Source organism: Onychostoma macrolepis, chromosome 06 (assembly GCF_012432095.1).
Source record: "Onychostoma macrolepis isolate SWU-2019 chromosome 06, ASM1243209v1, whole genome shotgun sequence".
NCBI lineage: Eukaryota > Metazoa > Chordata > Actinopteri > Cypriniformes > Cyprinidae > Onychostoma > Onychostoma macrolepis.
In genome coordinates this window covers 11,289,490-11,361,578 of record NC_081160.1, presented here as the reverse complement: position 1 = coordinate 11,361,578, position 72,089 = coordinate 11,289,490, and the positions used below count along the sequence as shown (strand labels likewise).

Here is a 72,089-nt window from a genome sequence, read left to right as displayed (position 1 = left end):
TAAGTACATATAATAAGTATATAAGTGATAAGTATAATATTAATCTACTTTATATATTAATATTGTATAATATATTATATACATATAGTACATTAATATTATATTTGTAAATTAATATTATTCTATATATTATATAATATCTGTAGAGACATTATTTTGTTTTCGTGACAGATTTTTATGAGTTTATCCCTATTTTTTCCCAGTCTTTGAAGCATTTCCTACATTACTTTTATTCTTTCTTTGTTGTTGTTGTTGTTGTTGTTCAGTCATTTAATTTAGATGCGTTGTTTTTTTGTTTAGTTTTTTCGTTTTTTTGGTTATCTGCCCTTTTTAATTATTTTGCCTAATTTCATTATATATATATATATATATATATATATATATATATATATATATATATATATTTATTTTTATTTTAATTTTTTTTTTAAGCATTATAAAGTGTGCAATAAAGTACAATCAAAAGCTTTAATTATAATCACATTGCACTTGAATAAAGTTACAGGTGTAATCTGCCGATTGTCCTGCAGGTGACCTCATAATTCTGTTTTACGATGCACGTAGGGCTTTACAATTACTCCAGAGTACTCGTAGATCTACGATGCTTTTGGGAAACGGACCGTAATATTAAGATCAGTCGTACGATCGTTTTTACGAACTTCTTAGGCTTACGATGCTTTTGGGAAACGCAGCCCTGGACTCTGTTAGTCGTCCTCCTTCCAGTCATCCGGCCACCTCCTGAACTTCCTCCAATCACCTATTACCATCCCACATCCAATCCTTTGTCCTCCTCCATAGTCCCCCTCCGTCCCGCCCTTTTTTTCTGCTGCTCAACGTCGCGCCTTCCGGGAGGGGGACGAACTGTCACACAACTGTCATACCTCCCTATATAAGTAGTATTCAATTCAGTGTTTCTTCGTCTGGTCTAACGTCGATTATATGTGTGTGTTTGCTACCCTCCTATAATGGATTATCTCTATGTGGATTATTAAAGACTGTTTATCACTACTCTTCATGGTCGTGCTTCTCTCCCGCACCACACTGTGACAGTTATATGCACATACTTTTATTTGATTGGCTTTTAACTGAAGGATATTAGATCTGAGTTATTTAGATATAACAAATTAAAGTGAGAGTAAGATAAATTATACAAATCACTGGGGAATATTGTAGAACAAATATGGCCTTAGTTGCAAGATAGTAATGATAAAAATAAAGTTAACTGTTACTTAAAATTAAACAAAGAAAATAGATCTAAAAAAGGTTCACTCCTATTACTTGAATGGAGAAATTGCAACTTGCAACAGGCAGAATATATCCTTGTAAGCAGGGGTTAAATTGAGATTTTTATTGTGGGGGGGCTCTATGGTATCGAGCTTATATATATATATATATATATACATTTACATTTAGTAATTTAGCAGACACTTTTATCCAAAGCGACTTACAAATGAGGACAATGGAAATATATATGTATTATGTGTGTGTTTTGTATTTTTGCAAATAGAATTTATTCTAATGCAATATTTTCATCGGTTTTCTATCAGCTGTGACATAGGCTATAAATCTGCATGTTTTTTTTATATTTTATCGAAGGGCTTTTTTTTTTTTTTTACCTTTATAGAGGGCATTTTCCCACTAATCTCATTAACTTTCATTTCAAATTCTTACATTTGATCTATAAATTCAATTATAATAATGTGATTGTTATTATGAGATTCTTTAAAAAAAATGTTTGAATATACAAACAAGAAATGGTGGAAATTATACTTTAAAACTAAATTAAAATGCCAGTAGGTGCCAGTAGTGAGCGTTTAATGAGTGAGTCATTGAGTCGTTCATTCAAACGATTCGTTCAAACGTCAGATTGTTTATGCATGGGATAATGATACTTTGACTCAACCGATTCGTTCAAAACACTGAATCATTCAGCAATGAATCGAATGGTTGCTTTGAGATGCGCTGTGGTTCCGCCAAAAAAGTGACCTAATATTACTGTATTTGCTCATTGAACTGTTTATAGAACTATTAAACAGTCGTAATGGTGAGTGATGTTGCCTAACTAACTGTATTTTAAATATAAAAACTTTCCATTTTGAATTTTTACCTCAGTATGCTGAGTTTCTTAGTGTTGCGCGTTTTGATTTCTCCTCGAGAGCTGCGTGAACCTCGCCTCAGCAGCGCAACCTTATACTGTCAATAGATGCATTATTATAAAGTAGCTATATCCACTATTCGCCACTTACTCTAAATGTAATAAAATTAGAATAATACTTGCGTTTTGGTGTTTATATAGTTTTTTTTGGTTATTGATGTTTTAATCATGTTACTTGTCTGGCATTAATGAAGCGTTAATGTTGAGCCCTGGAGTCTATGTGCCGGGGCTTAGCCCCGGACGGTCCCGGCCCAATTTAAACCCTGCTTGTAAGTAAAAGAGCCAGTCGCTGGTTGATAGAGGAATTACATCACTGCAGATGCCATTAGAAGCTCCAGCTTCCATAGAAACCTAAAACTTGTGCTTAGAACTGCACATGTGCATTGGCTGGTCTAGCCTGAAAGATAAGATATTTTTAACACTACTTCAGGATAAGAAGCAACATTAATGGGACCGTTTGTGTCAGAAGAGTTGCTGATTTGAAACATTTTATTAATTATGTAAATGTTTAATTAAGTTTTTGCGATTTCAGGATTCCTCCATCCAGAGAGATAAGACTTGGTCTTAAATGCCTGAAATGACTGTTTGGAGGTGTTGAAATGTGGCCGCTGGGTGAGCAGACGTTCCTTGAAAGGAACTATGATTTAACAATGAAGTTAATGAAAACTAAAGAATTCATATAATTATAAAAGCCTTAAGAAAATATTAGGCAATACAAGTAGATATACAAACAATACAGAATAATTGTTTGCATGTGTAAAATTCTTAAATAATGTGAAAAAGATCAAGTGTGCCAAAATCAGAATGGCCTTTAAAGGCTTCTGAGGTTTTCTGAAATCTGCAAATTAGCAGAAATGTTAAGGAAGGGAGAAAGATTATTATTATTTTATTTTATTTATTTATTTATTTATTTATTTTTTGTTGATAAAAGCATATATTAGGTTCATCATTCACCCAGGGGAGTGGGTGTTATGAGACATCAATAAAGCAAAATTAATAATATAGACACAGAGCAATAGAAACTTGACAAAGTGACATGGAATATGGGGAGAGATTTAAAAGATAAGGAGCTATGATTTAACCAAAAAAGGGTTTGGATAATGAAAATATTGAAGACATTTTTATTGACAACAGTTTTAAAAGAAGTGACATAAATGAAAGGAGTTAATACATTATAGGTTGTTATGTGTTGTATATGCCTATATATGGATGTATAAATGGATTGTAATGTACAAGGTGAAGGAACATGTATGTTTACATTTACATTTTGTTTATTTTTATTGAGACAGCAATAAAATAACTAATAAGGTATGTGTCACGAATCTGGTTCGTGGTCTTTTATCCGACTGCCACAAGAGGTCACCTCTCCATCATATTGACTCTCACACCACACATCACACTGGACTTCATTTCCCATCATCCATTGCACTGATTACACATACACAGCTGATTACACTGATTGCACATACACCGCTGAATGCACTGATCACACAGCCGTCACCAATCACACGCTCACCTAAGAGCTATTACACACACTATATAAAACACTCTCAGATCTAGTTGCCAAGTGTTGTCTAGTGTTTAGCACTCTCCTAGTGTTAGCTACTTATCAAGCCTTTCCGTGTTTGTTTTGGTTTAATCTCCTGTATTGTTCTGTGTTTATCACTCTCCTAGTGTTAGCTGCTTTACGGAGCCATTCCTAGTTTCCGTTTTAATTTAAGTCTAGTCTTTTTGTGTTGCCTTGTTGTCTGGTTCCTGATCTTCTGCCTTGTATCTTGGACTAACCCTCTGCCTTCCATTTTGACTCTGTTTGCCCCTGCCTGGACCATTGCTCATGTACCTGGATTACCCCTCTTGTCAAACCCTCTGGATATTGTTCGCCGATCGAAGACCACGCCTGTTTACTTTTGTACTCATCTGTCTTGCCCTCAATATACCTGTTTGACTCTGCCTGTGTTTTTGACCATGTCTATTAATAAAAGCTTGCACATGGATCCGCACGCCTCATGTCTTGTTTGCCCTGTTACAGTACGTATGTAATCCAGATACATGTACATACTGGTTGAAAGACTAAGGAAAAAACTGAGGAAAGTTTGGTCTTATTTGAAATTTAAATGGTAAACTTTTTGAAGTTTTAAAAGTAGCTTTATTTGGATGCTAATGGTATTTTTTAGAAAAGATGAATGTTTTTAACAGAAATAAGACCAATACAAGCTTTAATAGCATGTGAGACTGCATATGTAATGATATGGACAAGCAGAAAAGGATTAAGTACTGCAAAAGCAGCATAGAATATGGTAATGAGTAAAAAAACAAGAGAACGGGTACCAGTGGAGACCTGGATGAAATGCATGTTAGTAAATAAAATGATTACATGTTTACTATCAGTAAAATGTGTTTTAGTTGGTAATAATTAAGTATGTGACCATGTAAATTTTTAAATAGTTCCACCCAGAGGTCAAAGAACTGTGTAGCAATTTGGCAAATAGAAAATGAGTCAATGTGCTCTTATTGCCAAATACACTATTGAAGTTTTAAACGTAATGAAGGTATTTAATACCAAGTCATTAATGGATTAGATGAAGTAAAATAACCTCTTTGCCTGAACTTGACAGTAAAACCAGCGGCCCATGGGAAAAGTACTTGCAGTATACTAAGCCATGATTTCTTTGAATGACATCTGTAGAGATTGTCTGGTCATTGGAAGGGGCTGCGTTTCTATGTGAAGATACCAAAAAGGCACACGATTAACATTAAGGAAAACTGATGAGGTACAGATTTGGTAAATGTGTTATGGCAGTAAAGCAGAGTACAAAAAAGAGTCTCTAGTGAGACTGACTTAAAAAGGAATTAACCAAGTAAGTTAAGAGACAAAAACAGACGATCCTGGATGGAAAAATTAAATGTGTTCCAAAGCAACAATGCGTGATGAACAAATGTAAATGACAAACTTTGATCATGTGAAAAATTATCAAAAACTGAAAGCAAGAATTACAATGAGTCAGATTAATTGCATAAGTCAAGTCATGTCACCTTTATTTATATAGCGCTTTTAACAATACAGATTGTCAAAGCAACTTTCCAATATCAGAATAGGAAAATAGTGTCAATAATGTAAAATGACAAGATTAAACACTCAATTATCAGTTAAAGGAATTTCATTATTGAATTCTGTGATGTCATCGTCCAGCTCAGTTCAGTTTAAATAGTATCTGTGCAATCAAGTCGACAATATCACTGGAAAATAAGTGTCCCCAACTAAGCAAGCCAGAGGCGACAGCGGCAAGGAACCAAAACTCCATCGGTGACAGAATGGAGAAAAATCTTGGGAGAAACCAGGCTCAGTCGGGAGACCAGTTCTCCTCTGACCAGACCAACCAGCAGTTCAATTCCAACTGCAGCAAAGCCAGATTTTGTAAAGGACTCACTGGGGATCTGTCTCTGGCGTTCATCTAGGTGTCCTGATCTCCGCTGACTTTCAGGGCTGTAGAGGACATCTCTAGGTGCTGATCCACCATCTGATCTGGATACGGACTGGATCGGTGGCAACGGTGATCTCAGAATAAGAAAGAAACAGACTAATATTAGTGTAGATGCCATTCTTCTTACGATGTAACAAGTACATCGGGTGTTATGAGAGGTGTTCCCGGTTCTGGTTGACCTAATTAATGCAGCCTAAAAATCCTTTAACGGATTTGAATATTAGAAGCGTATTACTGTATTATGTGTAAACCAGGTTAAAGAGATGGGTCTTTAATCTAGATTTAAACTGACAGAGTGTGTCTGCCTCCCGAACAGTGTTAGGTAGATTGTTCCAGGATTTTGGTGCTAAATAGGAAAAGGTCCTGCCACCCGCAGTTGATTTTGATATTCTAGGTATTATCAAATGGCCAGAGTTTTGAGAACGTAGTGGACGTGGAGGACTATAATGCGATAAGAGCTTTCTCAAGTACTGAGGAGCTAAACCATTCAGGGCTTTATAAGTAATTAACAAGATTTTAAAATCTATATGATGTTTAGTAGGGAGCCAATGCAGTGTTGACAGAACCGGACTAATATGGTCATACTTCCTGGTTCTAGTAAGAACTCTAGCTGCTGCATTTTGGACCATCTGTAGTTTGTTTATTAAGCGTGCAGAACAACCACCCAATAAAGCATTACAATAATCTAACCTTGAGGTCATAAATGCATGAATTAACATTTCTGAATTTGACTTTGAGAACATGGGTCTCAATTTAAATGTATTTTTAAGATGAAAAAATGTAGTTTTACAAATGCTAGAAACATGGCTGTCAAAGGAAAGACTACTATCAGATAGCACACCTAGGTTCCTAACTGATGACGAAGAATTTACAGAGCAGCCATCAGGTGTTAGACAGTGTTCTAAGTTATTACATGTGGGTTTTTAGGTCCGATAATTAACACCTCTGTTTTTTCAGAATTTAGCAGTAAGAAATTACTCGTCATCCAGTTTTTTATATCGACTATGCATTCTGTTAGTTTCTCAATTTGGTGTGTTTCACTAGGGCGCAAAGAAATATAGAGTTGAGTATCATCAGCATAACAGTGAAAGCTAACACCGTGTTTCCTGATGATATTTCCTAAAGGTAACATGTAAAGCGTTAAAAAAGTAACGGCCCTAGTACTGAGCCTTGAGGTACTCCATACTGCACTTGTGATCGATATGATACCTCTTCATTCACTGCTACAAATTGATGGCGGTCAGATAAGTACGATTTGAACCATGCTAATGCACCTCCACTAATGCCAACAAAGTTTTCTAGTCTATTCAAAAGAATGTTGTGGTCGATAGTGTCGAACGCAGCGCTAAGATCCAGTAGTACTAATAGAGAGATACAGCGACGATCAGATGACAAGAGCAGGTCATTCGTAACTCTAATGAGAGCAGTCTCAGTGCTATGAAACGGTCTAATTCCTGACTGGAAATCCTCACAGATACCATTTTTCTTTAAAAAGGAATATAATTGTGAGGATACTACCTTTTATAGTATCTTTGACAGAAAAGGGAGATTGGAAATCGGTCTGTAATTAACTAGATCTTTGGGGTCAAGTTGTGGTTTTTTAATGAGAGGCTTAATAACAGCCAATTTGAAGGTTTTGGGAACATATCCTAATGACAATGATGAATTAATAATAGCCAAAAGAGGATCTTTGACTTCTGGAAGCACCTCTTTTAGTAGTTTAGATGGAATAGGGTCCAACATACATGTTGTTGGTTTAGATGATTTAACAAGTTTATACAATTCTTCCTCTCCTATTGTAGAAAATGAGTGGAATTGTTCCTCAGGGGATCTATAGGGCACTATCTGATGCGATACTGTAGCTGACGGCTGTATGTTACAATTTTATCTCTGATAGTATCGATCTTGGAAGTAAAATAGTTCATAAAGTCATTACTGCTGTGCTGTTGGGAAATGTCAACACCTGCTGATACTTTATTTTTTGTTAATTTAGCCACTATATTGAATAAATACCTGGGGTTGTTTGTTTTCTTCTAAAAGAGACGAAAAGTAATCAGATCTTGCAGTTTTTAATGCTTTTCTGTAGGATAGGGTACTTTCCCACCAAGCAATACGAAATACCTCTAGTTTAGTTTTCCGCCAGCTGTGCTCCATTTTCTGGGCTGCTCTCTTTAGGGCGCGAGTGTGCTCATTGTACCACGGTGTTGGAGTATTTTCCTTAAGCGTAACGGAGCAACTGTATCTAAAGTGCTAGAAAAGAGACAGTTTTTCTGTGCTGTTGGATATGCTGAGGAATTGAGATAAATCAGGAAGATTATTTACAAAGCAGTCTTTTGTGGTAGAAGTGATGGTTCTACCATACTTGTAGCAAGGAGTATTTACAGCTTTAGCTATATGGAGTTTACACAAGACTATATAATGATCTGAGATATCATCACTTTGCTGCAGAATTTCAATATCATTAACATCAGTTCCATGTGACAATATTAAATCTAGAGTATGATTTCGACAACGAGTAGATCCTGACACGTGTTGTCTAACCCCAATAGAGTTCAGAATGTCTATGAATGCTGATCCTAATGCATCTTTTTAATTATCAATGTGGATATTAAAATCACCAACAATTAAGACTTTATCTGCAGCCAGCACTAACTCTGATAGAAAATCAGCAAATTCTTTAATAAAATCTGTATGGTGCCCTGGTGGCCTGTATACAGTAGCCAGTACAAACATCAAAACACCTTTATCATTAACACTTTTTCTCTAGATAATGTTATATGAAGCACCATTACTTCAAAGGAGTTATACTTAAAGCCTGCCCTCTGAGAAATACTGAGAATATTGCTATAAATTGTAGCAACACCTCCCCCTTTGCCTTTTGGATGTGGTTCATTTTTATAACAGTAATCTTGGGGATAGACTCGTTTTGTCACGAATCCGGTCTATGAACTTCCGTTCAATCACCACCAGAGGTCACTCGCTCACCACATTGACTCTCACACCATACATCACACTGGACTGCATTTCCCATCATCCATTGCACTGATGACACATATTACACAGCTGATTACACTGATTGCACTTACACAGCTGAATGCTCTGATCACACAGCTATCACACAATCACACACCCTATATAAACCATGGACTTCCATTCACAGTTTGCCGAGTATTGTTCTGCATGTAGCACTCTCCAAGTGTTAGCTGCCTTACCAAGTCATTCTGTGTTTGTTTAGTTCACGTATTGTCTAGCGTTTATCGCTCCCCCAGTGATAGCTATTCTACGGAGCCTACTTAGTTGTCTTAGTCTTGCCTTGCCTGTTTCCTCGTGTTCTGATTTCTGCTGTTATATCTTGGATTAACCCTTTTCCTGCTGTCTTGGACTCTGTTCGCCCTTGCCCGGATTATTACTCGTGTATCTGGATTACCGCTCTCGTCTAGCCCTCTGGCTATTGTTCGCCGATCGGAGACCACGCCTGTTCACTTGAGTACTCTTCTGCCTTGCCCTCTATATATCTGTTTGCCATTTGTGTGACCCTGCCTGTTATGACCATGTCTCTGATTAATAAAGCTTTGCAAATGGATCTGCACACCTCACATCTCATTGACCCCGTTACACGTTTAAAATGTATTCATTCGGTTTTAGTCAGGTTTCTGTCAAACCGAGCACATCTAGGTTATGATCAGTGATCATCTCATTTACAAAAAGCGCTTTCATAGAAAGGGACCTGATATTCAGTAAGCCAAGCTTTATCATTTGTTTCTCTGTATTATATAAATGTTTTATTTGTTGAACGTCATTTCAAATTGTTACACTTAAATTGGTTGGGACGTTTTTGTATTTAGTTTGGGGAACAGACAGTCTCTATAGTGTGATTATCTAGGTGAAAGAATCTCTATGTGCTGAGAATTAACTGACTTCTGTAATGTGAGGCGGCTAGCAGACGGTCAGTTTAGCCAGTCTGTCTGCTTCCTGACCTGGGCTCCAGTTAGTCAAATACGAACTCTAAGACTATGTGCCATATTTCTAGAGAGAAGAGCGGCACCACCCCAGGAGGGATGAACACCATCTCTTTTCAACAGGTCAGATCTGCCCCAAAAACTCGTCCAATTGTCTATAAAACCTATGTTATTCTGCGGGCACCATTTAGACATCCAGCATTGAGTGACAAAAGTCTGCTATGAATCTCATCACCCTGGTAAGCAGGGAGGGGACCAGAGCATATTACAGTGCCTGACATCGTATTTGCAAGCTCTCACACCTCTTTAAGGGGGATGTTGTGTAATATGCATAAGAATACAATTACCCTGCCTCATTGTTTGATGTATTTAGTTAATATAATGTCTAATGGTGTTTTGTTTATTTCCTGGAAAAGCCTCGTATGGGCAATTATATAACTGCTACATGTTATTGTATTCATTGTAATAAAGTGTTTTATTAACAAAGCCACACCACCCATGTTGTTGTAACTGTTTTATTGAGAAAGTGGTTTATCAAGAAAGACACTACACGTTATTGTATTTGTTTTATTGAGAATATGGTTTATTAAGGACACCACACATGCTATTAAGTATTTATTGAGAAAATGTTTATAACATGTATTAGCAAGAGTATAGCTAGAGATGAAACGTGTATTAGCAAGAGCGTTGAGGAAAAAAGGTGGACAGTACCTCAGCTGGTGTGTTTAAGATGAAGAGTAGAAGACAGCAGAGCAAAGAATCCCGAGGAAGAAAAATGAGAAGATGCAAGGCCTTTTATAAACCACTTCTGAGGGGATTTCCAGTATGATGTCATAAGACATTGGGATCCACCTTCTGTCTATAAAGGACTGAAGTGTGATGATGAAATCAGATGCTGCTTCGAGACCACCTGAAGAGCTCTCCGGCACCAGAACCATCGCTGATATTGCCTTGAGCAAAGAACTTTTTCATATTTAGAATTTATTTAATACTTAAAAGTAGTTGTAGAATATTTGTATTGCTTGCTTACTAATTGTAATAATAAACTGACTATTTATATAACACAAGTCTGCCTCCCTGGCATTGATTTATAGCTAAGCCAGAACAGCCCAAGGAGAAGTCTTCTGTGACCTGTTTTGTAAGTATGAACTTAGATGCTTATGAGAGAGGACAGATTTTTAGGACAGGACTTTCTTTACCTAACCTGAGGATAAATAAAATAAGGTAGGTGTAGAAAATTTTGCACCATAAAACAATGGATATAGAGTTGAGACTCACACCCAGGAATGGGATATGCTGAGTGGGCTGGAGCCTGCTTTTTTGAAAAAAAATAGTAAGCTCCAAACACTGAAGGTGGTTGATGAGCAAACATTTGTGGCTGCTCAGCATGCTCTCTGAATGAGCCAAGAGCAGCCAGTCGTGTAGATAATTCAGAACATGTGCTCAACTCGAATGTAGAGGGGAGAGAACAGCCTTCATACACTTTCTGAATGTGCACAGAGATAGAGAAACACAGAAGAGAAAGACTCTGAACTGATAAGCCACACTTTTAAAAGCAAATCTCAGAAAGCTATCATCCCCTACAACAGACAAGCCAGAGGGCTCTGACACTTTTCGTGGCTTTGATGTACACTCTAAAAATGTTGCTATATAGTACTAAAAGTGGTTCTTGGCTCGTAATCATAGGGGAACCACTTTTGGTGCTATATTTGTCAAATGGTGCTATGTAGAACCATAAGAGGTGCCATATTGCATTGTATTTCTTCAACAAAATGGTGCTAAACAGCACCAACAATGGTTCTTTGGCTTGTAAAGAACCTTTAAAGGGGCTTAACAGGTTCTTTGTACAGCAGTGGTGCTATATAGCACCTTATTCACCCCAAAGAACCACTGAAGAACTGCTGAAGAACCATACAGGAGCTTAACAGGGTCTGTATATGGTAGCAGTGCTATATAGCCCCTCAGTCATGCTGAAGAACCAGTGAAGCGGCAAAAAAAAAAAATAGAGGTTTCTAAGATGTGGCATCACCTAATCGCGGCTAGCCCCTACACTCTAAAAAAAAAAATGTTGCTATACAGCACCAAAAGTGGTTCCCGTATGATTACGAGCCAAAGAACCACTTTTAGTGCTATATAGCACCATTTTTAGAGTTTTTTTTTTTTTAGAGTGTAGGGGCTAGCCACGATCCAGCAGAGATGCCACATCTTAGAAACCTCTGCATGCTCTTCAGGAAAAAGGGGGCTGGCCTCTTAGAAGCAGCTTCCTGATGGTGGTCCGGCTGTAAGAACCATTTTTTCCAGCCAACCACTGCCTTCGACTTCAGAGTAGCTCCTCATTGGTGTTAACAGGGGAGTCCCCAGCATCACTGTGGAGAGTCAAGTCAAGTCACCTTTATTTATATAGCGCTTTTACAATACAGATTGTGTCAAAGCACTTAACAGTATCAAATTGGAGGATAGAGTGTCAGTAATGTATAATGATAAGATTAAACACTCAATTTTCAGTTAAAGGCATTTCATTATTGAATTCAGAGATGTCATTGTCTAGCTCAGTTTAGTTTAAATAGTATCTGTGCAATCAAATCGGCGATAATCGCTAGAAATTAAGTGTCCCCAACTGAGCAAGCCAGAGGCGACAGCGGCAAGGAACCAAAACTCCTCTGAGAGAAGCAAAGTCCTCCATCGGGCTGTAAGATCAATCCACTGAGTCTGATGCCACCGTACACATGGCATTGTCCTGTTCTTCACCAGGTGCTCTCAAAAGGAAAGTTGATGACAGGCCCTGGAAGAGGGGCGGGTACCAGATTCAGCACATACCCCCGGAGGGAGGGGTGGCTCAGTAGGGGTGGTGGGAGAAGGCTGCGGCAGGTTGGAGGTGTTCTTCATGTGATAAAATAGATGTGTGGTGTGAGGCTCATGCTGAATGTGTGAGAGAGTTTGCAGTCCAAAGTGGAGCAGGTAATCCAAGCTGGTGCGATTTAGTGGAGGTGGGGACTAATTTACTAAATAAGGTACGGGTGTATAGTTATTCAAGCCATATTAAGAAATTATTTTCATGGGAATTTTTAAAATATGATTAATATTAATTATCAAAGATGAAATTTTAAGGGATAAAATTAGTGACTGTAAGACTTTATTTTTTGAACACTTAAATGACAATTACATACTATAACAACCAAGGGTTTAAAAATAAAAATGATAAAAACATACATTTACATAAATACATATAGTGAAAGAAAACCACAAAACAATTTAGTTAAAAAAAAGAGTTTATCATCAGTCAAGTGACTTATCAAAATGCTTCAATGCTTCAAGCTTCAATTCCTTCTAATTTAATAAAACGAAAGAATGCCCGAGTAACAATAAAAACATCTCTTCCAAAAAAAATCTAGGTGGTACCATTAATTAATGTTACAGAGCTACTTCTACCTGCATAGTTTTCATGGCATTACAAGGATAGGTCCCAGATCTACCTATCTATCCGTCTGTCTGTCTATCTATATCCATCTATATCAGGGCTCCTCAAATCTGGACCTCGAGATCCACTTTCCTGCAGAGTTTAGCTGTAACCCTAATCAAACACACCTGAACATGCTAATCAATGTCTTCAGGATCATTAGAAAATCACAGACAGGTGAGTTTGATCAGGGTTGGAGCTAAACTCTGCAGTGGATTAGACCTCCAGGGTAAGATTTGAGGAACCCTTATCTATATAAAAGGGTAAAAATAGGCAATAAACATGGTGGCCGAGAGAGCTCAGTGCGCTGCAACTTCAGAAAACATGCAAATAGGAAAAGCACCAGTAAATCAAGAAAACATCTTCATCAGTTTGACAGCAGGTGGTGCAAATGCTCACAACACAACCGAATAAAGATTTTTATTTGCAGCGCGTTTCTTTGTTTGGTTGTGCTGTGAGTATTTGGAGTGCGTTTCTTTATTTGTTTGTGTTATGAACATTGTGTGTTGTCAAATTGATGAAGTTGTTTTCTTAATTTGCAGCTGTTTTCTTCTATTTGCAGCGCGTTGAGCTCTCTCGGCCACCGTACAATAAGATAAAAACTAAATCTAACGTTATATAGTATTAAATATATGCCTGTTTCTAATTAACCTAATGAATCCAGATTTATTTTCATCAATTGCTGAATCTAATACTAATTTAAACCTTTGGGCAAATACGCTCTACCAATACCAATAAGCTCTCAGATGAAATGGCAGACAACGCAGCTTGACGTCACCTTTCAGGAAGTATTGATCACATGATCACTTCAGTTTCCTGTTTACTACTGGCCCTGGTTAAAGTTCCTTAGCTATATCCAACACGGATAGATTTCATTGCAACATAACAAACTGCTCTATTGTATCCCTTTCCACATAGCCGACCGTTTTGGCGTTGTAAGCAACACTGAATGTTTTGTCTCCAGATCGAAATCAAGTCGATTATAAAGCTCTAGGATAAAAAGCGTGTGAAGACTCGAGGATAAAAAGTCGTGCGGATTTCCTGCGATTGGTGGCCGGGTGTTGAGATTTTGTGGGATGCGGTGTTTTGACGTGAGTGCTGGGAAAGAAAAGACACACCGAAACGGGGCTTTTGTTATAAATGAATTACAGAACTGTTTCTTTTTGCTGATTGGAGAAATAATAGCGGTGAGAAGTCTTGAAGTCTTTCTCGTGACGTCTAGTACCGTCGGTAACGGGCTATTTTGATCACCAGTACTGTGGAGGGTAATCATCCCGCCAGGACCCTGAACTCGGGACGCGCCACCCGCTCCGGCCCCGGCGCCTTAAAGCGGGCAGTGAGGAAGAAGATTGCCCTGAAGGGATGGCCTGGAGGATCCTCTCGTCCCCAGGGAGCTGCGCTATTTAGTGAAGGGCGGGTTCGGATCGAGCAAAAGGCGGGTGACGGCTCGATGATGGCTAGCCGGAGTGAGGAGATAACCGATCTGATCTATGTGTTCTCAAAGAGTCAGTACAGAGCTAAGGAGGTCACCCCGTCGGTAAGACTGAAAACAAACATCAGACAGTCCCTTCACATAATTCAAAGCAAGTGTTAAATAGGTCAATGACGTATAAAAGGTGATAAAGTAGAAACAAAGTGTAGTTTAAAACACGTGCCAAATTCATATCAACGTAGTCTTTGTATTCATGATGGTTTGGTTTAATTTGATTTTGAAAAAAAAAAAAAAAAGTTCATGCAGTTGTCAAATGAATAATTAATAAATTAATGATAATAATAATAAATTAATTCATTAATGACTTTGAAAATGCCATGCTGTGATACAAGTAAAAATTAATATCATTTAATGTAGTTACTTAATATAGTTACATAATAAAGTTTTCATAATTAAGCATTTTTCTTAACTGCTGCTGGAAGCAGCTCACATGACTTTAAGGAACTTCCAAAGGGAAATTGATTTCATGAGTCACAAGTCTTTTCTTTCCAAAGTCACAGATTAAGCAGAGAAAGAAAAAAATAATACATGTTAGATATTTTCTTTTTTATTATACTTTTTTAAAATTATTTTTTTAATTAACCTTTTATGCTAATTTCATTGAGAGGAAAAAAAGATTCGAGATGATGCTGGTATTCTGATGCATCATCATAGTAGTTAAAACTAACCCACAACCATAAAGACTGATTTATACTTCTCTGTAACCTAAAGTGCACCTCTTCAAAACTGTATGTCCTGTCTATATGGACCACAATTGTGATTGGCCATAGTAACTAAAAGGCCATTCATTGAGGATGCAGAATGTACTTGCAGAATGGCACAAGCACACTGATGCAGAACTATAGATGTAAACGGCCATACAGAAGTTATGGTGTAGATCAGACATAGTAAAACAGTCTGATTTTCAGGTTCGAACTTGCATTGTTTGCATGAGCACCATGGCTCAGTGTTGTGGTTAACATTAGGTGTTGACTCAGACCTACGTATGTTCCGAGATGATGAATATATATTCCAGGGAAATAATGCAGATTCTGTCAAAATGACATAACCATTCTCAGATTTCACAGGCAGTGGTTGTTAAACTGGTTGTACAGTTAAACTGATTTGAACACTTAAACACGCAGAGATAAGAATATGGTCAAAATCAGTGTGAATGCATCACAATGGTGTTAACAGATAAATGATTGTAAATGGGTGATGATATAAGAAAATGCAAATATACAATACAAACAAAAGTACAAAAGAGGACTCTATATCATTTTATTTACCAAAAGAATAAAAATAAAATAAAAACAAACAAAACTGCCAGTTTTTTTTTTTTTTTGCTGCTGATCTGATGATGATTATATTTCAACATCCAAAAAAGTTAATTACTTTAGTTAGGAGTCATATCTTTTCTGTTTGTTGTTGAAATTAGAGGGTTGATCTTGTTCTTTTGATAACCTTGTGAATGTGATAATGTTTTGCTTTGTGAAAGGGCCTTAAAAAGATTTTAAAATGTTATTTATGTATTATGTGTGCATTTTATATGTATTTTTAGGTAGAGAGAATAGAGAAGCGCTATTTGGAGCTGTTTGACCGGGACTACAAGTACAGTATCATCCACAACACCAATGGAGACGTATGTGGTCACTACCCACGGAAGATTGTGTTTCTGGAATATGAATCTTCAGAAAGCAATAAAGAGAGGTAAAAACATTGCTGCCTCTTTTAGTCTACTGAAGAGACACAGTAGTAGACAGATTGGTTGTTAGTTATGTTGGGAAAAAGTAAATGGGAAGAAGCATTTTATATTTATGTTTTGCCTTATTTCTCTGAAAAGAGATTCTTGAAAGATACCATGATTTTTATAGTAAAAGAAGAACATCAATGTGGTTTAATTCCTATATTGCTGCACTGCCAATGACATATGCCTTACCAAAAGTCGTATAATTTGATTTTTGATGTAGTAATTTTCAATTCATGCTCTAGTAAATGTGTAAGTGTTGAAACACACCACATATCAACTACATTTTTATAGAAGCCTCCAAGCAAGAGTAACTAATGGAAAAAATAGCAGACTGATTAAATTACATCAACGAGTTCATGTTTTCATTTAAATGGTATGTGCGCCACCCTGTGCCACTACTTATGCATGACAAGTTTCAATATTCTCTCACAAAATTAAAAATATAAAAATAAAAATGTTATTTCCTGTGGTTTGTTGTAATTATAAAAATTGATTTATGATTTAAATAATTTTAAATAATGCAATCAGAGCAGCTCTGGTCTCAAAGAACCAAAACAACCATTGAATTCTGACAATTCTTTGAACTATCACCCAGATACCATTTGGAAATTATTGTCAACATTAAATGTGATGAATTTGGGGCTTTCTTGAGTGATAAATAAAAGTTAGGTTAGCAATAAACCAGGATCTTGCATCTGAGATTATACAGTTCCATTATAGTAGTTTTCAATCAAATGTTAAAACAAAGACATGGAACTTGTAGTAACTCAAACACAAGTAGCCTACATACTTTGATTAATCACTCACTACATTGCAATTACCTTTTAATTACTGGTATAGAAATGTTAATCTACATAACTACATTGCCACGTCTGCAGTTAAGAACATTGTGGGAAGACTGCGTGGTTTTGTAACTACATCTGTGAATGAAATCTGAAGATATACATTTTGTTATAATGTTGACATTGTACCTGTTTTTTTTCTTATGACTACTTCTGTTAAATGGCCATGTGGGCAAAGTTCTTGGCTGTTTGTATAATGATATATTGCTCTGTCACCAGTGTAGTGTAAAAAAAAAAATTAAAATTTGTTTTTTTCCTTCATCTTTGTTCAGCTTTGAGAGTACAGTGCAGATCAGTAGGTTGCAGGATCTGGTGAACCGCAGTAAGATGGCTCGCTGTAGAGGGAGATTTGTCTGTCCAGTCATCCTCTACAATGGAAAGGTAGCTATCTTGCCATAATTAAATGGGAAAATTTTCAGTGCACAATTGGCCTAGTATGGCATAGTAGATTTTTGGACCACCAGATGATTTCTGTTGCTGTTTTATTTATTTATTTTTTGTAATAGACCGCTGTGTTATAGTTGTAGGACATGCCCCTGTTAGACATTTGGATATACTGATAGTAGACAAATCATAGTGTCAATAACAGATTTAATTTTTTCTTGTGAAATCTGGCTGTCGGGATCTTTAGTACTGAAGTGTTGAGTTCTGGACTATCAGCCTTTAACTTTGAAGGTTGGTATAATTTACTAGGAGCTACTAACAAGCTTCCAGACTCCTCTGTAGTTAGCTTTAACAGGGGCCTGTGTTTCTGTTTTTGTTCTAGTGACCTTAAGCTGTTTTTTTCTCCTTTATTGTAGCATGTGTGTCGATCATCCACACTAGCAGGTTGGGGCGAACTTTATGGACGCACTGGATACAACTACATTTTTTCAGGTACACACTCACAGTTAGCTGCTACAAGCTATATCAGCATCAAAATGATGTGTCAAAAATTGACAAATATTAACTTGCCACAGCATACTGCAAGATGATGAAAATACCACGAGATGTGGTGCAACTGCCAAAGACATTTCCCTAATAATAGAAAAAATTTACTCTTTACAAGTTTGAATCTCTCTTGAACGTTGCAGTCTAAAGTTGATCAAATAAAAACTGCTTATGGTTCTTGGGAGATCAGATATGGTTTTCTCTACAAATAGAGTGAAAATGTTGGTGTATTTGTCTTTTTTGCTTACTGGAATTATTACCTAACCTGCACCCATATGGCAAAATATAAATGAGGACAATTGCTTATGGTGGAGCATAACCTCCCCCCACCCATCTCCTGTCATAGAAGTCCTAGCCTAACTCACTATTTACACCGATTTAAGTTTGTTATTCATATGTCAGTAGGCTATTTGTGGTCTACCACTGGTGAACAGGACAGAGTTATGGGTTTGTGGACTTATGTAAGCCTTAAAGGGATACCCCACCCCAAAATGAAAATTTTGTCATTAATCACTTACCCCCATGCCGCTGGCCTCGACGTGAGTAGGTCACGGTGTTTACATCATGCGTCATCTGAGGCGTGCTTGCGTCGTTTTTCATACTTTTATGGACTTTGACAGTGCAATTTACTATGCAGTCAATGGGACAGTCACAAGCCTCCCAGTTTTTATCTAAAATATCTTAAATTGTGTTCCGAAGACAAACAAAGCTTTTACGGGTTTGGAACGACATGGGGTAAGTGATTAATGACAAAATTTTCATTTTGGGGTGGAGTATCCCTTTAAGAGCCCTAAGGCCAAAATACATCCATGGCCAATGACAAAAATCTATTTTCTCATATAAATTCACACAAGACTAGTCATATTGTGTTCCTCCTCCTCCTTTATTATCTCGATTGGCTAGCGATCACACTTCAGGATTTTGAAATGATAATATCAAACATGCTTGAAAATATTGCAGTGTTTGTGACACAGGCTCAGATCTAGTCACTGAGCCAGCTCAAACACCTGCTTGGCTGTGGTCTGGGTTTTTTGTCACAGACCTCAAATATCTGTCTTTGACAGCAAAACCCAAATAAATATCATGTAAAGGCACAGTCACTTCAACTGAACTGTGAAAATATGACAAAGATAAAGACTCTACACATTAGAACAAGGGTGTCCAATCTTGCTTGTGAAGGGCCAGCATCCTACAAAGTTTAGCTCCAACTTCCCACAACACACCTGTCTGATAGTTTCTTAAGCTTAAAGACTTTAAATAGCTGGTTCAGGTGTATTAAATTAGGGATTGAGCTAAAATCTGCAGGATGGTGGCCCTCCAGGAGCAGGATTGGACACCCCTGAATTACAAGATAGAATTTCAGATTGTATTGTTAATTGGTTAAGCTACATCCATTGATTAATACCATGAAGAGATTATTGTAACATTTCTAACATGGTCTGAACTTCTCAAGCTACAGTCCTTCACTAAGAGAGCTTAAACTGTGGGGCAGTGTAGATGTAGCTGTGGACGTTACTTTTTGGATTGCATTAGGTTTAATCTCAAACTATTGCAGGGGGTTCAGATGACACCTTTGGTGATGCTGAAGAGGTTCTGGAGGATGACTGTGCAGTTCGGTAAGATAAGCTGGCAAGGAACACAATCTTACAAGGAGCCAAATGTTTTAATTATATAGACAGTTATAGACATAGATCAGTAGTTTAACAATGGTTCTGGCATGCTCCTGTGAATTGTGACAGAACTGATTTTGTGTGCATTTTGTAAGAAAATATTTATCTTCTAATCATCTTATTTTGGTCTTTCTTTGTCACTCTACAGGAATAATGATTCACAGTTGTTTGATAAGGTTAGGGGCTCTGACATTAAGCTGTTGAAGTATTTGTCTGTACGCTACATCTGTGACCTCATGGTAGAGAATAAGAAGGTCAAGTTTGGCCTCAAGTGAGTGAACTTTGTTACATTCATGTTAGAATGCCTTTGTTAAAAATTACATGATGCGCCATTCTCTGAATTTTAGTCTTTCAGACTCAAATCCAGAGCCATTATCAGGATCCAAGACCAGAGAGTCTTTATTTTTTATTCTAAATTTCTGTTGTGTGCCTAAAAGGTTAGATATAAAGATACAAAAATAAGCATGCTTGTTTACTCGCATTAGAACAATAAATAAATTATAGATAATACAGAAAAACAAAAGCACAATCTAATTGTTTAACTTGTAAAATGAAAAATGTTCTATAGGAACACACATTCTTGCCTCTGAACATAGTGCCATGTTATTGTCCTTTATTTTCTTGTATATGAATGAGACTAAGGGACACTTCTCATAAAATATAACTTCTACCACAAATTTGATGTGCACCTTTCTCTTTTTGGCTCCATTTGTTGATGTGCATACATGTGCGCTTACTCAGGGAAGTCTTTAAAGTTTAACAACAATGGCCGGCTCTCATATTCTGGACAACTTTGTAGTAGTGAGATGATAATTTCTCTCCCTGTCTTGATGATCTCTTACTCTCTTTACAATTATGTGTTTGTCTTCAGTGTGACTTCCTCAGAAAAGGTGGACAAGGCCCAACGCTATGCTGACTTCACCTTACTCTCTGTGCCTTATCCAGGTATAGATCTTCTTCATGCTGATAACATTTTAAAAATAATTTCTCTTCTGTTCTACTTACTCAATGGCAATAATCATTACACTGTAGCTGTAATATTAGTTGTTTTATGCGCTTGTTTTCAGGATGTGAATTCTTCAGGGAATATAAAGACAGAGATTACACAGCAGAAGGGCTTGTCTTCAACTGGAATCAGGTCCATACACAAACAGAAAAAATGTCTTTATTAGAAGTTCAGCAGAAGCTGTTTCAGTAAGTACAGTTGTTCTTTCGCTGACCATCACTTTTGGTTGTGTGTGTATAGGACTTTGTGGATGCTCCTCTGACAATCCCTGCTTGCTTTACAAAAAACCTCAACATCAACTGGAGTGAATATCAGGTACTCAGTCGCTCATACATTTTCTTGACTGTCTTTTAGATGGACAGGAATTGATTGGGTTTAAGGAAATGGGACAATCAGGATCTAAACTCTGATTGGCTTCACATTTTAAAAAATGTGTTGAAACAGACTACTCTACATGCAAAATGTCTCCATCTTTTTAGATAATTTGAGATTAGATTTGTAGCATTTTTGTCAAAAAGTTAAGTAATTAATGTCAAGGCACTAACCTTACTGATGTGTTCTTGGAGTGAGAGTATTACATTGACCAGTAGCTTTTGGGTGTCTTCAATTTAATTGAAAAATAATATGAAAGGTAATCATCACTGTTCATTAGTAGACACAATGAACAATGTAGCTTGATGGTTCTGACAAAGGTTAATTAAAAATGCTGGATGCACTGATCCACAGACTTAAATTATGTGTATGTACATTTATGATTTTGAATTTGGTCATTGTTGTCTTCATCTTTTTCAGTCATGGGACCTGGTTCAGCAGACTCAGAACTATCTGAAATTGCTTCTACACATCATCAACTCTGATGGTAAATGACTGCACTTTCACACACGTCTGAACCAAACTGTAGAACATATTTCACTTGTCTGTGTAGTTTTGGATAACTTTTTGAAGTGTTGTGGCCTGCAGATGAGAACGGTTTACTGGTGCACTGTATATCAGGCTGGGACAGGACACCTCTCTTTGTATCTCTGCTCAGACTTTCTTTGTGGGCGGCAAGTATTAATTCCTCTGTCTCTCATTACATATGTCCTCATTTTGTACCTTTATTCACTCCACCTTGCTAAATATCCTCATTTCTTCTCCCTCTCCCTCTCCCTTTCCTTTCTTTGCCTTTCTTTGTGTTGACTTCATTTTTAATTTTTATAGGACGGTGCCATTCATGCCAGTCTGGAGCCGTCTGAGATCCTTTACCTGACTATCGCATATGACTGGTTTCTTTTTGGGTTAGTCTCATTTGTTTCATTTACACATTAATGTCTAGGAATGTACCAATATTAAAAGTTTGGCACATGACAATAAGATGATAAATATTTTCATGATATGGCAGATATTAAAAAAAAAAAAAATATATATATATAATAAAGCACAAATGGTAACATTTTAAAGGTAACATTACTAATTTACTGAACTTAACTCATTTTATGCATGTACACATTGTCTCTACGATTATTGAATGCACACAATTAACTCTGCAAGGAGTTCTGATGTACCTAAAGAGAGGCATTCATGAACATTCTCATTGATCTCTTGGCGCTTATTTGACTGGCACATGAAGCCCAAGAAGTGTGCAACCTGCAGTGTGCCATGGGAATTTGTAAACGACATTATAACTTTAGATTGATTTTGATTGATTTGAGCCCCTTGATTAATTTCTAAGATTTTTTTTAAGCAGTTTTTGAGTTATTAGCGATAAGCACAAAACATATCTTGTTAACATTACTTGAGTCTTTCAGATTTTATTCTACAACATAAATATACATATGTTTGCTAAAGGTAGTCTGAAGGGCGAAAAAAGAAAAATATGTCTGCAGAAAAAGTGATGTTTGATCTGCCATCATTAGATATTCAACAACAAAAAAAAGAATATTCTAATTCTAATTCAAATTCTTTTCTATAGTCATATGCTGCCTGATCGGCTCTCTAAGGGGGAGGAGGTGAGACTTCACAAATTTAATACCAATGCAAAGAATATGTTAGTTTTGAATGGAGAACAATTAATGTGATTTCGGTTGTTTTATTATTGTTTAGTGTGCACCTCCCAGACAGATTGTTCATATGTCAGTTATATAAAATCAATTTGATTTTTGATATTCTCTTTCCTAGATTTTCTTTTTCTGCTTCAATTTTCTGAAGCATATTGTTTGTGACACATTTTCAGTCATAAAAAAACAAAGGTAAGCTATCTGACTTTAGATTTTAAATACAAGAATCATCTTTGTGTTTCATGATTATGTATAGAACAGAATAATTTGATAGCTTTTATGCTTTTAAACTTCTTTCTGTCCTGTTCTTTTTCTGTGTGTTTAAATTGCTGGTAGACATCGGCCTTTCCTGTTTTGGTACAGCCATATGTGGTTGTTTTTGAGGGTGTGATTTATTTATTTTTAATAAATGGTGCAATAATCAATCATTTTAGCACAGGTCAGTTCTCACCTCGATTTTGACGTGTGTAAGCATAAAGGGTTGGAGAAGGTTAAGAAATATGAAGTAATATGAGCTTTTTCTCATAACTTACTAGTTTTATCTAAAATTATAAGACTGATCTCTTCTTATTTCTTGCTGTATACGGAAGCAAATGATGCCCAGTGTTCCTATTTTGGCCAAAATAACCTGCAGACATTTTTAATTTTGCATTAAATTCTCTGTATTTTATTTAGTTTTTTTTAACCTTTTAAAAAACTATTAAAGATTTCATAAAGTACTTTTGCCAACTGTTTCTAGTTTTAGACGTCTCACCCCAAACAACTTTGCTTTGACAGAAATGTTTCCTGGGGCAATCAGTTCATTTTCACAAACTAGTCCTTGGATTTTTGCCAATGTTTAAAAAAAAACTGCAAGAAGATTATTTGGTGTCCATAGGTCAATAATGATCAAATACATGTTGAACTTTGAATTCGGTGGGACTTCTACAGGAACATCAGTCATTACAAGCATGGCCTAATAACCCCAAACATCTAAAACATATGAACAAAATATCCAGTTTTTACAAAATTTCATATGTGTGAGATTTTCACCAACTTGATGTTGATAAAGGGCTTATTGTTCCTCTCTATCTGTCTGTACCTCCAAATAAAATAGCTGTATGGTTTTCTGTGATCGTTTTTTTACCATTTTAGATTAGATAAATTAAAATCAAATTCCTCACAGATCAGTTAGATGATTGGTGTGAAATTTTGTATGCATTATCTAGAGTCAAACACAAAGTTTTGATCCATCAAATCGTTTAACAGAAACCAATTCCAATTAATTAATTTAAATTTATTTTTTTAAATTAAAATAGGGCAGGCTGTAAGTTCAACATCTTCATAGGTTCTGTGATGGTTTCATGCTAAATTTGGTGACATGTATTCTGTTCTGCTATATTTCTCAATGACCCGGAATATTTGCAGCCTGTGACTGTATGGATGTCTGTTTTTTTTGTTTTACTGTAACAGAAGAAAAAATTCTCAATTCAAAGATGCTGACTTCACAGTCGATGACCTCTGCCAGTTAAGTACGTTTTATTTTCTAAATTTCTGCCATTTTTCAGAACTGACTTTCACTTAAATGAGTGATTCAGTGATTATTCTGACTACAGTAGTCAAGCAGCAGATTCACAAACCTTTATGCTAATGATTGTAAGATCTTACAAGTTCTACAAAACCAACTGGATGTGATCCATCTGTTTGTGGTTGCCCTGCAGGAAGTTAGAATTTTTAAACAGATTTTACATGCCTTACTCTTTTATGGTCTTTCTTTCTTCCTTTTTCTTTCTTTCTCTTTCTTTCATCCTTTCTTCCTCTTAGAGCCCAGAGATCGGGGTAGTGTGACAAGTTTGAGTAGTGATTTCTCTCTCATCACAGAAGATACATCTGCTCCCTCCAGTCTACAAGCAGAAGCTACAGACCTGATTACCACTGGACCACAGGCTTCTAATGGGTAAGGCTTACAAAATGAAAAGTAAATAAGCACCTTTAATTGCACTTTATTAGTATGAATGCACTTGCACCTGTGTTACTGGCAGAATCAGTCAGGTAGCCAGATGGAGACTGTGCTTACACGTAGATCTTGTGCACACTGGCCAGTCTTAAGACCTGAAAGTGGCCATGTCATTATTTTCAGTTTCTTGTTCCCATTTTCATGTGAATAATTTTTTTTGACTTCACAGTTGCTGTTTTAAAAGATGTTGACGTTATTTAGTGTTTATCACAGGAGGAAAGGCATGCCATTGTCTTCTCATTCTGTGCATTGGAACCGAACGATGACCTCAGAGGAGCGAACACCTAATGTAATGACTGAGGCCAGTCCTCTGGGGTCCTTTAAGTCTTCAAGCTCTTCCTCATCCAACCACTCAGATCAAAATGTTACACGGACAGGAAGCACCCCGTTAGCTGTACCAGGAAGGAGGTGAGTACTTTCAAAGTTTTATTTTGTAGTGATTTTGTGTTTGTTTATTGATCATGTTTGTGTAGTGTGCATGATACGAAATACTTGGGTCAATAAATGCACACTTCACAAATAATTTTCAATACAGATGAACCAGAGCTTGCTATTATACCAAAGCCTAAATTTTGATATTGGACCAACCCAATTGGTCTCTATTCATCTTTTTAATATTTTGTGTCTCTTTCTGAATCTCAGGCCAGTGGTGGAATATGCTCGGTCAGGCTCCTCGCTGTCCACAGATTATGGCAGTTGGCAAATTGTATCAGGATGTGGGAGCATCCATGATCTTCCCCCAGTGCCCTCAGAGTCTCCTCTTCCATTCAGCTTCCAGGATGAGGGTCCCAGCGGACGAATGTGAGTCTCATATGCACTCCAACCACACCTGAACTCATTCTCTGTATTCTTGTTGTATTCTTTTAATTTGACAATAAAACTGAGACGGAATGAGTAATATTGTTTTTACATGATTAGTCATGATTATCACAATAGGAATAGGCTTGCATTCACAGGAATAGGCAGCAGCTTCATCATTGCAACGTGAAGAATTTTGTTAAATCCAAAAACTAAGAGACCAAAACAATTATTGTTCTTTTGGCACATCAGCGCCATGCTATTATTATTAGTATTCACACATGTCAGTCATTTTGTAGAAAACTGTATTTATTCCAGAGAAAGAACCAGACATTCCAAAAACCAGTGCTCACCATTTAATTTGAGTTTTACTTTCTTTACAACTTTTTTATTATAATATTATGATTTTTTTGAAATATTACTTTTTAAAATGTATGATGTGGTTAAGTCTAAAGATACTGTATGTGAAGAATTTTTTTATTCTAATATATATTGTGTTTGAGGAAGGCACAAAAAAAATTGGTGATTTAAGTGAAGGGAGAGAATGGCTGATGATACACTGGGCAACTTTTTTAGCAATGTTGCCGGGCAACTTTGGGAAATGTTGCCGTAAACGGACAACCAGGTGAGACACAGGGCCCACAACCAATCTGAAGTATTCAGTTTGAAATTTGTTACTCATTCTAAATGGAAAAGTGCCATTGTTAAAAAAAAGTTGCCCTGTTTATCATCAGTCTTAGATGATAAATGCATTTTTCAATGTCTTTTTTTCTCTTTTCTTTGTAGGTGCACATTTGTACCTGAAAGGCAAGTGAGGTTGGAGGCAGTGAGGGAGCTGTTCCTTGCAGCCTACAGCTCTACAGTGGGACTCAAGTCATCGGCTCCAAGCCCTTCCGGTGCCATCTCAGGCCTGCTGGAGCAGTTTGCCCGTGGGGTCGGCCTTCGTGGCACTAATGCCATTATCTGAGCCTTCCATTGTTGTGCCCATAAATTTCACTCAACTTACACACCCTCAGGACTTTTCATGTCATCTTTTTTTATTTTTATTTTTTCTCCTCCACATCTTGATGTGGCACCATGTCTATCGCAACAGGAGTACCTAATTTATTGGTGAAACTGTACAGTGTTCATCCCCTCTTCCATCTCTTAGCCTCCAGCAGTTCCTCTTTTCTCACCCTTATTCTCTGCTCTCACTTATTCCAGTGCAATCCTCGATCTGCAGAAAGGAAAAGTGCCAAATCTAAATACAGGGCTACATTAAACTGACTGTTTTTTCTTTTTGTTCTCTACAGACCAAATAATACAGGACGTCCATTTGTTTTCTAATTTAGATTTTAATTTTAGCTGTTTATCATCTTACTTTTTTGCATGTTGCACATTTGTACTGTAATAGGGAAAAATAGAGAGGGGCAGAAAAGGGAAAATTATCTCATCTCAAAAATGAAACATGCTTAAAATTATACTTCTTGGGACAAAAAGGTAATTGTAATTGAGGAAAAAATGATTTATTCACTTATTTTAATGGCTTGTTTTATTTTAGTTGCTGACTTGTACACTTAAAAGACATTTCTCTTGAAATTCTAGTAATTATTGACTGCTTTTTAGACCTTCAGGATTTGAACCAAGCCTAAAGACAGTCAGTTGTTTAGTGGTAGTTTTAGAAATGGCCACAGTTTGGGCAGTGGTAATGTAAGACAATATCATTGTTCTTTTAATTAACACCTTTTTGAATTATTTAATGTGTGTTATGAATTTAATTCATTTTTGTTGTCTCTTGATTATTTTTAAACTGTATCATTCAAGTACAGAAAATTGTAAAGATTAATTTAATCAGAGCTAATCTATACAGAGCAGCAGTTCATGTCCTGCACTCACTTTTTCTTAAGTCATTATTGTTAGGCAAAACTTTTTTTCTTGTGAATGATTTGGAGTAAATGCCTCAAAATAACTGATTTGCCTTGGCAGTAGATATTGATGAATGGCTGTAAGATTGCACTTGAATTCAAGGATTGAATACACGGAATTTGTAGTATTTTGGACATAAAACCATGGTGGCCTCTTTACCTCAGGGCCTTTTATTGTGCCTTTTGTTCTTATGGAGATACAATTCTGTTTTCATGCACAGCTGTATTATCTTGCTTTTAGATTTAAAACCATGCCTCGATATGTATCTGTTTCTCTTTTTTTGTTTTGTTTTTGTCGTTTATGACAGAAACAACATCCTTGTGTACTGTAGCAGCTTCTGGTGTTGGCCAAAATTCAGACTTAAATGGTTGACTATTCAAACTCCTTGTCAAATCATGTGTGATTTTTGGAATGAATTACAGAGTCAAGCACAACAGTCGCAGATCTGTTGCAAGTACATTTAATAGGTTGTAACATCCTGGTGATTATTTTACAAAAGTGGTTGAAAGATATAATTAAACATCCTTACAATACAACTGCCTATAACTCGTTTATACAGTAGGTGGCACTGTTACCAAGTTGATAATTGCAGGGTACGGTTACATGCAAAGTTTCATGTCAGTATCCCAAAGCACTGCTTTACATGCTTTCGGACATCTTGCCATGAAATTGTTAATGTGTTCTGTGAGAACAGTTAAAACAAAAAGCCTAAATGGTCATGGGCCAATAGTCTGAGCCAAATTTAATGAAGATCTCATAAACCCCTTATAAGGGGTAGTTTGTAACAGAAAATCTAGTGGGGTGAAACTGTTGGTTGTTACTTGGAGGTTGTCAAATTGAAGGAAGACCCAAACTTTGTAATTCGCATCATGCCTCTACACTTTTAGTTTATCAACTTTGAAAATTGCTATCTCAAAATATTGTACTTTTTTTTTTTTTTTTTTTCTCGAGTACTCTCTAATGAATACCATGACATTTCCTGTTGACTGGGCATTTACAGAAAGAAAAAAAAACACCTAAAATGATTTGGTTAAAAACAATTTATTTTATTTAGACATAGGGTAGTCAAGTAATTCACCTTGGTTTCCTTGACAAAAATCCAGTAGGATTGTTATAGAAAATAAGCTCTGCATCCAACAAAAGTTTGATTCTTACACCCTTTTGTACATCACGTTAATCCTCACATCAATGCAATTGCCAGAAGTATAAACTAGTTCAGGTGATATGTTCACTTTTTCATAAAAGCATGAAACTTGACACAATTGTACAGTTTAGGGCCCTGAACATTTTCAGAAATGGAGCCATCGCAAAAACACCTCTTGGTTTCCATGGTGACCATTTTATTTTCCGCCATAACCAAATTATATATTTAGTGTCATATTTCCTGAACCAAACATGATAACACAGAAAAGGTCTACCCCTATGTTTTGATGGTCAAGGATTACAATGATACCATATACAATGACATAAACCGTGCAGGTGAAGAGTTAATGGTGAAATCAGCAATGTGAGAAGGAAATAACAGTATCACAGCATTTACAAAAGTCCATATTATGGCTATCGATTTTTTCTTTCTTTGATAATTAACTAATATTTTATTCAATAGTACAATAAAAGATTAATTAATTAATTACTAATTTGTTACATTTATATAGGCTTTACATGGAAGTGGGAATCTCCTCAACCACCACCAATGTGCAGCATCCACCTGGATGATGTGACAGCAGCCATATTGCCCACCACACACCAGCTTAACTAATATTTTATTTAATAGTGCAATAAAAGATTGTTTTCAAGAATACAATCATTTATTTCAGATATATATATATATATAAATCATCTCATATAAGTGTATTTTTCCTAACCTCTCAGGCAGAGTCAGGTAGGTGGTAGTGTGTTTCCAATACATTCTTGTTCTCTCTCAACAACACTCTAACATCACACGCAGACGGCAACGCAATCTTGCTAAACTGTGTCCTATCTGCACCTCTTCTGCTGCACCTCTGTCATTTTCTGTGGGTCTCTGGAATTGTCAGTCAGCTTTCAACAAACTTCATTCTGGCCATTGCTTCTCAGTCTACTCTTAGTATATTGGGCTTGACTGAGACCTGGATTCATCCAGAAGACTCCGCAACCCCTGCTGTTCTCTCTAACAACTTCCCTTTCTCTCACACCCCCCGTCAGGTTGGAAGGGTCATCTCATTTCTAATAATTGGAAATACTCAACCCAATCTTACCTATGCAAAAAAAATATTTTGAGTTTCATGCTATTATGGTAACAGCTCCTGTTAAATTCCATATTGTAATGATTTATCACCTTCCTGGTCAACTGGGCACCTTTATAGAGGAGCTGGATGGGCTGCTGTCCTCATTCTCTGTGGATGGCAGTCCACTTGTAGTCTTTGGTGACTTCAAAATCCATCTGGAGAAGCCTTACACTGCAGACTTCCATTTCCACTCCTAGCTTCATTAGATTTCAAATGGCTTACCACCACAAGCACTAACAAATCAGGCGACCAGCTTGACTTAATTTACACATGCAATTTTATCACAGACAACATTTGGTAAAACCTCTAGACGTCTCTGCTCATTTCTTTATTACATTTAACCTACATATTACTACCTGTGTGCCACCAATTCCTCTACCTGTTAAAGTGGCCGACCGCCAGGCACTGTCACATCCCTCTGTGACACGGCCTTACAAATGAATGGCATTGTTTTGTTTTTTATTACCTTTATTGTATATAATATGTATTTAACGCATGACATTGTAAAACATTATTTGAATAGACATTACATTACACTGTAAATTTGAAGCTTTTTATGCTCATCATTTTTTGAATTTTGTACCTCTTTTACCTAGGTCTATATAGACATATAGATATAAATGTCATCTATATTAGCTTTGAGTAATGATGACTGTAATTATCCATACAGGTGTCAGTTATGGCTCCAGTCGGTACAGCTGAGAGACAAAGGCAATGTCATGAACGACTAAATGCAGACCCTGAGAGAAAGGAAAAACATCTTCAAAAAGAAAGGGAGAGATGGAGGAGGAAAAAGGAAAGAAGGAAAAGTATTCATGAGTTCAATGAGCGAGACCAAAGACATAGGTGCAAATTATGGAGAGAGAGCAACAGAAAAAAATCTAGGCTTAAGAGAAAGGTCGCAGTTCCAGAGCCAGAGCCTTCAAGGTTAGAAAGGGCTACCATCACAGTATCACTTCATATTACAGCTTGGTAATAACAGAGTGATACCATGGTAATATCTACATTATTACCTGAAATGACATGTAATTTCCTAAGCAATAATGTAGATATTACTATAGTTTTACCCTGTTGTTACTGAGCCGTAATATGATGTGGCACCACAGTTACTTTACATTGTGCTATTCAGTTAAATGTCTATTGATTACATTTGCTGTGTCATAGTAAAATGTACTTTATATATTATGAAGTTATATTTCCATAGAACTACACAGTAATTGAATAGTGTAACCTTTTAATGACTGTTAAATGGTCGTGTGACAGTTACTTTACCAGTCTAATATTACATTAACATTAAGATTATAATAATAATTTAAAATAGGAATGATTATCAAAACTTAAGACATACATTTTTCTGCATCAAAGAAATCCATAAAGTCAGTCCTGTCACACAGGAAACTATGATATAAAAATGTACTATTTGAGGAAATATTTATGAATTAATCTCTTTAACTGTGTAGATGAATGTGGGGGTATATATCCACTATTATGTTTTTGTAAAAATCTCCTATGTAAAGGTTTTTTTTTTTTTTTTTACAACTATACGAGTGCCTGGCAGGTATTCTGTGATTTTTGTGTACTACAGTTGATGGAAAAGTTGCTTATATTTCTTATATTACAAAACCGTGTTAAATACAATCAGGGACATGTGACCAATAAGAAAATGCTATTTGTATCAAAGAAATGTATTAGGTAACCATTCACAAACATATACAAATTTGTCTGAGACGGCCTGACATTTTATGGGTGAGATGCGTATAAAAATGTATTTTATTCAATCATAAAAACATGCTGAGATGGCACGATATGCGTCATATGTCCTCCATATGACTCAACGTTCAGATTTAATAATACAATTTTTTTTCCCCAAGATTTTTACAAGTGGAAATGTATGTTTCTGGTAGAATGTCCCAAATAATACTTGTTTTTTTATAAATTAATGTAATCTGTCATATCCAAAAGCCCTAAATTGAGTGATAAATGTCTGTCGTGATTTTAATATGAAAATAACGATCTAGTTATATTGAATGTGTCTTATGTGACCTATAATCATAACAGATGCATTATAACTGTTGCATCACATCTTTTATAACCATGAATGAACCCCACCAGGAGCTAATTAAAATCAATAAAAACTCTAGAGTCTCAATATCTTTGAGCCCATTTGAATGCAGTTTTAGAGTGATGTGCAATGAGTGGTGGGTAAATTGTTGTCTCTACTTCATGTGATGTACTGAATCCTTGTTACCTACGATCACAGACATCACTGCGCATTACCTCATTTTAACTCACTGTTATGAGCACGATCTTGAGAGAGCCTGACCAGTTTTCATCACCTTAAAGTGTGCTGAAATTACTTAAGGTGATATATTAAAGATGGACAAAGGCAGCGTCTGGCTTAGTCACCTTTGAGTCGATACTCTTTTAAGATTTCTAGAATGAAGCGCAACATTTCCTGAGGTATGGAGATCGTTTCTCATTAACTTGAAAACTAATTTATCTATTAACTGCAAACTGTTATGACTCCCTTGGTTTTCTCTATTATGGTTAGGATTAGTTGTATAACCAACCAACCAGAAGCAGGGGAGCTATAATCTGGTGGGGAATAAAATTTCAAAACACCAGCAGTACTCCATGCAGGTGTGTGCAGTCTCATATACGCAGGTGTTCCAAGGCCTGTGCTTTTACTGCACAGTCGCAATGGCTATACCATTTGAGGGAACAGCCATTTGTAGTGGCGTCCAAGACCATAGTGAACATTATCAATTGTGCTCATTCACAATTGATAATGAGCTTTCCTGTAGCTCAAATAGTAGAGCATGGCGCTAGCAATGCTAAAGTCATGGGTTCGATTCCCAGGGAAAGCAAGAGCTGATAAAATGTAAAACTGTAACTTGAATGCAATGTAAGTTGCTTTGGATAAAAGTGTCTGCTAAGTGTAATGTAATGTAAAATGTAATTCAATCCCATAATGCAATTCAATAATGAGAATTTGACAAACTAAGAGTTCCCATCATTACCTGGGGAATCCCAGATTACGACATAACCCAAGATGGAATCAAACATCTAGACCAGGGGTGCCCAAACTCGGTCCTGGAGGGCCGGTGTCCTGCAGAGTTTAGCTCCAACTTGCCTCAACACACCTGTCGGGAAGTTTCTAGTATGCCTTGTAAGAGCTGGTTCAGGTGTGTCTAATTGGGGTTGGATCTAAACTCTGCCGGACACCGGCCCTCCAGGACCGAGTTTGGGCACCCCTGATCTAGACCTTCATTAAAAGAGAACAAAAGCAAAGCATACCTCAGATGCCATGTTCATTTTCAGCAGTGTCACGGAGAAATTACAATACAATGAATATTACTCACTGACTAAATTGCACGTATATGGGAGTAAAGCATACAGTAACTACATGAAAAATGAATGGAATTCTGTTGTCTATGTAAATGACTAAATTGATTGTCAGAAGTTATTACCCCACCTGCACGGTGTCATTAACGTTACTAAGTTTGGTGTTTGACAAGTTACTAAAAGCTGTGACTAGTTAGTTGATCTCTTCAAACATGCATTGTACTAAGGTGATTAAGCAGCAAGTTGCATTATAAGGAAAATGTACTGCTCTGACTGACTATTTCAACTGTGATGTGAGAAATCCAAATGAAAGAACGAAAAACAAACAAAACATTCTTTAAATGTTTATTTTTCCACATACAAAAATTCCATATACAGAAGTCCCTAAAATTATAATGAAGAAGGCTGTCAAAATTATAAAAAAGAAAAACCTGGCACCCTGAACTTCACAGGAAAATGAGGAGGTCAGATTTCAAAGGACCCTTGGACTTCAGTAGTGCTGATTCAATGTAGTATAGGTCAGGACATTTCTGGATGGTGTTCGTATCATGGTGCTATTTAATATCACTAAGGCTTACTAAATCGGAAGCAGGGAGGATACTACAACTGCATTGGAAAAACATTTTTTGGTAGCTGGTGTATTATCAGTCGTAACTGCTCTACAGCGGTATTGTTTGTGACCCTGCTTTTAAATGAAGATTAAGCTTATACGACTCCACAGGGGGAAACCGTTGATCATGAATTGACTGGTCCTTGGTAACTATGTAAATATTAGACTATGCCCTCAAAAACGGCAAATGGTCTGTATGAATTTCAGCATCATACTAAAACGGTGTATTTTTCTCACAAACACTTCTATGCCATGTCAAGTTCATGTTGACAGTGGCATGAATAAAATGGGTGTAGGGCATTGTTACAGGTAACCAAGCTGAATCAAAAGCAAAACACTTCCAACAAATGAAAAAAAAAAAAAAGCTAAATCTCACAAATAGAATTCTAACAAAGTTTTAAAGATCTCATATTTACTTTATACTGAAGGTTTAAAAAGAATACAGTTCTTGTAGTCACTTGATTGTGTATAAAACCAACAGTGTGAACACTGGATCTTTTAGGATGGTGTTTACATCATCTTATATATATATACACACCCACACTGTTCACACACTCCACTAGGAAAAGGAAAGGAGGAGCACAGCACTGAGTTGTTAATATGTGCAGTCTCAATGACAGTCTCTGTAAAAACTAAATTTAAATGAACTACTCATACACATTTTAATTCTGCTGGTTACTCAAAATAAGTAAAATTAGTAAATAGTTGTCAGAGGGAGAGCAAAAAAACAAAAACAAATTCCAAATAAGAGAACTGTGTACTGCTGAGATAATCTGAGACCGTAGATTGCAGACAGGTTAGTCCTGTCAGATTAAACATTAAATGTCAGTCAACAAAGCTTAAAGATTTTAAATAAACAGTCATTTTTACAGTACTTTTACAGTAATTTTAGCCTCACATAGCATTAATATTGAATTCCCAATACTGAATATGATTTTTTTGGAAGAATGCTTGTTGACTTGGTTTTGAACAGTACTGATTTGCTTAAAAATCTGACTGCATTTGGAAATAATTCATCAGGAGAGGACCTGTTACTGAACTGCTCCGTTATAATTAATGGCATGGTGATGTGTCTCTTAACTTCAGCATGCGAGTTTACTGCATGCCTTACATCACAGCACACTTCTTCTCCTCTGAAGGGCCATTTCCATCAACTTTTTCCATTTCCAGAATAATCCTCTTGAAAACCTCTACAGCCGTCTGTAAAACAAATGTTCTTTTAAAAAGGAGAACATACACACAAATGTCCATACTGTACAGAAAACAAAAATATGTGTATTGCAGAAATGTGTCTATAACAAGTTTTGTAAACAACTGTAAAACAAGCAAGAGTTCCTTATTCTGAAAAAAATAAAAATAAAAAAAGAAGTTACCTGATTTTCCTTTGCAGATGACTCCATAAAAGCCGCACCCCAAGAATCAGCAAGCTTCTTGCCCTCTTCGGGTTTAATCATTCTAAAAAAAAAGAGAGAGAGCGCACGAGAGTGAAAATGCTGTGCCTACCAACTTATTCTCTTTGCAGCTGCAATTACTCATATTGTTGCTGCATATATATTACAGACAAAAGCACAAAAAGGCATTACATTACATTGATGAATGTTAATAAGCTAATTACAAATTATTCTCGTTCATCTTTTACCTAAATGACCTATCAGTGCCTTACTTTAACACACTTGCTTTGAGAGGGTATCATTCAACTGTATGCCCCAAGGAATCATATATCATGAGACCAGGCTGGCAGGCTCATGATATTAAGGCCAAATTATTAAGATTAGAAATTTGCTAAATCAATTGTGATTTTGTGTTTATGCAAGCATGTCTACCACAGAAAACACAAACTAAATATCAAAATTCATTTTAAAACTCTTCGTCAGGAGCATCTGATGATTGATGATTTGAAGAACCTTTTAAATGTAATTCAAAATGACAAAAGGCAATATGGCCTGGGTAAAATTTGATATCCAAGTGGTATGTCCGACGGCAAAAATGTAAAAGGCTTTATTATAGCACCACCTGTCAGACTGATGCGAGCATGTATGCCTGAGTAGTAGGGGGATTTGGGACAATTCTACCAAATCTATGTAAATATACTAAGTAATTTTCCTTATAACAGTAAAATTAAACGGAAAAATAATAATAAAAATAGAAACCACCACCATCATCATCATCATAAAAAATAGGGTTTAAGTGCTTGGTCCCTAAAACATGCAAAAGGGGAATATATAGTATATGCTTACCTTTCCATGTGAAGGTCTTTTTTGTTCCCAACTAGGACAGTAGGTACCCTGGGTAAATATGTAATATTTATGACTACATGTTTTATGACCTTGTGTAATATTTTAGACCATATGTTCACAAGTTTAAACCCCACTTACTGTATCTTTCCAACCATATCAAGAAGCTTGTCATGTAGAACCTGCACAACTTCAAAACTGAAAACAGAGCAGATTGTTTACATTTTATTGGCCTCTGAAAAATATTCATATCAGTACCTAAGCCCTTACAGTCAGAAGAAAAATAACCCATATCAGAATATGAGGTTAAAAGAGGTCCTTTTTCCTCCCATTCAATATTGGCCGTCACTAGTGTTATAGTATCTGCAATGGTTTTGACAAATATCAAATATTAGTAAAACATTCTACATAGTGTTTCGCTGGGCAAACTGAAGCCTGTCTAGAAGTAGCCCTGTGTTCCCACAGACTTATGTAACAGAAAAGGTGATATACACACGTGGTCAGAATTGTTGGTACCCATGGTAAATATGACCAAAGAAGGCTGTGAAAATAAATCTGCATTGTCCTTTTGATCTTTTATTTAAAAGAAATTTATTAAAAAAAAAAAAAAAAAAAAAAAATCTAACCTTTCATTGGAGAATAAGAATTTTAAATGGGGGGGAAATATCATTATGAAATAAATGTTTTTCTCTAATTTACATTGGACACAATTAACGGTACCCTTTATTCAATACTTTTTGAAACCTCCATTTGCCAAAATAACAGCTCTGAGTTTTCTCTTATAATGCCTGATGAGGTTAGAGAACACCTGACAAGAGATCAGAGACCATTCCTTCATCCAGAATCACTCCAGACCCTTTAGATTCTCAGCTCCACGATGGTGCTTCTCCTCTTCAGTTCATCTCACTCTATTTCTATAGGGTTCAGGTCAGGGAACTGGAATGGCCATAGAACAGTGATACTCAAATCTGGCTCGCGAGATCCACTTTCCTGCAGAGTTTAGCTCCAACCCTGATCAAACTCACCTACCTGTGATTTTCTAATGATCCTGAAGACACTGATTAGCATGCTCAGGTGTGTTTGATTAAGGTTCGATCTAAACTCTGCAGGAAAGTGGATCTCGCGAGCCAGATTTGAGTATCCCTGCCATAGAAGCAGCTTGGTTTTGTGCCCAGTGACCTATTTTTGTGTTTTTAAGGTTTGTTTTTGGATTATTGTCCAATTTGAAGATCCAAACATGGCCCATTATAAGATTCAGTCAGTCACTTTTTGATTTTTTTTATGTGTTGGTATTTGACAGAATCAAAGATGCCACCTGTCTAAACAAGATGTCCAGGACCTCCAGCAGAAATATAGGCCCACGATATTAAAAATACAGTATATTTCATTGTACACACGGGGTACTTTTTATCCCTTTGTTCACCAAACCCATCTTGAGTGTTTACTGCTAAAAAGCTTTTTTTTTTTTTTTTTACTTGCATCCGACCATAGAAGCCATTTAAGTTCCAGTTGTGTCAGACAACTGAATATGCTGGGGATTGTTTTTGGATAAGAGCATTTTCTTTTCTTGATATATATTTTTATTTTATTTTTTCTTGAAACCCTCCCAAACAGCATGTGGTGTAGAACTATTTTCTGCAATTCTCCAGAGCCTTTAGCTACTCTTTTAGCCAAACTTTCCTCCTCACCGTACATTAGGACGATATAGACACACGTCCTCTTCCAGGCAGATTTGTAACATTTTATGTTGATTGGAAATTCTTAACTATTGCCCTGATGGTGGAAATGGGAATTTTCACTGCTCTAGCTCTTTTAAAGTCACTTTCTAATTTGTGAAGCTCAATTATCTGTTGCTGCACATCAGAAATATATTCTTTGGTTTAACTCATTGTAATGGATGATTAAGGGAGTTTGGCCTTTGTTTCCCCTCCTATTTATATTCCTGTGAAACAGGAAGCCAAGTTTATAATCACTCTGGTGTGCTCAAAATTGTAAATATGAATGGGAATATAACTCACAGATGTTTTATTCATAAGAATTTCTAGGGGTACCAATAATTGTGCCCAATGTGTATTTGAGAAAAACATTATTTCATAATGAGATTTTCCCCCATTTTCAATTGTTTTAGTTCAATGAAAGGTTAGATTTTTGTGATTTGTTTCAAATAAAAGATCAAAAGGATTAATAATGCATGTTTATTTTCACAGCCTTCTTTGATCATATTAACCATGGGTACCAACAATTCTGACCACGTGTGTAGGTGTTGTTTAAGTGACTACATAACCAGTCCAAAAACAAATATGATGCGTCACATTGTTTGTTTAAGCAGCATTTCTGCGTTATGCTGTTTACAGATAACGGGAGTCATTCCTGTGCATTTCTGCCGATAAACGGCCACTACTTTCATCTGTACTTGCTCAAGAGAAGCTGAAACTGAACACGCAGATTCATTCTCTCACACACAATTTAACACATTAAGACCTTCAGAGTAATGGAATGGAATGTTATTACATTGCTCAATGAGACTGCCAAAGGGCCAGAGTGAAATCGATTTTTCCAGGCCAGAACACTGGTCAGTAATCCATACCGGAACCATTATGAAAGAAAAGTGGCTTGACAGAGCCTGTGCTGATTCTATTTAAATTTTTGGCTTATGTATTTATATCTATAGTAAGCTATAGTATAGTATCTATAGCAAACCAAATCATGTAGCAGTCATAGTGGTTGCAACCAAAACAGAAAGTGTTTGATCAGTTATCATGCTATTGCAAACGTTTTTATTTTTATTCTAGTAAGATTAATTAGGAAACTAATGCAACAGTTTGATACATGTACAGAGCAGTATTAGTACACCTATCTGTTAAGATTTAGAACATTATCACACATTTGAAACAGAAATTCTTAAGCAAATATTTCAGTCATAAATGTTAATAAGCTGTAAACCAGAGATTATATTGTTTTAAAGGGGTCATGATGCCATTTTAAAGATCATTATTTTGTGTATTTGGTGTAACAGAATGTTGACATGCTTTAATGTTCACATTAAAAAAAACACATTATTTTTCAAATACTGTACATCATTGTAGTTGCTCTATGCCCCGCCTCTCTCAAACGCGTCGTTTTCTACAAAGCCCCTCCTTCCGACAAGGACAGTCTACTCTGATTAGCCAGCTGACCCAGTGCATTGCGATTGGCCGAACTTCACAAGCACGTGTCGGAAATGTAACGCCCCTTACTATAATCGCGAGATTCAGCTTTCAAAGTAAATATAAAGACAGTTAATAATGTCCTTAGTTTTACCATCAGTTCAAGCCCGAAAGAGGAACAGAGTCGCGTGACAGATGGAGTGATAAAGCTCTAAGGTATCTGCACACAAGCCGTGATTAAGAAAGCTGACTCCACTGTGATGTGACCCTGTCTCTCTCTCACACACACGCGTGCACACACACACACACACACACACACACACGACATGCATTTGAACGGTCAATAGCAAATACTTCAGCGACTAAGTATGTTTTGTTATTAGTTGATTCAGAAGTACCAGATTGTCAGAGCAAAGTCGGAATTTACCCATTTTTTTTTATTTTTATAAATAACCTTTGTGCACAGCCAGCCTTGTACTCTCCTATGTTCACGCAACTGTGGTCCAAAAATGCGTTGCACAAATTCGAACATTTGGGTTGTGCTGTTCTGTTGTAAATAATCTTAATGATTCCTAACTGCATCTACTTTGGGAAGGCCAAATAAAGTGCTTTTGCGTTCGCACAGAAACACACAGCGTCTCCCTGACATGGCTGCATCAACACTACTGCCTCCTATTTTAGATAGAATAAATCCTTTTGTGGGAGACTTTAAGCTTTGTAACTCTGCAGATCGTCTACATGCACAAACAGCTACATAACACACTAAAGAAAAAATAGAAATCGCATCATATGACCCCTTTAAATAATCTGTCTTGTCATTGTGCACATAGGCTAAAATACCTACTGTATATCAGTAAATTGGAGTGCAATAAATCGCTAGATTTATACAGTCAATATATCCAGACTGAAGTAGCTTTGATAATCTATTATCTCTCTATAAGACCTGACTGAAATAACTGTAGAGATTCAATGCTGATCTCTGTGACAGCATGTTTCTCTGTAATTGGTAACATGAAAACCAACTTGAATTTGAAATAGTATAAAGATGACAAACAAGTGAAGCATTAGAAAGAATAAAGTCCAAGAATAAAGAATGAAATAAAATAGAGATTAGACATGCATGCAAATGTGTTTATTTGCATTATTAACCTTAAGAAAATCAAAACAGACCAAACATTTAAACATTCAAATTAAATGACTAAAGCCTGGAACACACAATTTTTGCCTCGATTTTCCCCCTATTTTACAGTCTGAACAAGTTGACGCTAGTTGAGGAAAGTCAGAGCCAGTCTGCAGATTACAGCTGACAGATTCCACAGAAAATCGGGTAGTGTATGATGGTCACAGACTCCCGATTTTTTAGCTTCAGACTTTGATTCCATCCAGTCTGAGGATATGAAACATGTTTGATATTTTCAGCCGATTTTAGAACACATTGTTTTCATTTGTCATGCGTCTCCTAGCAACAAGGCGCACGTTTCTGCGTGAGTTTGTTGTGACCGGAACGACTTTAAAGTCTGGTAGTGTATGATCCTCGGTCGTGTAGTGTATGATGCCCAGTTTTCCTTTGTCACCATTTACAAAGTCGGTAAGTGTATGAAGTAGGGGTGTCCCCGACTAAGGATTTTCATAGTCGAATCAGAATTTTAGAATCTTGCTGACAGTCGAATCATATGTTTGGGGGCGGGGCAAAACACATTACCAAGAGTCAAGTCAGACATTCGACAGTCATAAATACTGACGTTAACACACAGGGAAAATGTGTAATGAACGCCTCGCAGATACAAATGGAGTGAATAATGTTTTATGTTTTGATTAAAAGATAGTTAACATTAAACGTCAGCGAAACTCTAAGAATTCACAAAATTTTTTACAATCGTGCTCTCATTATAACGTTATTAATGTTCTGCATTTCTGTTTTGAGCTGCGCGCGCTGAATGACCAGTAGAATTAATCATTTGATAGAAGGTTTTTAATCAATGGGATTTAACTCATTTATCTCATATAAAATACGCTTCATTATTTATACTTGTGGATGCGTTCTTGACGCAACAACGTGCAGAAACACGGGAACTAAACTCTAAAAATTCACAGCGTTTTATTATAATAGTGTTCTCATTATAATGTTATGTGTATATGACAGTCCCAGTCATAGTTACTACTATTCTTCATAGTTGTTTGTCCTGCTCACGCTGCGCACTGAAGAGATAATCACTGTTCAATAAAGTGTTTTTATTCACGCACGTTAAAATATTTATTTAAAGCTTTTTTTTCTTTTCAGATTCTTATTTACAGCATTATCATAATAGGCTGTATATTAACTTATTGGGAGAAAACCGGTATTTCTATGTGAAATCAAACATTGAGCACCCCCATATAGCCAAAATGGTATGATCATAACACCCCGCGAATATTCCACTGTGAGATTGGGAGACGAATCAGGCTCCTCGAATCGAAGCATCAAATCGTCGACTATTCGGGGTCACCCCTAGTATGAAGCCTACGGTTTTAAAAATCTGTCAGATTTTAAAAGTCGTGTAGTGTATTCCAGCCTTAAGGAAAACAACAACAACAAAAAACCTTAACAGGATAAGTAAGAAAAAAAAAATCCTGACCTTTTCATTGAAGTGACAGAATACACCAGAACGTAACCATGAATATCCATAGAATGAGACTGGGGGAAAATGGAATACTCATCCTAAACAGAAAGGGGGAGGGGGACAACTGGTATGAAAAATGATGGGGGGAAAAAATACAGAAAGTTTGGGCAGGAGTGTCCTTACCTGTCCAGCAGTGTCAACCAACTGGAGATTGAAATCCTGGCCATTCACAGACACCATTTTATTAAAAGCTTAAAAGACAAACAGAAAAGATATATTCAATTGGGGATATCAGAACATTCAAATTTCCACTATGGTTGTTGAGATATCAGACAGCACACAAGCAGGAATTAAAAACTGAATAAGGAACAACAGATCCCCCCCCCCCCCCCCATTTAGTTAACCTGACAGGTGTCACAATATAGCAGTCATTACTGATCACTTGATGAAAATAAAAATGTTGGCAACACTAATAACACAATTTAATTACTTCATAAACAACATTATATATAGCAGATAAGTGGTTCATTAACATTCATATGATTATAACATACATGAATCATTATAACGTACATGAATCTAACTTTAATGACACTAATTTCTATTTAAACAACTAATGATCTGTTTAACATTATGTAACATTGTTTGTTAATGAATAATTAATGTTATTACACAAGTTATATATGCACACAAAGGTATAAGGGATAAATGTATAGCATTCAAATGTACACTAAATTTACCAAAACATTAAAATAAAGAAAGATATTTATAAGCATATATACATTTAGGTTACACTTTATTTTGATAGTCCACTTTAGACATTCTACTAACTATAAGTAACTTTGCAACTACATGTCAACTAATGCTCATTAATTTGCAACTACATGTCTATTAACTCTCAGAGTAGACTGTTAGGGTTAGTAGAATAAGTTGACACATACTTGCAAAATTTCTCATAGTCAGTATGTTGTATGTTGCAGACCCATCAAAATAAATTCTAATCTAGAAGATATTAAGCAGACAGTCTACTAATACTCTAATGACTGCTAGCTGACATGTAGTTGCAAAATTACTTACTGTTAGTAGAATGTCTAAAGTGGACTATCAAAATAAAGTGTTACCTACATTTATACTAAACTAGAAAGCGAATACTAAACAAAATAATAAAAACTGTAAATGAATAACAAATAAATAATTGTTAAATAGATTGCAGCACACAGGCTAATTTCAAACGCAAAGAGTCATAATTTTCCCCAGGAATGCCAATGAGTCAATGGTCAGAAACAGCCCTGTCCACTCTCATACTACTATATAATGCAGTTTGATCCTTCAACATTATATAATGGTCTTAAAAACTTAGTAGCATATACTAATTGCTAGTCACTACATGTAGGCCTATTAGTCCATTATGACATTTTAGATTAGAATAATGCAGTCTAAGAATGATAGAAAAACAGTATATCAATAAAATATTCTGGTACTCACTGTTTTCAATAGTGGGGTCATAGGAATCTACAAATTGTCCTTCTACAAACTGTATCGTGAGGGAGGATTTTCCTGTTGTAAAATAAATCAAAACAATTAGCAAAACAATGTTTAACAATAGTTAGTAACAAAAATGTGCCATCTATTATAAGGGTGTTAAATGACATTAAGTACAATAATAATCAAATTATTTTATTATAACAGAAAAAATTACAACTAAACTAAAATAATTATTAAAAGTAACAGAAAGGTGTTGAGAAAGCTGCTGACTGATCGTCACATCATGTATTTGCAGGTTAAGAACATGGCACTAACAAAACACTTGTAAATGTGTAATGCATTGTGTGAATTAAGCCATTGTGAGAATAAGCCATTGTTTCCTTGTTCAAGAGAAACTGGGCAGAAGGTTTATTTATTGATATTATTTGAATGATAGAAATAGCTGATAACAATAGAAATATAGCTTTCTGTCCTCAACTGAAATATGGAATCACTTTTCATTTGCATAAAGACAAAATGTAATCTGTAAACCTGCAGACCTAACGGCACCAGTCAGCAAACAATACTACAAGATCCGCCACTTCAGAAGGCAATACATCAAATATAAAAGGATTTCAAAGGGCCGCCAGGTGTGCAAGATAAAGTTAAACAGAATGCGTCAAAAAATAATAATTTATACATTGGTTCTATCGATATAGATTTACACTGTATTGCTGCAACTGAAACTTTTTTTTTAATCAACCATTATTAGGCTTATCCTTGATAATGACGAAAAACGATTACTACACACCCAAAGATGATTAAACTAAACTTATTTATATGTGTTGTCTCAAATATAAAATTCATAGGTGCATTAAAATAGACCGGTAGAGTAACAAACTTAGTAAGCAAAAGGCAGCCTCATATTGGCCAGAAGGTGCAACAGGACGGCTTATTCTTTGTTATCGCCCACGTCAATTTCACAAAACCATTACAATGGTACAGCAAAAATGTCAAATTCGACTAGAATCAGTAGCCTATGTATTGTTTCAAAATCTTGATGGGGCATTAAACAACAGTGTCACATTTAATGTACCCTTGAAAATGACCGAGAATGAGCACTGTAAAACCCTTTATGGACACAGCGCCATCGACACGTTAATGTGAGTCGTAGAGTCATTTAAGGTGGAACAGAAAGCGGCAATAACTGGCGAATTACTAGCTAAAAAGCAACTGCAACTCGTTACAAATCACTTTTGAGACATAGCGAGATGTTACTAGAATTGCCAGACTGCTGATATTCGAGTTTTGATTAGCAAATGATTGGAAATGATCGCGTGTGGTCCTCGTGTGTTGAGATCCGCACGTTGCTAATTCCTGCCAGCACCATGCGCTTCTCCATTATGTTTCCAAATGCTGGTGCCCTGTTTGAACTTTCTTTACAGTGTCGAAATAAATTAGTAAATTAGCTTAAAGTGGCTGGACACAGAACAGCTAAAAGTGAAATTTACTATACAACTGTAACAACTCTGCTAACTTAGCGACTACATAACATCAAATACTGAAAAAAGTATATCAAACACTCACCAACAGAACGATACCCTAATACAGCAATCTTTCTGTATTTAGGTTGAGGCATTGTTTTTGAATATCCGTTGAACGTCCAAACCAAAGAACTGGAGCTTAAGAAAGAAATAGTTTATCAAACATTAGAGGTCTATCACGTGATAACAACAAACTTTTCCACGCCCTCCAGAAAGATCTTCATCATTGTTTCTGTCGCATAAAGTAAACTTTTCGGTTTGTGTTCGCCGTACAGTCAAAAATACTTTTCTTTGGAAGTAAACCTTTAGGTATAGTGCCACGTCTTAAAACTACGACGAATGAACTAAAATGCTTATTCACTGCATTAGCGTGTCTTCGGCTTCTAGGTTATATGGCGGTTGGCGAACCAACTGTTGGTGCATTTCCGCCACCTACTGGGGTGGAGTGTTGCTGTACAAGAGCATAGAACTTGTGTTGACTGGTCTTCTATACTCTTTGACAAGAGGAATATATATTATAGCCTACTTTATATGAGAATGTGGACTTTATACTTTATAAGAAAAAGCCAAGTTAAAAAACTTTACTCATCTAGTTCAGAACATTCTGTAATGTCCCGTAATTGATAGCAAGAAGTTTTAGTTCTCCTCTGACTTGGATTTTTCACATAAACTTACATTTCATCAGCACATGCTCTTTTCTTAGTTTCTTAAAGTCCACATTTATTTCAACTGCCAGAATCATGCTTACATATTATAAGGCTTTCCAATTCTAGCTGAGATATTATTGTATCATTCAGAACCAACCAACTTCTTTTTAAATGCCATAAAGATTGTGTCTCTTGGCACATCTTTCTGACAGCTAGTTTAATTTATCCTTTGAATTCTGACTTATCTAATGATACATTTATACCAGTTTTGGATGTTTGAGAGTCTGCTTAGCTATAGAAACCTCCACACTCCAATGTGAGTACTGTCTCATAAAAAGACAACTGTAATTCTCAGTTCAACCCTGTATTCTATAGAATGTATTTGCATTTGCAAACATTTAAAAAAAAAATAGGTTAAGTGCATATAGCCCTAAAAATATACTATTACTATTGCTGAATCCCTTGAAGCACCCTCATCCCTGGTTTAAAAAAATACAGAAAAGACATTTTGTGTGTGTGTGTGTGTGTGTGTGTGTGTGCGTGTTTATGTGATTTATGAGGACACAAATTTGTATTATGACATGGCCATTTCTAAACTTTCTGTCTGTTTCAGTTCTGCCTGATCCACCATGGTGGTCTTCTGACTCTTTGAATCCCAGAATCCCAGACTCTTTGATCAAACACCTCAGACACGTTGATCATCTGAGATACACTCAGATACGTTGATAAACTGTAAAGCTGATGCCATTTATCTGGACCAGAGGAGGGCCACAGTCTGAAAAGACAAAGAACTCTTGAGAGAATCAACGTCTGAACACTGTCTAACAAGCCTCACATCCTCATTCAAGACAACACACCCAACTGAGAGAGACAAATGTTTCACACCTTTATGAATGATTACATTACAGAGATCACCGAAACCACTATTCTTAATCAGAGTTTATAACAATGCAGCTGTTCATGTTTTGATGTCATTTGAAAGGTCTCCGTGTGTCTGGTTAAAGGTCTCATTCTCTTAAACAATAAGACAGACAGCCATCAAGATTAGAAAATACTGGAAACTACTCCCAGTGTCTTTGATGCAAATTACCTTCTGTCCCAAAAGGTGATAACTCTACTTGATCAATGCAAATTCCAATTGTTAGTCCCTGTCTCCATTTCGGGGGATGTTTATCTTGGTCAAAGTACAACGGGGCTAAAGGCCCCCCTTAAGAAAAAATGTGCTATTCACTGCGCCTAAACTGTATAATTGCAGAGAAAAAATATATATGTTGTGTTGAACATTAATGGAGCACCAGATTTTGTGTGGAAATAAATCATTCAAGTTGTTTATTTTGTTTAAAAATCTTATAAATGTATGAGGTGGCGGGGGGGCCTTTTACCCCACACACAAATACTTCAGCTAAAATAATGTTTTTAAAAAAAAATAATGTCTAAGTTAATACTTGTTCAAAACAATCACTTTAGCAAAGTTTGTACTATTTTCTGCTTATTTTGGAAAATAAAATAATTAAATTTTGTTCAATAAATATACTGTGATTAAAATATGTTAATATAAAAAAAAATATTTAAAAATACAGAAATAAAATCATTTTAATAAGATTATGAACGTATTGAAGGAGATCCAATAATAATTGAAAATATATTACAGTAGCAACAAATTATATTTTATTATATGATATGATTAATATCATGTTTTTAAATATGATGGTTGGTTTCATTCTAAACATGGTAATTATCTCTAATATGGACACCCAACATAATATATGATATTTAACATCTGAATCTAACCATGTCACGTCAACAAATGGAAAAGTCTGCGATCTATTAATTATCATTTTAATTAGGCTACTGTGTGCCTTTAGCCCCAACAGCAGGGGCGCTTTTCACCCCAAATACCATACTTTTACATATTCTTCGTTATTTCAAAAATTTTGCTTTAATTATCTTAAACAAAACTGAAAATCATAAAGACGACCTTTGTCTCAAAATATATGCATTCATTTGAGCGATTCTCATTTGCTACTTAAATCTACAGCATTTTAAAAAACATAAAATATTAGATCAAGTAAGTACAGAATCAACTTCGCGCTGCTGCGTCAAAGATCAGATAATATACACGTGCATCTAGAAAAGCGAATGTTTTGGAAAGTGCTAAGCCATGTTTTTGTGCCATCTAGTGGTTCAGATGAAAATAATATCAAAGGCGCCTTTAGCCCCGTTGTACCCTTAAGCAAATCTTGCAGGGTGCCTTTTAGCCGGAATGAGCCCGTGGTAGGAAGTGTGTTCACACACTTCATATTATGTATTTTTCTAAAGTCAGGAGTGCTCTTAGATTCATCTTTGAGATTTTGATGTCTTGTATTGATTTGATATATTTGAATTGGCTATATAATTGGCATAATACATAATTATTTACCTGACTGATAATAAATTGTTACAATTGAATTTATTCGGACTTACTCTGAGATCACCGACTCTAATTAAATGTGCTAAGTCTATAACACTGCAAATCTGCGGTCAGGTTAGTAACGGACTAAAATGTTTTAGAGCTCCTGCTAACACATTGGCATTAGTTATGTATACTTAGACTGTAGAGGCTATTGGGTTCTTCCGTTTAGAGCAACAGTGTGTTGTTGACCAACCTAAATTCTGGTCAGCCTCAACCTCTGATTATTGTAAAATTATTCTAAGTGTACGTGAGAAATTACAGCATGATTATATAAAGTTACTTAGAAAAAGTTAAGTTGGTCAACTTGGTTCTATAGTTATGGTCATGACCTCTGGTTAGATGTCTTACCTTAATTAAGTGTTTACAGATCTATGGGGACTAATAAAAGTATTCTAGAATGAGCTAAGTATTGCACGAGCCAAGTATTGAACGAGATCCGTACACCGGCCGGTACGAGACTCAAAATGTTATAGGAATAAAATCAATGAGATTCAATAAGATAAAAGAGTGAAATAGGACCATTGGGCACCTTCCTTGGACCAATCGTGTGGACCTTACACCCTGGCCGCCTGCTCTGCTGGCTCCATCCTGGTCTTCAGCTCCACCCTGGCCAGTGGCCACCCATACTGCTGGCTCTGCCCTGACTATCTGCACTGCTGGCTCCATCCTGGGCCCGTATTCACAAAACATTTTATCTTACCACTAAGAGTTCTCCTAAATAGCAGTAAAAGTTTTTAGCTAAGGGTTTTCTCTTAAAACCTATTCACAAAGCTGCTGAGACAAACTTTTACTAAGGAATAGAGAGAAGTCTTAAGCTAAGGGTAAGGGCAGGGTTGACCTTGTTGCTATGATGTCAGCATGCTTACTAACTATGCACACAGTGATTGGCTGAGAGGGGAGGAGACTCTGTCAGGAATTTATTCATCCAATTATTGTAGAGCGCAATATTTTGCTTATTATTATGCAATATTATTTCAATATAAAAATATTAATTGCCACATTCAAATAAAGATTTTAAAATGCACGTTAAGTGTCACTAATTAAACAAGTATACGTTCAGCTAATTGTCAGCCTCGTACATGTATGCTTCTCATAATTAGTGAATATGCATACAAACAGCCTTTTAATTAACAGAGTAGAATAATCTTGGCTGATAGTAAGACATGCAAATGTAAAAAACAAAAAACAAACTGGACGCAAGAACATCTGTTACTTCTTGCCCAGCTGATTAATGAAAATAAGGTTATAATCAAAGGGAAGTTTGGAGTTAGGATAACCTCCAAAACCAAAAGGTGACACCTTTTTAAAAGCTCATTACAGTCAGATGTTTCTAAAATATTTATATTCTGAGGCAGATGGCCAGCAACAGCCATTTTAGGATAATTTGTGGCTTGGTTTTAGTGACTTAGGAGTCCTCTCCTATACTCCTAATGTTTCACAGATTTAGGAGCTAGTTTTTGTGCTAAAATGCTTTGTGAAGCATTTTGGAGTCCTAAATTTAGGACTGAAACACCCATTATTTTTAAGATTTTCTCCTAAACATGTTTTGTAAATACGAGCCCTGGACTCCAGCTCCACCCTGGCCATCCATACTGCCAGTTCTTCCCTGTCTATCCGCACTGCTGGCTCCACCCTAGTCCGCTGGCTCCTCCCTGGCAGAGGCGTCATGCCCATTCAAAGTGAGGGGGCATGTCCCTGGCCACCCGCTCTGCCCTGGTCTCTCTCGCTCTGCCTGTGATACTCTGGTCACTTGCTCCACCACAGTCTCCAGGCCCTCTTCCATCACATGGGGCAGGCCCTCCATTCTCCCCCTGTTTCACTTCCGCTCCACCACTCTCCTTCACTGTGACCTTGTCAGGAGCATCTGTAAGTCACTTCTCTATTGCTCTATTGGGTGGTTGCTCTGCATGCTTAATAAACAAACTCCAGCTGGTTCAAAATGCAGCAGCTAGAGTCTTTCATGTCCACTACGAACTCAAAACTCTGGTCATTTTACCTAGAATATCAAAATCAACTGCGGGCGGCAGATCCTTTATCTATTTAGGAACAATCTTCCTAACACTGTTCGGGAGGCAGACACACTCTGTCAGTGTAAATCTAGATTAAAAACCTGTCTTTTTAACAGGTTACACATAACACACTAACACATTTTTATTATTCAAATCCATTAATGGATTGTTAAGGTCTTTCCCTATGGAGTGAATTTTGTGACAAAATAATACAAACAAATCCAGTGTTTTGCAAATAAACACAATCTGCTTTGCAAAGAAAAACTTGACTTTCAAACAAACGCAAAATGATTTGCAAATACAAAACTCTATTTGAGAGAAAATGCAGAGGTATGGAAAAATATGTGTATTGTGTGTTACAACTGTGAGACTCATTTGCCTTTTTATGAGGAAACTTGGCTTGATTTTCTCACACACATGCAGGCAGATTTTCTCACAAATGCAACTGAGCAACTTTCTTTTCGAAAAACAGCAGATGGCGCTGTCGGTCAATTTACGCTAGTCTCCCGAGACCCGAACACCTCTTTACCTTTTCAGACCAATATGAGTGGGGTACAGGTGAGTTTCTGACTTACTATCTCCATAATTAACCATTTAGATGTTTTCACAAAGCGACCCTACTACAGTGTCATTCGAATTCACAACAAATGCTGTAAATTGATTACATGAATTGATTGATTACATTGAACATGATTGATTAGTTCAAAAATCAGTAGTGACATGGCTAAACATTTAACTAGGCAGTCTTTCCCTATAAAAAGTGAAAGTGAATTGACATACGGCCAAGTATGCTGACCCATACTCGGAATTTCTGCTCTGCAATTAACCCATCCAAAGTGCACACACACAGCAGTGAACACACACACAGAGCAGTGGGCAGCCATTTATGCTGCGGCGCCCGGGGAGCAGTTGGTGCCTTGCTCAAGGGCACCTCAGTCATGGTATTGAGGGTGGAGAGAGCGCTGTACATGCACTCCCCCCACCTACAATCCCAGCCGGCCTGAGACTCTAACCATTAGGCCACAATTTCCCACGAAAAACTCATCCATTCTCCGCGACCGCGAAAATTCGCGCACTGAAAATGCTAATGTTTTTTTCACACCAGCCCGACGAATCTTTTCAGTTTCATAAAGTGAAAACACGGGCCATCCAATAAGATTTGAGCAAGGATCAAGGATCAAGGATCAAGGAGCAGCTGCTGTTGCACAAAAGGGTAAGAGTGGTTACCCTGGTCTCGAAAACCAGTGTAAACAAACACCGAAGAAGAGTATCCAGTAGAGAAGAGAGTGGATGCTGAGTTCTTGTTATCGTTGGTATTTGAGAACAAATTTCTCACATGTTCTTTATACAGAATAACATTTCTATTAATTCTGCACTGAATTATGTGATCTGTAGAGCACCGTCCATTTTCTTCCACGTGCACGAGTGTTGAGTCAGAGCACGTTCACTCTCTAGATCTTCCGTATTAAAAAATAAAAATAAATCAAGTGAAACATTTTTCTACACATGAAATATGAAAGCAAATAGACATGATTATGACAATATATTTTCTGTATGTGTATGCAGCTCATGGTATTTTTATAGCAATAAAGGATGTTTATGACAAATATTAGCAGTGTAGCATTATTAAACATACAAAGAGTGCATGTGTCTGCTTATTATAGAATCAAAATCAACTATAGATCACAATCGGAAGTTATTACAAGGAGTCGATGATGGTTTAAAGTGGGTAAGCAAATACATTAATAATTACAGGTACATACATTTTCAAGTGTAGCTTGATGCTAATTGTACTTTTAATTATATTTTAGGATGTAGCTGTTACGGCTACACCAGGCACCTCCACCACTCAACGCTCCCAATCACCCGAATACTAATCAGCCACACCTGTCACGTAATTATCAGCACGCACATATAAGCACGCACCCAGCACTCACTCATTGTCTGGTCTCACTCGTGGATCACAGATGCTAATGCTACCCTACTCATCAAGTGTGATGCTCTCCTTCCAAGGATTCTACTTCGTCTCCAACAATCTCCTAGAACATTCTCCATTACTCACCTGTTCCCCAGCTTCGGGATCCCAACTCTCACCTCTCCGTGCTGTGTGTGCTCCTCAAGTCTGGTAATCAAGATAGCATTCCATTCAGGTTCTCATCTGTCTCCTAACGTCCATATCATCTTTTTGAACTTTGATTTTCAATAAACACACCCGTTGAGGGTCTTAGACTCAGACAGATGGTAAGATGCAGTGTTTCCTGACAGAAGACCAGACCTCATCAACATGAACCCCACGGGTGTCGATCCGTTCCAGGAGTTTGTGGATTCATTCCGTAAAGTCCTCAGTGCACCTGCAAATCCCACACCAGCACCTCTTCCCAGTTCACCTTCAATAACAGTTCCTTCACCGATCTACACCGCCAGTCCCATGGTCAACCCGGCGCCTTACTCTGGCTTGGAGGAGGAATGCAATGGAATGCAATGGATTCCTCCTGCAATGTTCGCTCGCCCTCGAGATGCAGCCTCATCGCTTCCCCACTGAAAGAGCTAAAATCTCATATGTTCTAACTCTGTCGAGTGCTCCAGTGGGCAGAGTCATTATGGCAGCAAGATGGACCTGCAACTCGATCACTCAGTTCATTTATGAGCCATTTCTGTGAGGTGTTTGGACGACCAGCTGGAGACTCAACCATCAGCGAACAGCTCTATCACCTGCAGCAAGGCAAGGGCTCGATTCAAGATTACATGCTTTGATTTCGAACTCTCGCAGCATCAAGTGGATGGACTGAGCGCTCCCTGCTGACTACCTTTCGGCAAGGTTTGGAACCTCCTTTAAGGCTGCATCTCGCTGCATACGACGACTCTATGGGGCTTGAGCAGTTCATTGAACTTGCCATCAGAGTGTCTAATCGTATCCAGGGATATATGAGGCGTGATTCGTGCCAAATATTTCCTCTCCATCACCTCCAGCCAGAGTCCCCCAGCTTTCCAGAACCTGAACCCGAACCCATGCAAGTGGACCATACTCGTCTTTCCTCAACCGAACGTCAACGTCGGCAGACCCAGGGCTTGTGCTTGTATTGTGGCCAGAATGAACATGTTCTTCAAACATGTTCTATCCATCCTCCAAGACCTTCAGTGAGTACGGTTTCCCATTCCTCCATGAATACAAAACCACTCGCCTCTATGGTTCAACTTACTGTTCCCTGTAACTCAGTCACAGCTTATGCCCTCCTCGACTCTGGGTCAGCCGCCAACTTAATCTCTGAGGAGCTCTGCAACCAGCTCCTACTCAAGAAAAAGGTGAATGACATTCAGTTCAAACTCCAGTCTATAACTGGCAGCCCTCTCGGCCGAGGAAAGGTCCGCTACTCAGTCTGGCCCATTAAACTTCAAGTTGGACAATTGCATACCGAAGAAATTCATCTACTGGTTCTGGAAAATTCCACCACTGGGGTTGTACTAGGGCGCCCGTGGCTCGTTTCCCACGAACCTGTCATCTCATGGAACACACATCCTATGTCTCCATCACCTGTTATTTCTCTCAATTCCATGTCCATTGAAAGTCCCACAGAAACTCTCAGTGATGAATCCCTCAGAATATTCCCACTTCAGCTATGTGTTCTGCCCGAAACGAGCCACCCGTTTACCACCTCACCGGCCATGGGACTGTGCCATTAACATCTTACCTGACCAACCAGTGCCCAGAGGTAAAATCTATCCTCTCTCCAACCCCGAGCAGAAGGCCATGGAGGAGTATATTGAAGAGGCACTTCAACAGGGCTACATCCGTCCATCTACTTCCCCTGCTGCATCCAGCTTCTTCTTTGTGGGCAAAAAGGATGGAGGCTTGCGGCCCTGCATTGATTAAATGCATTAAATAATATCACAGTCAAGTTCCGTTGTCCCCTTCCTCTCGTCCCAGCAGCCTTGGAACAACTTTGCGGAGCCCACATCTTTACTAAGCTTGACCTCAGAAGTGCGTACAACCTCATTCGAATACGTGAGGGGGACGAGTGGAAGACGGCTTTTGTCACCCCTGTTGGCCACTATGAGTACCTCATGATGCCGTATGGACTCGTCAACGCCCCCTCCGTATTTCAAGGGTACATGAATGAGGTGTTCTGGGAGTATCTCCACCATTTCGTCCTGGTCTACATAGATGATATCCTGGTATACTCCCGGAACGAGGCTGACCATTGCCACCACGTTTCTGAGGTCCTAAAGCGGCTCCGCGAACACCATCTCTTCCTCAAAGCTGAGAAGTGTACTTTTCATCAAACTTCGATCCAGTTCCTCAGTTATGACATCAGTCCCAAAGGAATCAAGATGGACGAGAGGAAGGTGGAAGCCATTAAAACCTGGCCCATTCCCACAACGATCAAAGATTCCTAGGTTTCTCCAATTTTTACAGACGATTCATCCAGAACTACAGCTCAGTCACCTCTCCACTTACCAACCTTCTCAAGAACAGGCCCAAGTCTCTATCCTGGACTCCCGAAGCCAACAAAGCCTTGAAGACGCTCCAACAGGCCTTCACATCAGTCCCTCTCCTGATTCACCCAAACCCAGAGAAGCCCTTCGTAGTGGAAGTAGATGCTTCCACATCAGGAGTAGGGGCTGTGTTATCCCAGCAGCAGGGGACTCTCCCAAACTCCACCCATGTGCCTTCTTCCAAAAGTTATCCCCGGTGGCGCAGAACTATGATATCGGCAACAGGGAGCTCCTTGCTATCAAGCTCGTTCTGGAGGAATGGAGACACTGGCTTGAAGGGGCCCAGCATCCGTTTGGGGTTCTCACTGACCATCGCAACCTCGAATACCTCAGAGATGCCAAACGCCTGAACCCCCGACAGGCCAGATGGGCTCTCTTCTTTACTCGCTTTGATTTTACCATCACCTACCGTCCAGGTACCAAGAACTCTAAAGCGGATGCACTCTCCTGCCTTCATGCTCCCAAAGAACCTCCTGAACACCATGAAACCATCTTAAAACCTGAACTCATTGTAAGTCCCATTCAGTGGTCCCTGGACGAGAAAATAGCAGACGCCAGTGTCTTCGAACCTACTCCACCGGGGTGTCCTCCGGACCACACCTATGTTCCCACTTCTCAACGCAATCAGTTAATGCAAGACTCTCATACATCTCTGGGCACTGGTCACCCTGGGGCCAATCAAACCCTCTTGCTGCTTAAAGATCGCTTCTGGTGGCCCGGGATGACTGAAGACATCAGAAGGTACGTGAGAGGGTGCACGGAATGTGCTATGTCAAAGACACCGCGACATCTACCATCTGGAAAGCTTCTACCTCTTCCCGTTCCTCGAAGTCCCTGGTCACATCTAGGAGTGGATTTTGTGACAGATCTACCTCCATCAGATGGTAACACGTATATTAGTTGCAGTTGATCGATTTTTCTAAAGCCTGTAGACTTATTCCCCTCAAGAGTTTACCTTCCACCATGGAGACGGCTGAGCAACTCTTCAACCATGTCTTTAGCAACTTCGGACTCCCTGAGGACATTGTGTCTGATAGAGGCCCCCAATTCTTCTCCCGAGTCTGGCAGGCATTCTTCTCCCTCCTAGTTGTGACTGTGAGCCTGTCATCTGGGTACCACCCTCAGAGCAATGGCCAAACGGAGAGAAAGCTCCAGGAGATCGGCCGTTACCTCCGTACCTTCTGCCACAACCACCAGAACTCCTGGAACCGATTCCTTGCGGCTAACAGCTACCTCTATTCCCCTGGTCTGGGGAACCATCGGAAGTACCATTGGTCACGCATTGGTTCCAGGAGAGCAAGAGGGTCTGGGACTCAGCTCACCGCGTCGGCAGAGAGCCTTCCGTCGACAGAGAGCCTTCCGTCGACAGAAACACCATGCTGACTTACGAAGGACTTCAGCACCTACCTTTCAACCAGGTCAGAAGGTATGGCTCTCCACACGGGACATCTGGCTCCGGTTACCCTGCAAAAAGCGGAGTCCCAGGTTCATTGGTCTCTTCCCTATCGTCCGTCAGGTCAACCTAGTCATCTACCAATTACAACTCCCTGCACAATATAGGATTCATCCCACATTTCATGTATCACTCCTAAAACCATATCATCCTCCTGTTTCCACAGAGCCTGGACCTGTAGCTGAAGCCCCTCTTCCTATAATGTTGGAGGATGGAACCGTCTACGCTGTCAAGGAGATTCTGAATTCTAGGCGTCGGGGTGGGCAACTAGAATACTTAGTAGACTGGGAGGGCTACGGCCCAGAGGAGAGGTCTTGGGTCCCCAGGGATGACATCTTGGACCCTAACCTTCTCACAGAATTCCACTCAACGCACCCTCAATGCCCAGCACCACGAGGCCGAGGTCGTCCACCTCGGCGCCACATTCCATGGCCCTCAGGAGCTGGCCGTGGAGGAGGGGGTTCTGTCACTGCTACACCAGGCTCCTCCACAAACTCAACACTCCCAATCACCCAAATACTAATCAGCCACACGCGATTCGAAAGCATAAGGATCCATCTGCTCTCTTATCGCTCTTGCGGTACTTTGATGTCACACAGTGATTCTGCGCAGCGCTGCTTCAAGTCGAACGCGCCTATTATTGAAAGCTCAGCCGAGATGGAGGAACAGCTGATCATGGCTGTACAGGGATAGCCATTTTAAATAAATTTAGTAGCAGAGCGCAAGTGATTTTTAGTGCTGGAAATCCATTTATCCTTTGCTGAAACTTCCACTTCTCCATGGAGAGCAGGGGTCTAGGTTGCTTAGCAACGGCAGACGCCACGGGAGCGCAAGTATAGCACAAAGCTACAGAGAGTGCTTTGAAAGAAGGAGAAAGTGACGCGCCTAGCATTTTCCACGTGTTTTTAGGCGTGACGTGAATGGCCCCACGCTACTAATTGAATCTTCCGCTTTTTGAACGCGGAAGTGTGATAAAGGCTTAAAAGTTTTTTTTTAAGCAATCAGAAATCTGAGGGGGCCAGGCATGTAAATGAGGGGGCCTAGGCCCTCCCAGGCCCCCTCGCGGCTAGGCCACTGCTTCATTGTTCAGTTATAGTATGCTGGTAAATGATTTACACTGTCCTGACTGTGGGTCATTTACGGTGTGATATAGCACTTTGTAAACTTCTCTAAGACTGAACAGTGGGTCAATAAGGTTGATCATCATTAATTTGCAACATTTAGAGCAAGACATTAGGTGCGTTCGATTTGAAGCAGCAGAATGATCAATTTAGACAAAGTAACGCGAGAGCAATTCAAAAGCATAAGGATCCGTGATCATTCTGCATAGCGCCGCTTCAAATCGAACGCGCCCATTTATAACTCCTATCAGACATTGATATTCATAAGACTAAAAGCCCTCTTACATTCTGCTGTCTGACAGGAAAGGTCTGCATAGAGTTCCTGAGGGGTTTCAAATCTTGGCACTCAGTATGAGGAGATTCAATTAAGTCTCGCATTCCCCTAATGGCCTGGGCAGAGCATAAACTAAAACATGTACAGAGTCTCTGCTTTACTATAAAGTATAGGCTACTAAGCTCCAATGGATACCTGCTTCTGTAAAGAAAACATAGATCTTTGAGAATTTCCTTTGTAATTTAAGATTTTCCATAAATCTTTGAGAAAAGGAAGGTAAAATTAGGCTTCGGAAAAAATCTTCAGCGTTGAAGGAATCCTTGAGTTTAACAGTGACTTTAACAATGGGAGTGTCTATAGTCCACTCACACTATCTTCCCTCAATCGATGACGGTGGTCAGGGTGAATGGTACAATTCTAGTGACAATGTACTAAATCAAAGAATCAAATCAGGATAAAGTTAAACGGCAAGCTAACATTAGTAAAGTATGTTATGGACTTCTGAAGCAGCAAAACAAGTGAGGGTATAGAAGAAGTCTGATTAAGTCGTTATATGCAAACAGCCCAGGGAAAAAGTAAGCATGCAGCATATGCCATATATGGCCCAGAATACACCTCTGATGGTGTCAGATTTCAGTGAGCTAACTGCATAGGCTATTTCGCCATTTGAGTCTGTTTGGTTATCATGCACCCACTGATATGAAAGATAACTGTGAATCAGGCAATTTTTTTTTTTTTTTTTTTTTTTTTTTAAATTAGAATGAAATATTTTCTGACTGTGATGATAATAATGCAAAAATATTAATCTGAACATCAGTTTAAACACAATTAGCCTATCCTAATTAATTAATGGAGGAGAATACTAGATTTTTCAGTAGCCTATAACAATTATTTGACACATTGTTTTTGCATCTGACAAGGCTGACCCATTGTGAGTGACAGGCAAGGATAAACAAACATTTCTTAGAAAATGAAAGAAGCAAGATTTCACCCAGACAGGTGACCTCTGAACAAGTTGAAAAGATTGATCAAAAAAAAAAAAAAAAATCCATAACAAACTTTTTTTCTGCCTCTAAACTTCACTGAAAAAGATTCACAGGATATTCAAATAGCCTAGGTTTAATTCGAGAATTGACGTTCCTATGAACTGCGGTGTTTGACTGCTAGGGTGTGTACTTTCCGCGCCTGACTGGACAACTGCGCATCATTTCACATCGAAGCAGAAGGAGCGGAGGGAAAATGAGCTAGTGGAGTCTGAGGAGCAATTTATTGCGAAGCGAAAAGATAAACTGACATTAGAGCAATATAATATTTACAAAATCAGTGAACATAGATTACTATAGATCAATGGATTGATACTTTATGACATATTACACAGGCGCCGTAAAGAAACGTGAAAAGAAAACAAGTGGAGAACAAACAGTGACATCTGTGTGGTAGGTTTCCTTTTTAATTGTAGAACCATAAGCTGAGAACAAATTAAAAGCGGAGATGCAACATTTTGCTTTAAATATCATGTTGATTTCTATCAAAGCGCAACAATAGCCTAATATATATATATATATATATATATATATATATATATATATATTTCAGGAAGTACATTTAAAAAAGGTTAAAGAGAAGCGCATATCCAGTATAATGAACAAAATGTAGCCTATTGATTAAATGGAATCTGCACGATTTATTGTGTTTAAGAGCATAGCGATATGCAATTTCCTAAGAACAGCAGTGGCCATTGATAAGCTTTCAATTTAATAGCCTACAGTGCTTGTAAATGTCTAGGCCAAATCCTGCTTATTTGTTTATTTATTTTTTACTTTTGAATGTAGGCAATATATAGGCTGTGTGTGTGTGTGTGTGTGTGTGTGTGTGTGTGTGTGTGACATGTTAAGTCCTGTAGGCTATTTGAACTATAATTGATTTAGCCTACTTACAGCATTGCATGGTTTTGAAGGTCTCCCGAGTTTAAAAAGAGTAAAAGCTGTCCTATGGAAATATATGATTGACCACTGCCAAGTTGCGCTGTGCGCTAGCTAATGTACACAAAGTGAAAGCTGTAGCCTACCTATCGTCTATACACATAAAGTAAACTATTAAAATAATGGCAGCAACCATTGGGTTATATTTAAAATTTTACTACAGGCTACCTTTTATATACACAATTTATATTTTACTTAGTTATAGCTATTCTCTAGAATATATAGCCTATTATTTCTACTGTAGCCTATGCACTTTCTACAAGAAAGTTGATTACGCACTGCTGATTCCAGATGCCCACTGGATGGCATTAAGACACGACTTTCTTGTTTTAATTATAGTTATTTCTAGTAATCACTGGCTTCTATGGCGCTAGAGACGCGATATTGATGTCCGTGAAAACAGATTAACCTATTCTTTTCGATAAACCATGACTTGGTTCACAAATCATAGCCTACTAATTAATTTCGTCGATATCAGATTGCAACTTTTCTCACCGAATCACTAAACCACAATAATTTGAGTGCATCAGTGATTACTACATATTAATTGTGTCATGGGCAAATAGGCATATCTATTCGACTGTATCAGCAATGCGCGACACAAACTTGCAGTTTTTGCAGGAACCCTCAGTATAGGTGTACTGGTTTTTATACAAAGCTAATGAATTTTTCTATCCTTTAACCTTAACCCAACCCCTAAACATAACCTCACAGAAAACCTTTGGCCTTTTTTACTTTTTACTTTTGAGAGTTATCAGCTTAGGCCTATTTCTGTCTGTTTGCTAATCTTCAGTGTGTTTGCCATTAAAATTGAAATTGTCAATTTATTTTGAAGTGAGCTATATTTGGAGAAGTATGGGAAACTAAAAAGAAATCAAGGACAGGAAGTATTCAGTTTACATTTATGCATTTGGCAGACACTATTATCCAAGACACTGCATTCAAGGAACACATCAGTTCTTTATCAATTCTTGATTTTCCTGGTGATCAAACCCTTGACCTTGGCACTACACTATGCTGTACTGATTGAGCTACAGGACGGTATTTATGACACTAACCATTTATTTTTATGGTATCCGCAAATAGTTATTGACAGTCCTAAAACCAAGAAAGTGATTTTATGATACAATGTGATTGGTTTACAAGGGACACGTGATCCAAGATGATGATTACCCTTTCTCCAACTGTAGAACTCTGGAGGTCAGCATCTCCTTATATATAAAGATCACTTACTTTCCCTGAGCTTCATGAAGTTTAAAAAAAAAAAAAAATTAGCTCACTAGTTTCCGACTATATATTTACGATGTGCTGCTGTTGCCAATAGATATCTATATGACATTATTACATTAGCAGCTGTTTCTTTGGGCCACTGTGCATAAGCCGTCTGAATTCTCAATCGAGAGCAACATGTATGAGTAACTATATCTGCTAGTATTCAGCAGCTGATTTTCACAGGATTTAGTTTATCATTAATGTTACATAATTCTGCATATGGTAAGAATGGCAAAGAAATACTGGTTAAAACTCTTATAAATATAAAACACTTGATCATCAGAGAACCATATATATCTATGGTTCTTACAAGCATAGTGTGCACAATGTTATGGCATTTACATGAAAATTGATTGGTTTGTTAATATGAGTGATGAGTAGCCTTAGAATGTTGACTGTTCCAAGATGGTGGACACATTGACATGTCTGGTACAGTCAAATGAGGAATCTATGTGCAGATCTATGTTGCTGCCCACAGTAAAATCTCCAGTGTTGGAATCCCAGTGTTAAGGACTTTTAGAGTAAAGAGTTAAAGTTGTGGTGTTGAATTTTAAAGGATTAACACTAGCTAGTGTAAACAGCACCCTCTGGCCGGTGTTAATACAGAGAATTACCCTCATTAACACTGTTGAGAGTTATTAGTGACATCCGGGACATTTTCTCGCGTGCGAGCCTAATCTGTCTGAAATATTTTTCACAGACGCCATTTTCTTTGCTCGCTATGCGGAGCATATTAGGACGGAAAACAGCGATATAAAGTGTTTAATCCTACTCACAAAGTGTATTTTGTAATATCATATCGTTTTATAATTATTTCAATGTGTTGGGTGCGCCTAAAAACGTTTATCAATGGCATTCCTTTCACTCGCGATGCGGAACAGACGAGGACTTTTCTAAAAGGGAATATCCGAAAGTAAGTGTTTTAATCTCATTTAAAATATGTATTTTATAACATCATATTAATTTATAGCCATACTTATGTGTTGTGCTCTCCTAAATGTTTTTTTTTAGAGGGATATTTTCTTTCTCTCGCGGTGCAAGCAGACGGGGAAGTTGGTTTTAACAAGGAAAACACTGAAAGTAAGTGTTTTACCTCATTTACTATATGTATTTTATAACATCATATTGATTTATAGTGATATTCATCTGCTGTGCACTCTTAAACTTTTTCTCAGAGAGATATTTTCGTTCACTCGTGATGCTCCGGAGCAGATGAGGAAGTTGGTTTTAACGAGGAAAACGCCAAAAGTAAGTGTTTTACTTCATTTATGATATGCATTTTATAAAATAATATTACTTTATGACAATATCTATAGATGTGCGCGCCTAAACGATCCGAAACGTTTCTCACAGATGACATTTGAATTTGAAGGGAAGTGTTTTACCTCATTTATGTATATTGCAACGTCATATTGTCAAATCAAACCACTGTAAACTACCCAAATCTAAATGACAATATAAGTCATTTGTTCTTGTGTCTCATGACCAATTTTTGTGATTTCATTAAGCATGAATTGATGTGAATGTTGATGTGTCCTTATATTGGATTTGAGTGCTGTTTTCATTGAATTAATTTGAAAATAACACTTTCAGTAAACTCAAACTCTCTATACTGAGTGAATTACATTGTTCATCATTCAAAGTGATTTTGTGCCCTCACAAGTCTTGAAGAATGGCACATGAGTTGCAATTAACTACTTTAGACACTTTATTATCTTATTATCTTTAAGCATTAAATTGTGTTTTGTGTTCAGCAAAAGTGAGTCGTATGGGTTTGGAATTACAATTTTAAGTAAACTAGTTCTTTAATATTGTTACAGATGGTTCATGCTGGCTTAACAGAAAAATCAAAAGAAGATGATGTGCTTGAAGAGTATGAAGCCACCAATACATGGGTAAGCCACAATTGCACATTTTAAGATTATTGATTGTCATGTTTATTTAAAAAAAAACATTAATAATAAAGAGTCTGATTTCTTTCTAAAAATATATATATATAAACTGTAAGTTTTTGATATGCTTGGACTGTCATTTATTTATGTGCTGTCCCATTTATGTGCATTAATTTTGATAGGAGTCGTCCAACCTCAGTGCAGAGAGATCAATGTGCACTTGGAATTGTGACTGTGTCTCTGTCGTTAGAAGACCCATTTTCTAGTAAGACTGACTTTCTTTTTACAATATACATTTACAGTGAATTAAATGCTTTTCCTTAAAGGGATAGTTCACCCAAAAATGAAAATTAAAGGGTTAGTTCATACAAAAATTTAAATTAGCCCATGTTTAACTCACCCTCAAGTCATCCTAGATGACTTTCTTCTTTCAAAAGAATCCAATCTGAGTTTTATTATCCTGGCACTTCCGAGCTTTATAATAGCAGTGATTGGGTGTTGCTGTTCAACAGTCCAAAAGAAGTGCAATAAAGTGCATCCATCCATAATAAACAGTGCCTCACACGGCTCTGGGGAGTGAATAAAGGCCTCCTGTAGTGAATCAATGCGTTTTTGTTAGAAAAATATCCATATTTAAAACAAACACTTTCCTCTAGCTTGCGCTAACTGTCGTGTGCGCAAACCGTTCCGGGTGGATGACGTAGGACTTTAGTGAAGTTTTGGCTCCAGTGAAATATGCTAGTCTCACGAGAACCAACGTTTGTTTACAGGAGCAAAGGAAGAAAATTTTCCTTACTTTAGCAAAGACAAACCACTCTCTTCTTGGCTTACATCAAAATCCTCCGACATTTCTCTTTACAAATCCTTGTTTTGTATTTCTAATTCATTATTCGTTTGTTTAGCTCTCTCCTCTGCACTTCCGCTTTCGTCACTTCTCACCGGTGCATGCACTACACCGACGTCCTGCGTCATCCGCCCGGAAAGGCTTCCACGTACAACATTTAGCGCAAGCTAGAGAAAAGTGTTTATAACGTTTTAAATTTGGATATTTTTGAACACAAACTTTTGAACAGAAACACCCACCCACTGCCATTATAAAGTTTGGATTAGCCAGAAAAGTTTTTCATATCATTCCGATTGGATTCGTCTGAAAGAAGAAAGTCATATACACCTATAGGATGCCTTGCAGGTGAGTAAATCATGGGGTAATTTGAGTTTTCGGGTGAACTAACCCTTTAAGTTATTATTTACTCACCCTTTTGTTTTTCTAATGCGGTATGCCCTTTTTTCTTTTCCGGACCTGCTTGTCCTTATAATGTCAGTATATGCCAATAAATATCAAGCTTTTGATAAAGATGCAAAAGGATCAGAGTGGTCGCATGTATTTCTTCTGTAGATTATTCAAAATATAACCTTTTGTGTTCCTCAGAAGAGAGAACGTCATACAGGTTTGGAACCACTTGAGGATAAATAAATAATGACAGAATTTTCAGTTTTGGAGAAGTTCTTGTATTGCAATTCATACTTGTCTCTGACATTTCACCTGATAATAGTTTTGATAAATGGATGTGGAATGATCCTGTTTTGGTTTTGTACTTATATTTATTTATTTTTCAATTTTACAGGGGCAGTTTTGTGATGCTGTAAATAGGAGTGGATATCTTGCTTGGCTGAAAACTGCAGAGAAACGCATCTCATCTGCTGAAAAAAAGTTCACTCCAAGGAGGTCCAAACACCAGCATAGACTTTGATTAGTGAGCATTAACATGCATTCAGCTTTTATGGTAATGAATGGAATGCTGTTGTTTAACCTCCTAAATGTCAGCATTATAAACCTTATGACATTAATGGACCAAATAAGAATGTTTTTTGTGTCTTTGCACTGATTTGCTTCTACATTATGATGTTTAATTGTTGTAAGAACATGTTCTTTACATGTATTGAAAACATTGAGTGTGAAGACATTTTGGTGTAGGGAAAAAATATTTACAATGTTTCAATAAAATAAATAAATGTAAACGTGTATTGTTTTGTGGGTTTATTTTTTAATATTTTCACCTGAACACTAGTGCAGTGTTGACCAGTTAATCCATAAGTGTTAACTTTCAACACCAACTTTGGTGTTCCCATCATCTGATATTTGATATTTTACATGTTAAGAGTTTGTTAGTTAACACTGTCGGAGTGTTAAAAATGTTAACTCTTTCAAAAGTGTTAATTTAACACTTTAGCAGTGATTCCCATATGTACACTGGGTAAGTGTTAATTTTAACTCTGAGGGAGTTAAATCCACTCTTTTAAATTTGCTGAAAGTCCACTTAAAATGTGTGTTCAGAAGAAGATTTGTTTTCATAGAGAGGCGAGGAAATATTCTGAAATATTCAACCGGCAGCCCTAGAATGTGCTAGATAAACGGACATTTCTCAATAATAAATCTTTGCATAATGCATAAACTAAAGGAAGTAGTGTGTGGAATCAGTTGTGCAAGTAGTCCATAAATCTGCTTCCAAGAAGATTGGAATATACCCTTTGCTGTGACAACAACAACAGACAAAGCATTATAAAATCACTTACTTACGGTTTGTGATGCAGCTGCAGTCAGATCTAGTACCGCTTCGTTTTTCAATGTTCCTTTGTGAACTCTTCATGGCACTGTGCTTCGTTTACAAAACAAAATGCTCTGAACAATCCTCTGACACGATCCGCGATGCCATTAAAAATGAACTATTCACTTTTACCTTACGCTGGGATTCTTCTGATATCTGTATAAAGTCGCGAACAAGCTGTTTAAACCAAACATGTCAACGCGAACATTCTTTCATTCCATTTGTCCTATTGACGACAGACTCGTGGACAGTGTCAAAAAATCAAACACTCATCTGTATCCAGATGCTTTTGACGTGATGCTAAATGCGAGTGTTGTGTCGCGTAATCAAGTGTCAGCTGTTAAGCAACTGGATGCCAGTGGGTGGGGCCTATGGTGAGAAGATCACTGTTTGTCGATGTCTTGCTCTGGAGGCAGTGTTTATGTAAATATTTATTCCCCTGTGATGTCATCATGCCCTCTCAGATCTGAATGAGCCGTTTTTGGAGCTTAACTAAATAAATGCTTTGTTTATAATGAGAACGTTTTAAACTATGAAACTTGCAAGATGTTTTAATGGTACAGAGACCTCTAATATGCCAAAAGATCAAGCTAAATTTGATTTCTCATGTCATGACCCATAGTGCCAAATCAATGGTGCGATACAGCTCCTTAAAGCTCTCCAGCGTTTGTCCATGTTCTTCAGAACATCTGCGTGATAGGTCTGCAAGACCGCCATTCATCTTGACTCACCACTGCTTAAGTCTTACCAACCAACAAGCACATGAGCCTGCACAACTTTGGTGGAAAACAAGCATGCAGAAGTGCAAGTGGGCCGGCAAAGCCTCGTTGACTGGGTGGGGGGACTTTCAGATACCCATTCTAAGTGGCAATGTCCAATGGCTAAGTCAGACACCACTTTTTCCCATTTCTCCACCCCGCAGGGGAGAGATTCAGAAAGAAACTTGTCTGATTGTGACAAGACCTCACTCTTGGTATCCTCCAGTGAGAGAGTATTCATTCCCTCATCCTTGCAGCCAAAAGTGACAGGACAGGGGAAAATGAGAAATACAAGGCCTGAGCTGCAGAGTCCCCTTTCTCCATGTCCTTCACTTCCTTCGCTCGTGTTACCTCTCGGGCACCACAGAGGTTAGATATCAGGAGAGTTGGGGATTGATCTTTTTAAAGAACCCAACCTAAGGAGAAAGCATCTTGAACTTCATGACAGAGGCACAATAAATAGCGCTCATGCCCTTATGAGAAACTTATATATTTCTCACATGGAGGGAAACACCTGAATGCCATCTTGAAAAAGATGTGAGTGCAGTCTCTCTTATATTGTCCAAATCAATCATTATCAAACACACAGCAAGAGGGCACCTCAGTGCAAATGATACACTTGTTGCCACACAGCTGGAGGTGGAAAACCTGAACTGAAAATAAGACTGAAAATAATCTGAAATAACTGAAATAAGTCACTGAAATAAGTGCAGCAGCAGAAATAAGGCAGAGTAAAGACTAGATGTAATGGTGAGCCTGAAGACTAAAATTTGGACAAAATGACACTGAACCCCTAGTCTATATGTGCATGAGGACAGTGACTGAAGTATAAACGCATTCGTGATTGAATGTGTGCTGATCTGTTTGTCACATTTTGAAGCCATATCATTGTAATTAATCTAATCATCATATCTATATTCATAGGTCAACGTCACTCAAATGTGACTGGAGAAGAAAAGCACATTGAGGACAATCGAAGATGGGGAGTGGGGATGGGTTTGTGCCCCAATTCGAGGCTTGTCACAAATGATTTTTTGTCCAAAAAATCCTCTATTGTTTGCTGTCATTATGATTATTTAACTGCTCCCGATTGAGACGGAGTGTCCCCGAACTCAAGTTGTAAATATCAAACATGTTTGATATTTACGACTCTTGATTGAGCTGCCTCTGACGTTATAGTCGTGAGCAATCGTCACCTACCGGATGTTGCGTGTTTCTATAGCTGAAACTTGACAGCCACAAACATGCCATGAATGTAGAGTACTGAGAAAGAACATCACCCATATTTTTATTTATTTATTTATTTTTTCACTGTACAACAGAACACGCGGCAGGTGAGCCATCTGACAACATCAATAGTCCTCCATGTGTTTTGCTTCTCTAGTCACATTTGATCTTGAGAGTCTGCTTGAGATCTCGTGTCACTGTGAAATTGTTTCTACAGTCAACAAGTGTGTGGTCCCGCGGTCTGATCGAATCATCTAGTGTGTATGTTCAGAGGATTATAAGGCTAAAAATCTATTGAAACTGTCTTCATGTTTGTGGTCTCCCATGGTTTAAAATTTCACATGAAAGTTTGATTTGCACCAGCACCATTTGTTCCAGACTCAGTTTAAATATTTTGCAGGGAATCAAGAAATCTGATCAGTTGGATAGAAGTTACTTGATCACATTGTTAAATCATAAGGATATAGAAGCTACATGATGGGAGTTGTGTGTTTTGGACATAGGTAAACATAGTTTTTCTGAGCAAATCAAGGATGGAGAATATTGCAAAAAAAAAAAAAAAAAAATTAATAAATAAATTTTAAATATGTAAAAAGTACATGATTTGTGTACTTCATCCACCACTACTATAGGCCTTTGTAAAATAAAAATAAAACACAGTGTAAAAAAAATCAATAAATTATAAAAAGGATGAGATTTAAAATATAAAGAGTTACATTTATTTTATGTTAAGAATTACTGTTCGTAGACTAAGCTGAGAATTTCATTATACATCACAGGATTTGTTTTGTGGAGCTGAATGGCATGCATATAACATCAGCACACTTTAATTGCCACAGGAAATAGGCAAAAAAGTTATGGTGCATTAATTATATTAATATTTTTAACATGTTAAAAGGAATCACAGAAATGAACCCATTATGAATGCCAACCATACTAAAACCAATGTTGTCCTCTTTTTCTATTACAGCGTGTAGGTAGATCATGGTTAAGGAAAGACACACTTGGTGGTTTTTGGATCCGAAGGACAACCTTTTACACATCAATGTGGGTGGGTTGAGGCACACTCTATGTTCAAGCATTCTGAAGAAGTTCCCGGACACGCGTCTTGGCCAGCTCTTGTCCTGTGACTCAGAAGATGACATTCTACAGCTCTGTGATGATTTTGATATTCAACAGAAAGAGTTTTACTTTGACCGTAACCCTGGCCTTTTCCCTTATGTCCTGCACTTCTACCAGACTGGCAAGCTGCACATTATGGAAGAGCTGTGCATTTTCTCCTTCTCTCAGGAAATAGAGTACTGGGGCATCAGTGATTTTTTTCTGGACAGCTGCTGTAGTTACCGTTACCTTGATCGTAAACTGGAGAGACATCATAAATCCTGGGATGAAGAGAGTGATGTTAGCAGTGTGGATACGTCGGTTGATGAGATTTCTGATCTGAACAAAGATATCGAACACTTCCATGAAATGCGTTTTGGAAACATTCGAAAGTGTCTGTGGCTAACATTGGAAAATCCAGGTTATTCAATTCCTAGCAAACTTTTCAGCTTGCTTTCCATTTGTGTGGTGTTAATATCAGTTGCCACCATGTGTATCAATAGCATTCCAGAGTACCAGATATTTGATGAAAATGGTAATCCAACCGAAGACCCAACTATGCATGTTTTAGAAGTGTTCTGCATCTGCTGGTTTACCTTTGAGGTAGTAACACGTATGCTTCTTGCACCAAACCATCGTAAGTTCTTCCTGCTACCACTAAACCTGATTGATATCATCTCAGTGATGCCAATTTACATCACTATCTTTTTTGATCTGCTCATTGGGAGTGAGTCAGAGCTGGACAACTTGGGAAAACTTGTCCAGGTGTTGCGGCTGATGAGAATCTTCAGGGTGCTGAAGTTGGCTAGGCATTCAACAGGGTTAAGGTCACTAGGTGCTACACTACGGGTGAGAATACACTGCTACAGTTCAAGTGCATTTACAAGCTGTATATGTTCAACCCTGAACTTGGAGTGAGACCCACAGCACTCCACATTTTGTATGTCTAAAAACCCATACTATCCACCCTAAGTATATCCAAGATCAGAATGAATTTGTCCCAGAATACAGTATGTTGAAATGAGAATCCAAAGATACCTGGATGATCTACTATTTCCAGTGGATTTTTGAAGCATGCATCCATGCACAGTCTAACAGCTACACAAATATCAAAAACTAAACATGGCAGATGAGCATTAAATCTATGTACATTCATTAATTTCATAAAACTTAAATTAGGTTTAATGCTTGAATGCAATTAAAAAAAATATATATAATAATAGTTTTTGTAAGGCCAGACAAAGACACAGAATATGGTGACCATACTCCCTCTTTTTCCCAGATATGTCCTGGTCAAGATTTCTAAATAACTGTGAGACCTAAAAAGAGGAGACACTCTGCATGCTATCGCGGTACATTGTTGTCACACACGACTGATCTGTGCAGCACTGCTTCAAGCCAAACACACCTTTTGACTTTGTTTTCTATTGGTTTCATACTTGCTGAAAGACCAAAAAGAAGTTTGAACATTAACATGCAGCCATTGTAAATAATCGAGCAATCATGGCATGCAAGAATCTACAGAGAACAGTCAACCAATGCAAATTTGAAACATTTTAGACCTTACACAGAATGGGCTGATTAAAGTCACCATGAAATCAAAACTGACAGTTTATTACAAGTGATTTATCTATGCACAAAGTAAACTTTGATCACAATAACTTCCCCTGCAACTACATTTCTTCTCTTCTTTGATGACGTTTACTGGTGCGAGGGCAGAACAATAACCTCACCACTCCACCAGCCTGTCACTCACATGAGATCACAACAATAGCAAACAACAGTGATCCAACGATCCAGTTTAATAAATCCAAAACAGTAAGCACAAACAGGCAATGGTCAAATAACAGGCAAACAGTCCAATGGGCAATCAAGACAAAAATGTCAATCCAATAAACAGGTAGAACATCATAACATAAGGGTGATAATCTGAATCAGGTGTGTTATATAAAGGGAGATGCAGTTCTGTGGGTCCCTAGGATCAGGATTGAAAACCACTGACAATTTGAACAAAATTAATCCATGATACCAGAAGCAAATAATCCAGAAATAGCATATATTTTGACTTCCTTTTATTAAAAATTCTATAAAATGTTCAAGTCCTTCCAATTATTACAAAAAATGGAATACAAAAATTATTCCTGAACCAGTTCAGGCAACTCAATAGCTTAAGTGCTTAAGTGTTTCTACTTATATTTTCCATGTCAAAAATCATGTTTTTGTTTCTTTGTGTAGCACAGCTACAGAGAGGTTGGAATCTTATTACTGTACCTGGCAGTCGGTGTATCAGTGTTCTCCGGAATAGCTTACACTGCAGAATATGAAGAAGATGTTGGTTTGGACACAATCCCAGCATGCTGGTGGTGGGGGACTGTTAGTATGACAACAGTGGGATATGGAGATGTAGTGCCAGTGACAGTGGCAGGAAAGCTGGCCGCATCTGGCTGCATCCTAAGCGGTACATTAGTTGTGGCACTACCCATCACCATCATTTTCAACAAGTTTTCACATTTTTACCGCAAACAAAAAGCTCTTGAGGCTTCAGTGCGAAACAGCAACAACAAGAGGCTTATAATAAGACAACAGAGTGACAGTGAAGACAGCGCAATACATGGTCATAACCATTGTTTGGAGGATGAAGAGAAGGATGAAGATGTGAATTATGAGAGAGGAGTTGTCAATTTTTGCTACGAAGACCTTCCACTGACAAATAGATTCTGATGTGTCCACTATGCAAGAAAAGTGATTTTTTTGGAATATTATACCAATATCAAACATCATATCCTGGCTGAAAATGGATTAGGAGGACAAATTAAAGGAAAATCCATCTGATCCAGTGGTTCTGCTATGCTGTGGGGGGCATTTTGCTGACATGGTTTGGATCCACTTGCTCCCTTTGAGGGAAGAGTGTTTCTTAACCGGAAGGCTGCATCCTTTTTAGACCAGTACTTCTGAGGCTTTTAGACTAGAGTTATCCTCAGCATTAAACAACAGAATGAGACAGTCTAGCAAGTTGGCATGGCTCCCCTGCGGTCACAGCATGAAAATACTATGGAAATTTAATTTTGGGGAAAAAACTATATTGAAAATCTTCATATTATCTGCCTTTTTTTAACACAATACAGTGAACAACTGTCAGATTTTTTTTATTTTTTTTTGCGAATTGGAATAAGCAATAATTTTGAAGTCAAGTCACAGTTATATTATATTTATATAATGCTTTATTCAATACAAATAGTTCCAAAGCAGCTTCACAGTAATAAACAGGAAAATAACTGTCAGTGTTAAGTGCATAAATTATGAAAAACTTATAAAGCAGCTCTAGGTAGATAGCAATAGTGCCATTATTCAGCTCAAGTCAGTTTAACGTTGATTCAATTCAGTGACTATGTCAGTTTTGGAAAGTTTATCAGTTATAAAACAACTTCAAAGGAAGCTATACAAAAGAAAATAGTATCATTATTCACCTCAATATTAAAGTTTTGCTCTTACTGAATAGCCTTAGTGAAGTCAATCAATTTCTGAAACAATATAGTAATTGTCTTTTAAACCTCAACTGAGCAACCAAAACTCCATCAGACAACAGTAGTAAAGAAAAAACCTTGGGAGAAAACAGGCTCAGTCAGGAGGCCGGTTTTCTTCTGGCCTTAAATGAACAAACGCCATGTGATGTATCATTCCACGCTGCAACACAGGTCAGACTTTGTGGACTGATATTATTCAAAAAGTTGCATTTAGCTCTTTCCACCTGGAGTTTGGGATATGCCACAGTTGGATTTGGAAATGGTCGGCTTGTAGTCTGTAGTCTTTATATATAATCAGCAAGTATACAATGCTTAATAGGCAGCCAATGCAGTGTTGACAGAACCAGGCTAATAAGGTCATACTTCCTGGTCTGGTAAGCACTCTAGCTGCTGCATTTCGGACCAAAGTGAAGTTTGTTTAATAAACCTGCAGGGCATCCAGCTCTCTTGATGGCGTCATGGTATCAGGACTGTTCTACTTAGTTAAGTGCAATTGAGCAACAGTATCACAGGGTGCTAGATAAGAAAGAGTCCATAGGTTCTGTTGCAACATCTCACCTGATATGCTGAGGAGCAAATTCAATTGATGTTGATAAAGCAATTTTTAGTG

At 37.5% G+C, this 72,089-nt stretch overlaps 3 protein-coding genes across 8 annotated transcripts; 2 read left to right on the top strand and 1 right to left on the bottom strand.

Annotated features, from left to right (window-relative positions):
* The first annotated feature begins 13,256 nt into the window (after positions 1 to 13,256).
* Positions 13,257 to 27,993, top strand: mtmr14 (myotubularin related protein 14). 6 transcript variants are annotated; one of them, XM_058779093.1, is made up of 20 exons: positions 13,257 to 13,282; positions 14,308 to 14,590; positions 16,086 to 16,234; positions 17,389 to 17,497; positions 17,917 to 17,992; positions 19,602 to 19,662; positions 19,865 to 19,987; positions 20,588 to 20,661; positions 20,784 to 20,854; positions 20,963 to 21,037; positions 21,515 to 21,581; positions 21,683 to 21,768; positions 21,923 to 21,999; positions 22,674 to 22,710; positions 22,880 to 22,950; positions 24,211 to 24,269; positions 24,562 to 24,694; positions 24,956 to 25,162; positions 25,397 to 25,555; positions 26,339 to 27,993. In XM_058779093.1, the coding sequence occupies exons 2-20, from the start codon at positions 14,504 to 14,506 to the stop codon at positions 26,517 to 26,519; spliced, it is 1,902 nt and encodes a 633-aa protein (XP_058635076.1). In that variant the 5' UTR covers positions 13,257 to 13,282; positions 14,308 to 14,503; the 3' UTR covers positions 26,520 to 27,993. The 6 variants fall into 6 exon arrangements, with proteins under 6 accessions (XP_058635076.1, XP_058635077.1, XP_058635080.1 ...); XM_058779094.1 differs by lacking the exon at positions 13,257 to 13,282 and adding an exon at positions 13,414 to 13,507; XM_058779092.1 differs by lacking the exon at positions 13,257 to 13,282 and adding an exon at positions 13,730 to 14,144.
* A 5,407-nt stretch (positions 27,994 to 33,400) lies between these two features.
* On the bottom strand, positions 33,401 to 45,075 carry rhebl1 (Ras homolog, mTORC1 binding like 1). The gene is made up of 8 exons (XM_058779677.1): positions 44,711 to 45,075; positions 43,145 to 43,216; positions 41,843 to 41,910; positions 41,675 to 41,757; positions 36,055 to 36,111; positions 35,917 to 35,964; positions 35,053 to 35,134; positions 33,401 to 34,879 (listed from the first exon to the last, which is right to left on the bottom strand). Exons 1-8 carry the CDS (start codon positions 44,760 to 44,762, stop codon positions 34,787 to 34,789), a joined length of 555 nt encoding a protein of 184 aa, XP_058635660.1. The 5' UTR covers positions 44,763 to 45,075; the 3' UTR covers positions 33,401 to 34,786.
* Positions 45,076 to 58,351: 13,276 nt separating this feature from the next.
* On the top strand, positions 58,352 to 71,615 carry si:dkey-43k4.5 (potassium voltage-gated channel subfamily S member 2). The gene is made up of 3 exons (XM_058779390.1): positions 58,352 to 58,553; positions 67,825 to 68,804; positions 70,191 to 71,615. Exons 2-3 carry the CDS (start codon positions 67,839 to 67,841, stop codon positions 70,674 to 70,676), a joined length of 1,452 nt encoding a protein of 483 aa, XP_058635373.1. The 5' UTR covers positions 58,352 to 58,553; positions 67,825 to 67,838; the 3' UTR covers positions 70,677 to 71,615.
* The last annotated feature ends 474 nt before the right edge of the window (positions 71,616 to 72,089 follow it).

Excerpts from the sequence above, each read along its gene's own strand:
- mtmr14 (XM_058779093.1), top strand. The coding sequence starts at position 14,504 with ATGATGGCTAGCCGGAGTGAGGAGATAACCGATCTGATCTATGTGTTC. Across the intron at positions 21,769-21,922 it reads TCAGACTTTCTTTGTGGGCG|GACGGTGCCATTCATGCCAG; the intron begins GCAAGTATTAAT and ends TAATTTTTATAG. Across the intron at positions 22,711-22,879 it reads GGCTCTCTAAGGGGGAGGAG|ATTTTCTTTTTCTGCTTCAA; the intron begins GTGAGACTTCAC and ends TCTCTTTCCTAG.
- rhebl1 (XM_058779677.1), bottom strand. The coding sequence starts at position 44,762 with ATGCCTCAACCTAAATACAGAAAGATTGCTGTATTAGGGTATCGTTCT. Across the intron at positions 41,911-43,144 it reads TGACCCCACTATTGAAAACA|CTTTTAATAAAATGGTGTCT; the intron begins GTGAGTACCAGA and ends TTGTCTTTTAAG. Across the intron at positions 34,880-35,052 it reads CATCTGCAAAGGAAAATCAG|ACGGCTGTAGAGGTTTTCAA; the intron begins GTAACTTCTTTT and ends TTTGTTTTACAG.
- si:dkey-43k4.5 (XM_058779390.1), top strand. The coding sequence starts at position 67,839 with ATGGTTAAGGAAAGACACACTTGGTGGTTTTTGGATCCGAAGGACAAC. Across the intron at positions 68,805-70,190 it reads CACTAGGTGCTACACTACGG|CACAGCTACAGAGAGGTTGG; the intron begins GTGAGAATACAC and ends TTCTTTGTGTAG.